This window comes from Pseudoliparis swirei, chromosome 24 (assembly GCF_029220125.1).
Source record: "Pseudoliparis swirei isolate HS2019 ecotype Mariana Trench chromosome 24, NWPU_hadal_v1, whole genome shotgun sequence".
In the NCBI taxonomy this organism is placed as follows: domain Eukaryota; kingdom Metazoa; phylum Chordata; class Actinopteri; order Perciformes; family Liparidae; genus Pseudoliparis; species Pseudoliparis swirei.
This window is the reverse complement of record NC_079411.1, coordinates 1-70,740: the sequence shown is the minus strand read 5'-3', so window position 1 is coordinate 70,740 and position 70,740 is coordinate 1. Positions and strand designations below refer to the sequence as shown.

The following is a 70,740-nucleotide window of genomic DNA, read 5'->3' as shown; positions in this document are numbered from 1 at the left end:
AGAGGTGTGTCCTAGAGGAGCCCCGTGTGTCCTAGAGGAGAGAGGTGTGTCCTAGAGGAGAGGTGTGTCCTAGAGGAGAGGTGTGTGTCCTAGAGGAGAGGTGTCTAGAGGAGAGGTGTGTCCTAGAGGAGAGGTGTCCTAGTCCCTGGGAGAGGTGTGTCCTAAAGGAGAGGTGTGTGTCCTAGAGGAGAGGTGTGTCCTAGAGGAGAGAGGTGTCCTAGAGGAGAGGGGTGTGTCCTAGGGAGAGGTGTGTCCTAGAGGTGTCTAGAGAGGTGTGTCCTAGAGGAGAGAGGTGTCCTAGGGAGAGAGGTGTGTCCCTAGAGGAGAGGGTGTGTCCTAGAGGGTGTAAGGAGAGAGGTGTTCCTAGAGGAGAGGGTGTGTCCTAGAGGAGAGGTGTGTCCTAGAGCAGACAGGTGTGTCCCTAGAGGAGAGGGGTGTCTCCTAGAGAGAGGTGTGTCCTAGAGGAGAGAGGTGTGTCCTAGAGGAGCCCCGTGTGTCCTAGAGGAGAGGTGTGTCCTAGAGGAGAGGTGTGTCCCTGGGGAGAGTGTGTCCTAGAGGAGAGAGGTGTGTCCTAGAGGAGGGGTGTGTCCTAGAGGAGAGAGGTGTGTCCTAGAGGAGAGAGGTGTGTCCTAGAGGAGCCCCGTGTGTCCTAGAGGAGCCCCGTGTGTCCTAGAGGAGAGAGGTGTGTCCTAGAGGAGAGGGGTGTGTCCTAGAGGAGAGGTGTGTCCTAGAGGAGAGAGGTGTGTCCTAGAGGAGCCCTGTGTCCTAGAGGAGAGGGGTGTGTCCTAGAGGAGAGAGGTGTGTCCTAGAGGTGTGTCCCTAGAGGAGGTGTCCTAGAAGGAGGTGTGCCCTAAACCCTTTCCAAAAAGGAGAAAAAGGGTGTCCTAAAAGGGTTTTTCCTAGGGGCCCCTTTTGTGTCCTAGAGAGGGGTTTCCAAAGGGGGGAATTTCCAAAATTTTAAAAAAAGGGGAGATTTCCAGAAAGGGTTGCCCTTTAGAGGAAAAATTTGCCCCTGAGGAGATTTTGTTCCTTTGGGGATTTCCTGAACCCGTGTGCCCTGAGGAGGGGTTTTTCCTAAAAGCCCTTTTAAAATTGAAAAAGGGGTGTGCCCTTAGAGGGGTTGTAATTGCCCTTTAAAATGTTCCTAGAGGAGAAGGTTGCCTGGGGGCCCCGTTTTCCAAAAAAACCCTTTTCCCCTAAAAGAGGTGTTCCTGGAAATTCCAAAAGGGAATTTCCCTAAAAATGTTCCTGGGGGAATTGTGTCCTAGAGGGGGGTTTCCTTTGTCCTAGGGGGGTGTGTCCTGGGGGGGGGGTTTTCCTGGGGGGTTTGCCCTAGAGGAGAGGGGTGTCCTAGAGGAAAATTTGTCCGGGAGGGGGTGTGTCCTAGAGGGGGGGTTTTCCTAGAAAGGGTGCCCCCAAAGGGGGTTTTCCCCCCCAAGGGGAATGTTCCAGGGGGAAGGGGTGTCCAAAGGGAGGGTGTGTCCTAGGGGGGTGTGCCTAGAGGACCCGGTGTCCCTGGGAGGGTTTCCTAAAGCCCTGGTCCTGAAATTGTCCTAAAGGGGTGTGTCCTAGGGGAAGGTGCCCCCTTTGGCAGGGGCCCTCCCCCTTTTAACCTGAGGGCCTGGTGGGGGAGGGGGGGGTAAGATCCGGGGGGGACCGGGCCCTTTCCCGGGGGCCTTGGTTCGGGCCCAAGGGGGGGCCCCGGGGGGTTTGGAAAACCTGGGGCCTGAATTCGTTTTAAATTTACTAGTGTTTTCCTCACCCCAAAACCATGGCTGTTTTTTGCTACTTTTTGCTAAAAGGGCCCCTTACCCCCTGGGCCAAACCAGGCGGGAAAACCCAGGGGGGAGGGGGGGCCTTTTAACCCTTGGACCTTTTTTCAGTCCATTGGTCATTTTTTATTTAATTCAATTTTGCTTTTAACCAACATTTATTTTGATTTAAAATTACAAAAATAAAAGAATCAAAAACCATTTTTTTTTATTGCCGGGGTCCCCAGAATTTAACTATTTTTTTTTTCATTTTTTTTCCCCTTAATTCCCCCAAATTTTGTTTTTTTTTTGCCGGGGCAGGAGCCCAAAGGTTTTGGATAAAGCTTTGGGAAGTGCCCTTTTCTCCTTTTTGTTTTTTGGGAGGCCCGAAAAAAAAAACCCTCAAAGGGGGCCAGGGGTTTAAAAATTTCAAAAATTTGAAAAAAATTAAAAGGGGAGAGGGGGCCAGCAGGGGAAAACTATCAAAAAACCCAAAATTTTTTTTTCCAAAAAACTTTTTTCCCCCCATTTTTTCCAAAATTTAATTTAAATTTATTTTTTTTTTAACCAAAATTTTTTTTCCCCCCAAAAACCCTTTTTTTTACCCCAACCCCAAAAAATTTTTACCCCAACCATTTTCCCCCCAAACAACCCCCCAAACCCAACCCCCAAAAACCCCCCAACCCCCCACCATACCCCAACCCCTAAAATTTTAAATTCCCCCACAAAATAATAAATATACAAACCCCCCAAAAAATTTTTGCCCCCTACCCCCAACCACCAACCCCCCCAAAAAAAAAACCCCCAAAACCCCACTATAAAATTATATCCCCCAAAGGGAAACTGCCCCAACCCTATACCCCATTTCCCCAAATATCCCCCCCCTTTATTCCCCCCAAAATCTAAAATCCCTTCCAAAATTTAAATTCCCTTCCAAAACACCTTTTCCCCCCCCCCACCCCCCCTCTCCCCCCACCTGCCCCATCCCCACCCACATATACCCCCCCCTTTTTAAACCCTTTACTCCCCATCTTCCCCCCCCAACCCCCAATCCAAACCATCTCCCCCCAACCCATTTATCCCCCCAAACCCACCTTCTAAAACCCCAAACCCTTTCCCCAAAAACCCCACTTTTCTCCCCCCCCGCCCCCTACCCCCCAATTTCCCCCTATTCCACCCCCTTAAAATATCCCCCAAAATTCCTCTCCACCATTCCACTACCCCCCCAACCCCACTCTAAACCCCCCTCCTAATCCAACCCACCCCCTCTTTTTCCCCAAATCCCCACCCACCCACCCACTTTTCCCCCCCCTTTCCTCCTCCCCCACACCCTATCCCCCCCAAGCCCCCTCCCCCCCAAATCTCTCCGCCCTTGGGATCATACTCCGTGTTGCGGGGTCCTGGTCTTTGGGGGAAAGGACAGCAGGTCCCCAAAGGGGGTTTCCAACCCTGAGAGAAAACCCATTTTGACAAACCCTGGGTTTCCCGTTACCCTTCAGGGGCCCCAAAATCTTTTTGGGATTTTGATTATATTTAAATTTTATTCCTGTTCCCTTTTAAATTCAGGGGTTTTTTGGTTATTCATTCCAAAATTTTTGGGAAAAAGGTCTCAAAGGACTGTCTCAAAAAAATTAGAAAGGAGAAGAGGGGGGGGGAAACAAAAAAAAAAGGAGGAGGGGGAAAAAAAGGAAAAGAAGAATTTTGGAAGGGGAGGAGAGGAGGGGAAAAAAAAAAAAGGGGGGAAAAAGGGGGAAAGGGGGAGGGGAAAAAAAAAAGGAAAGGGCTAAAAAAGGGGGAAGGGGGGGGGGTTGAAAAACCAGGGGAAAAAAAAGGGGTTGAGAAAAAAAAATTTGAGAAGGAAAAGGGGGGGGGCTAAAAAAAAAAAAAGGGGGGAAGGGGAAAAAGGGAAGGGCGACTAACTTTAAAATTGTCCAGCAAAACAAACAAACACATTTTAATGAAAACAAAACAAACAGAAATGAATGAAAAATTAAATTTTAATTAATTAAGAAATATGGAACAATAAATAAGAAATAAATTACATCGGGTTAAAAAATGTTTATACAAATGAGATAAAAAAATAAAAATCAAAATAAATAAATCAAAATAAAATACTTTTTGGATTTTTGGGTTCAGACCACAACGTTATCACCCCCCCCCCCCCTCGTCTCTGATGCCTGTCTTCCTCTCTCTCGTCCTCCAGCATGCTATCGCTTTTTGTTTGAAGGAGTCAGGGAATAAACCTCCAGTGGTAACGTATAGCTCCGCCCTCTTTCCTCCCCACCAAAGACCCGCCCCTCGCTGTCGACCAATGACTGACTGACCCCGCCCTCGACCCCGGGGTCGGATGACGTTCATTATCTGTTGACGTTTTTATCATTTATTTGTTGGTTCTTTATTATTTGTCACATTTAAGGAGCGATGACTTCACTGCATGTTTATAGTTTATTAAGACCTCTGGTGTGTGAGTGTTGGTTCTGTTCTCATGATTCTTCATCCTGCTCCTCCTCCTGCTCCTGCTCCTCTTCCTCCTCCTCCTCATCCTGCTCCTCCTGCTCCTCCTCCTGCTGCTCCTCATCCTCCTCCTCCTCATCCTGCTGCTCCTCCTCCTCCTCCTGCTCCTCCTCATCCTCCCCCTCCTCCTCCTGCTCCTGCTCCTCCTCACAGATCCGCTACAGGAAGGACAAGGTGCAGTCTAAGTTGACTCCGACCTTTTCTTTGGTTTCTGGGGTCAAAGATCTTTCTAACGGCGCCGCCATCGCTGCTGTGCTCCACTTCTACTGCCCCGCCCTGCTGCCTCTGGAGGGTACACACACACACACACACACACACACACACACACACTCACTCACTCACTCACTCACTCACTCACACTCACTCACACACACAGTCACACGCTCTCACATACACACACACACACTCACTCACACTCACTCACACTCACTCACACTCACTCACACACACTCACACACACACACTCACTCACTCACACACACACCTCCTCACACTCACCACACTCCTCCTCACTCCACACACACACACACCTCACACTCACACACTCCTCCTCCACTCACTCACTCACTCACTCACTCACTCACTCACTCACACACACACACACACACAGTGGTTAGTTGGAGGTCGCGCCCGCCTGACGCGCGCTCCCCTCCAGACGTGTGCCTGAAGGACACCATGTCGGTGGCCGACAGCCTCTACAACCTGCAGCTGGTCAGGGCGTTCTGCGAGAGCCGCCTGGAGCGGTGCTGCCCCCTGGCGGTGGAGGACCTGCTCTACGCCCCGCCGGTCCTGCACGTGAGGACCACACAGTTCTGACAACGTGAACTTATTGTACGCTTCAAACGTTCAGAAAGCCGAGCGCATTCCTCACGCTCGAGGAGGCGTGTCCACAACCGTGTCCTGGTTCATAATAATATAGTATAATTATAATATAATATATACGTTATATACAGGGATGGATTAACCAACGGGCCTACCGGGCTCAGGCCCAGGGGCCCATGAGCTCAGGGGGCCCCTGGGCCTGAGCCTCCGCGCGTGACGTCGCTGTTATTAACTTTGTATTGATATGAATATGATGATATGACACGATGCGCCGTAGCCGGTATATGCTAGGCTTAAGTCATTCATGTCAGTAACTGGGCCCCAATAGTCCTACTGAGGGATGGATTACTGAACGAGCCTACCGGCACCAGGGGCCCCTGAGCTCAGGGGGCCCCTGAACTGAGGGGGCCCCTAAGCCAGAGCCTTTGCGTGAAGTCGCTGTTATTAACTTTATATTGATATCAGGGCTCTCAAGTTTTGAAGACAGGCAAGCGTGAGATTTCCGTCAGCACCCGATACAGCTGACCGTTGCGCGCGCCGGCATCGAGCCGAAAAGAGTTGTTGACGGGGGGGGGGGGGGGGGGGGGGGGGTGCTAGTGACTATTTTGTTGCTCCATCCCAATGCGCGCAGACCGGCGTCGGAGCTCTGCAGCGGAACAATCGATCGGCGTATTGAGCACCCCTGCATTCAAGCATTAAATAGCCGAGAGGTTTTTTCAGCGTGATGAATTCGATGTGTGGCGGGAGTGCGTGAGATAAGACCGAAATGCGTGAGTCTCACGCTCAATGCGTGAGACTTGAGAGCCCTGTGATATGATGATATGACACGATGCGCCATAGCCGGTATATGCTAGGCTTAAGTCATTCATGTCATGGTCATATAATTCGCGTTATGTTGTCTGCTCAGCTCCAGTATCGTTGTTCCATACGGACTGTTTTGTTAGCGATGTTTAAAAAAAAGTTTACATTTATTTAATTTATTTTTTACGTCAAATTTTTTCTTTATTTATTTTTTGCGGGGGTGGGGGGGGGGGCCTTGACACGTCCAGGCCCAGGGGCCCGTGGTTTCTTAATCCGTCCATGGTTATATATCAGGTCGTCACACAGCCGACGGCTTGTCGACGGCGTCCGTCCCGCCCCCGGCGTCGGGAGGCCGGTCGCTAGTTCCCCTCTCAGCCAACCAGAAGCCTCGGCTTCAGGAGCAGCTGCAGCTCCTCTCACGGCTCTCCTCTCTCCCTCAGCTGAACATCTTGAGCTTCGTAGCCGAGCTGCTGGACTGGTTTGAGGTGAAGAAGCCGGATTTCGTTGAGCCGGTCCAACCCGTCGACCTCACAGGTCTGTGGAGCGGCGCCGGTCCAGAACCACGAGGCTCTGTGGCCGTCGCCTCTGAAACTGCTTCTGTGTCTTTCAGATGTCTCGGGGTTGCTGGACTGCACGAGCCCCGTCAACGGGAACAGGTACAGACCTCCTGCCCGGAGACACGTAGAGAAACGAGACCGAGTTGTTGTTGTGACGTGTGACACGTGATATGTCACATGTCACATGTAACGTGCTTTTCTGCTTCAGTGGTTCTCCGTCCTTCCTCTTCAAACACCCCTTTGTGTCCATCGGCTGCCCCGTGTCTCCGGGTAAGAACCACAATGTGTAGATTCAACCCTCAGAAGTTCTCTCAGAGACCTTTAGAGCTGTTTTCTTCTTCTGCCGTTCCAGCAAACAAGAGTTGGACAAAGAAACAGACCAGGTAATGAAACTTCGATGCGTGACGCGATTTCTATAGTAAATGTCGTGTTGCATTCATTTTTTAATTTTTGTAATCTTCTTTGTTTTGCTTCCGTGGTCTCTGCTTGACATCCTTGTTGGCACAACCCATCATGTGTCCGTCCTCCCATCGCCATCCGCCTCGCTGCAGTCGCCCTCTGTCCGCCGTGACGTTCAGCATCCCATTTGGGCTGGACAGTGATGTAGACGTTGTCATGGGAAACACAATAGATTCTGTCTTTCGCTCCGTCAGCACTGACAGCCTCACCGCCGGCATCCCTGCAACGACTTCCTCGGAGCTCGGCCACCTGGTCGGCGCCTCGGCTCCGTCGCGGCGCTCTTCCTGGGGTCCGTACGCTCACGCGGCGCCGCTGGGAGAGCTGCCAACCATCGAGGAGGCGATACAGGTGGTTCATACTCCGGGCGGCAAAGATCGGAGGAAGGGAAGGGTAGCAGAGAAAGCTGGAAGAGGAGTGCCGGGAGGAAGGCCAGAGCCCAGGTTACGTCCGGAAGGAGCTCCCGCTGGCTTCTTCCTCCACTGCCCCGAGGAGGACAGAGCCCAGCTCAGCAGCTCGGCTCCCTGTCGCTCTGGAGTCCTCCACCGGCCGGGCGGTGGGGAGGTGGGTGACGCCGAAAGGCAAGGAAGGCGAGCGAGGAGGGCGAGATCGGGACGCACGGCCGATATGTCGCGTGACGACGACTCCGTCCTACGAGACGGCAGCGTCGACTCCTCTGAGGCGTCGGAGGATAGCCCGAGAAGCGCGCCCGGTAACATGCGTCACGGTCACCAGGGAAACAACGGAGCCGGGAACAGTCCCCGGATGACGACGTTTGCTGAGCGGCGAGACAGCAGAAGGAGACACGCCGCTGCTCCCGGGGAGGAGGCGGCCTCTGCTCCGACAACGCCAGGAACGCCACAGACTCCCTCCACCCCAGCAGGGGCCCCGGGCCCCCAGGACAGCCCCCTCAGAGGTCCTGAGCCGGGCTCCAAGGCGTTGGAGTTGGGGGCTCGTCTGGAGGAAAAACGTAAAAGCATTGAAGCCCAAAAAAGACGCATTGAAGCCATCTTCGCCAAGCACAGACAGAGGCTCGGAAATAGTGCTTTCCTCCAGCTGAAAAGAGAGCAAGGAGAGGGAGGAGCAGAGGGGGAGACTCTCAGCCTGGAGGAACGCCTCACCACCATGGAGGAGCAACTGAAACAGGAGGAGGAGAGGGAAGAGAAGGAGAAAGAAAAGCCATCTGTTCCTATCCCCCCCCGGTTAGAGAAGCAGGTCACCTTCTCTATTGAAAGTAAGAAAGGAGCAGAGCCAGAGAAAGGAGGTGAAGCCGTCTTTGTGGAGTACAATGAAGTGGTTCAGAAACTGAGTGACGCTCTGCAGTCTCTTCAAAAGGACATGCAGAAACTTACAGAACAGCAACAGCAGCTTATGAGTAATCAAAGACCCATGAATCCACCCCAAAGCACCCCGAAGTCCACCCCTAGAAGTGCTGCCCAGACGCCTCCTCACGCCTCAACAAAGACCCCTCCGAGGAGCACCAGTAAAGCTCTGGTGATCCCCTTCTCCCCGTCACGACGTCCACACCTTCATTCTTCTTTCACCTCCCCAAAGACGACCATGTCCTCTTCCTGCCCGGCTCCCCGCACAAAGATCCACTCCTCCGCCCCCCGCAGCCCCAAGCACCACCAGCGTGCCCAGCATCCGCCTCACCCACGGCCTTCCGAACTCAAGTTCCCCCCGCTCAACCGCGCCTTGGCCCCGACCCACAATGTGGACACACTGCCTCACTTACGGCGCGTGTCACCCAGCAAGTGTCAGGTTCAGACGTCCTCCTCTTTTCGTATCGGTGGGCTCCGGACCCCTCAAGACGCTCCTCAGGCTACCCGGCAGCCCCAGCCCGACGGGAACACCTCGGACTCGGCGTCGAGCGAGACGGCGACTCAGTTCAGCTTGGAGCTGGAGGACATGGAGGCCGTCAGAGGGCTGCCGGTTTTCCCCCAGCAAGACCGTCCGCTGGCTGCAGGCGGGAGCAGCTCCGGCGCTCCTTCCGAGTGCTCGTTCGGGAGCGAGACTTTGTCTCTTTCTGCTGCGCTCAGCGCAGGAGGTGAAGACGGGAGAGGTGGAGGTAGAGGGAGGCGCTGCAGCCTCGTTGAGGCCTCGCTGTGTTCTCTTGGAGGGCCAGAGGGAGGCAGTGATGTCCCAACTGATGAAGGGCAGGAGTTTTCCTCTGATTCCATGAGCGACCACACAGAATCTGCGGTTGAACCTAGAGGACTCGCTGCAGAACCGTTAGACCCTGTGGAGCAGCCGGGTCCGGCAACAGGATCCGGCAATTTGCCTGAGCAACAAACCGAGAGAGATCAGACGAGACGGACCGAAGCCCTGGAACCGAGTGGAGGGCAGAACGAGCCCGGTGCGAGAGGAGGAATCGGCTTCTTCTACCAGGTGAGCGCTGCTTGGAAAAACTGAAGGGAACGTTTTCATCTGTGCACTTTACCTCTGCCATGACAGGTCAGTCTGTGGTCTTGTGTTTGTGTGGCCGTAGGAGGAGGTGCGGAGCGAAGAGGAGATAGCCCAGCGTAGAGCTTTGCTGTTGGAAAAACAGCAGAAGAGAGCTGAGGAGTTGAAGAAGAGGAGACAGTGGAATGAGCAAGAAAGGGAAAACAGGTAAGACATGCACTGAGCACAGAACCTGCTCGAGGACTCGCTGCAGAACCTTCGGAACCCTGGAGAGCAGCCGGATCCGGCAGCAGGGGCTGGCAATTTGCCAGAACATGCTAACAATGTCCAACGCTGAGATGCATCCACGTACATGAAACCTCTTGCTCTCGGTTTCAGACCAGCATCTCCCTTCAACACACCTCCTGCAGGAATGACCTCACCTTCCCCCACACCTCCCGCGACACCAGGCCGGCGGGGAGACTTCACGCGAGTGGAGTATGCACGGCGGCATCAGCTCAGGATCATGGAGGACTTGGACAAAGTGCTTCGGCAGAAATTAACTAATGCAGGAAGATCTCCTGCCAAGAAGAGCCGTTCACGTCCTCGCAGCTTGACGAGGGAGGAAACCCGGCTGAGTCCGGCCAAGAGCACAGCTGGTAACGTCTTTGGGGAGAGGTCATGAGACATGAAGTGTTTCAGATGACTTCAAAACTCTTTTCATCTTCAGGCTCCAAGTTGACCAAAGTCTACTCCAACTCCTCCCTCAACCTGGCAGCCAGGGACGAGCCAGGGAAGAGATGTGACCTCCAGAGACCCAACAGGTGGCAGTGGTAGCAAGGCCGTCACGGTTGTCTTCTTAGCCCGGTCCTCTCTTCCAGAGGGAATATCTCGCCAACTATTGGACGGATTGGGACCAAATGAGACCTTTAGCTATCATGGCCAACATGTCAATACATCCAGTTCCGCAGCGGCCAGGATCGTAGCAGGATAAATGAATTTAATGTTCAAATAACATTCAGTGGTTGGTGTGTGTTCTGTCGAGTTTAAACGTCGACGCGTCACCAGGACCTGTACACATGTCAACATGAAGGTCATGCTCACACAGCGGTGGGCTAACGTTAGCGTCACAGGATGTGACGGCCTTCTACTTTTTACTGCATTTCTCCAACAGCCGTCCTGGTTCACCTTCGGGATGTGTGACACCCAGTAAACTGGCAACTCCCAACGGAGGTCCAGACTGGGAGGCCGGTTCCACTGGAAGCTCGCCCGCCCCCGAATACACAGGTACAACCCTCTGGACGAGCATCCACGAGGACTGACCCGACAGCTGAGCACCTGTGTCTGTGTTTGATTGGCAGGTCCAAAACTCTTCAAAGAGCCGAGCTCCAAGTCCAACAAGTTCATCATCCACAACGCCTTGACCCGCTGCTGCCTGGCGGGGACGCTCAACGAGGCCCAGAGGACCAGGATCCTCGAGGTACAGCCCCTGTGACCGAGAGCCTCTGAGCCGCGAGACACGCTTTGTGATGGACGCACCATTCCTTCTTCCTCCTTCCTTCTGTTCCTCCTTCCTTCTGTTCCTTCTTCCTCCTTCCTTCTGTTCCTCCTTCCTTCTCTTCCTTCTTCCTCCTTCCTTCTGTTCCTCCTTCCTTCTCTTCCTTCTTCCTCCTTCCTTCTGTTCCTCCTTCCTTCTCTTCCTTCTTCCTTCTGTTCCTTCTTCCTCCTTCCTTCTGTTCCTCCTTCCTTCTGTTCCTTCTTCCTCCTTCCTTCTGTTCCTCCTTCCTTCTCTTCCTTCTTCCTTCTGTTCCTTCTTCCTCCTTCCTTCTGTTCCTTCTTCCTCCTGTTCCTTCTTCCTTCTCTTCCTTCTTCCTTGTGTTCCTTCTCTTCCTTCTTCCTTCTGTTCCTTCTTCCTCCTTCCTTCTGTTCCTCCTTCCTTCTGTTCCTTCTTCCTCCTTCCTTCTCTTCCTTCTCCTTCCTTCTGTTCCTCCTTCCTTCTGTTCCTCCTTCCTTCTCTTCCTTCTTCCTTCTGTTCCTTCTTCCTCCTTCCTTCTGTTCCTCCTTCCTTCTGTTCCTTCTTCCTCCTTCTTCTCTTCCTTCTTCCTTGTGTTCCTTCTTCCTCCTTCCTTCTGTTCCTTCCTTCTCTTCCTCCTTCCTTCTGTTCCTCCTTCCTTCTCTTCCTTCTTCCTTCTGTTCCTTCTTCCTCCTTCCTTCTGTTCCTTCTTCCTTCTCTTCCTCCTTCCTTCTGTTCCTCCTTCCTTCTGTTCCTTCTTCCTCCTTCCTTCTCTTCCTTCTTCCTTCTGTTCCTTCTTCCTCCTTCCTTCTGTTCCTCCTTCCTTCTCTTCCTTCTGTTCCTTCTTCATCCTTCCTTCTGTTCCTCCTTCCTTCTGTTCCTTTTTCCTCCTTCCTTCTGTTCCTTCCTTCTCTTCCTCCTTCCTTCTGTTCCTCCTTCCTTCTCTTCCTCCTTCCTTCTGTTCCTTCTTCCTCCTTCCTTCTCTTCCTTCTTCCTTCTGTTCCTTCTTCCTCCTTCCTTCTTCCTTCTGTTCCTTCTGTTCCTCCTTCCTTCTGTTCCTTCTTCCTTCTGTTCCTTCTTCCTCCTTCCTTCTCTTCCTTCTTCCTTGTGTTCCTTCTTCCTCCTTCCTTCTCTTCCTTCTTCCTTCTGTTCCTTCTTCCTCCTTCCTTCTGTTCCTTCCTTCTCTTCCTCCTTCCGTCTGTTCCTTCTTCCTCCTTCCTTCTCTTCCTTCTGTTCCTTCTTCCTCCTTCCTTCTTCCTTCTGTTCCCTCTTCCTCATTCCTTCTGTTCCTTGCTTCTGTTCCTCCTTCCTTCTCTTCCTTCTGTTCCTTCTTCCTCCTTCCTTCTCTTCCTTCTTCCTTCTGTTCCTTCTTCCTCCTTCCTTCTCTTCCTTCTGTTCCTTCTTCCTCCTTCCTTCTCTTCCTTCTTCCTTCTGTTCCTTCTTCCTTCTGTTCCTTCTTCCTCCTTCCTTCTCTTCCTTCTGTTCTTTCTTCCTCCTTCCTTCTGTTCCTTCCTTCTCTTCCTCCTTCCTTCTGTTCCTCCTTCCTTCTCTTCCTTCTTCCTCCTTCCTTCTGTTCCTTCTTCCTTCTGTTCCTTCTTCCTCCTTCCTTCTGTTCCTTCTTCCTCTTTCCTTCTCTTCCTTCTTCCTTCTTCCTCCTTCCTTCTCTTCCTTCTTCCTTCTGTTCCTTCTTCCTCCTTCCTTCTGTTCCTTCTGTTCCTTCTTCCTCCTTCCTTCTCTTCCTTCTTCCTCCTTCCTTCTCTTCCTTCTGTTCCTTCCTTCTCTTCCTTCTGTTCCTTCTGTTCCTTCTTCCTCCTTCCTTCTGTTCCTCCTTCCTTCTCTTCCTTCTTCCTCCTTCCTTCTGTTCCTTCTTCCTCCTTCCTTCTCTTCCTTCTTCCTCCTTCCTTCTCTTCCTTCTGTTCCTTCTTCCTCCTTCCTTCTGTTCCTTCCTTCTCTTCCTTCCGTTCCTTCTGTTCCTTCTCTTCCTTCTGTTCCTTCTTCCTCCTTCCTTCTGTTCCTTCTCTTCCTTTTCTTCCTCCCGACCTCAGGAGATGGAGAAGAGTCCTGCCAACCACTTCCTGATCCTCTTCCGTGATTCCAGCTGCCAGTTCAGGGGCGTTTACACCATGAACGCCGACTCCCAGGAGCTCGTGCGATTGGCTGGCGTGGGGCCGCGGACCATTGACTCCGCCCAGGTGGAGTCCATCTACAAATACAGTTCAGACAGGAAGCAGTTCAGTGCCATCCCCTCCAAGACCATGGGCGTGAGCGTGGACGCCTTCACCCTGCCCGGCCACCTTTGGTACGGAGGAGGTGCAACAGGAGGAGGTGCAACACGAGGAGGAGGAGGAGGAGGAGGAGGAGGCCGGATAGCGAGCAGCACGAAGAAGGCAGTCTCTAAGTGAGAGAAGACGCCAGAATCACCCGAACTATCCCGAGCAGCCTCCAGCCGCTACAACACACGAGATGTTAAGAGCACACTTCTTATGTCTTTATATGTCATCTCATTGTCTTTATATGTCATCTCATTGTCTTTATGTCATCTCATTGTCTTCATATGTCATCTCATTGTCTTTATATGTCATCTCATTGTCTTTATATGTCATCTCATTGCCTTTATATGTCATCTCATTGTCTTTATATGTCATCTCATTGTCTTTATATGTCATCTCATTGTCTTTATATGTCATCTCATTGTCTTTATGTCATCTCATTGTCTTCATATGTCATCTCATTGTCTTTATATGTCATCTCATTGTCTTTATATGTCATCTCATTGTCTTTATATGTCATCTCATTGTCTTTATATGTCATCTCATTGTCTTTATGTCATCTCATTGTCTTCATATGTCATCTCATTGTCTTTATATGTCATCTCATTGCCTTTATATGTCATCTCATTGTCTTTATATGTCATCTCATTGCCTTTATATGTCATCTCATTGTCTTTATATGTCATCTCATTGTCTTTATGTCATCTCATTGTCTTCATATGTCATCTCATTGTCTTTATATGTCATCTCATTGTCTTTATGTCATCTCATTGTCTTTATATGTCATCTCATTGTCTTCATATGTCATCTCATTGTCTTTATATGTCATCTCATTGTCTTTATATGTCATCGCATTGTCTTTATATGTCATCTCATTGTCTTTATATGTCATCTCATTGTCTTCATATGTCATCTCATTGTCTTTATATGTCATCTCATTGTCTTTATATGTCATCTCATTGTCTTTATATGTCATCTCATTGTCTTTATATGTCATCTCATTGTCTTCATATGTCATCTCATTGTCTTTATATGTCATCTCATTGTCTTCATATGTCATCTCATTGTCTTTATATGTCATCTCATTGTCTTTATATGTCATCTCATTGTCTTTATATGTCATCTCATTGTCTTTATATGTCATCTCATTGTCTTCATATGTCATCTCATTGTCTTTATGTCATCTCATTGTCTTTATATGTCATCTCATTGTCTTTATATGTCATCTCATTGTCTTTATATGTCATCTCATTGTCTTCATATGTCATCTCATTGTCTTTATATGTCATCTCATTGTCTTCATATGTCATCTCATTGTCTTTATATGTCATCTCATTGTCTTTATATGTCATCTCATTGTCTTCATATGTCATCTCATTGTCTTTATATGTCATCTCATTGTCTTTATATGTCATCTCATTGTCTTTATATGTCATCTCATTGTCTTTATATGTCATCTCATTGTCTTTATATGTCATCTCATTGTCTTCATATGTCATCTCATTGTCTTTATATGTCATCTCATTGTCTTTATATGTCATCTCATTGCCTTTATATGTCATCTCATTGTCTTTATATGTCATCTCATTGTCTTTATATGTCATCTCATTGTCTTCATATGTCATCTCATTGTCTTTATATGTCATCTCATTGTCTTTATATGTCATCTCATTGTCTTTATATGTCATCTCATTGTCTTTATATGTCATCTCATTGTCTTTATGTCATCTCATTGTCTTTATATGTCATCTCATTGTCTTCATATGTCATCTCATTGTCTTTATATGTCATCTCATTGTCTTTATATGTCATCTCATTGTCTTTATGTCATCTCATTGTCTTTATGTCATCTCATTGTCTTTATATGTCATCTCATTGTCTTTATATGTCATCTCATTGTCTTCATATGTCATCTCATTGTCTTTATATGTCATCTCATTGTCTTCATATGTCATCTCATTGTCTTTATATGTCATCTCATTGTCTTTATATGTCATCTCATTGTCTTCATATGTCATCTCATTGTCTTTATATGTCATCTTTGTCTTTATATGTCATCTCATTGTCTTTATATGTCATCTCATTGTCTTTATATGTCATCTCATTGTCTTTATATGTCATCTCATTGTCTTTATATGTCATCTCATTGTCTTCATATGTCATCTCATTGTCTTTATATGTCATCTCATTGTCTTTATATGTCATCTCATTGTCTTCATATGTCATCTCATTGTCTTTATATGTCATCTCATTGTCTTTATATGTCATCTCATTGTCTTCATATGTCATCTCATTGTCTTCATATGTCATGTCATTGTCTTTATATGTCATCTCATTGTCTTCATATGTCATCTCATTGTCTTTATATGTCATCTCATTGTCTTTATATGTCATCTCATTGTCTTTATATGTCATCTCATTGTCTTTATGTCATCTCATTGTCTTTATATGTCATCTCATTGTCTTTATGTCATCTCATTGTCTTTATATGTCATCTCATTGTCTTTGTCATCTCATTGTCTTTATATGTCATCTCATTGTCTTCATATGTCATCTCATTGTCTTTATATGTCATCTCATTGTCTTTATGTCATCTCATTGTCTTTATATGTCATCTCATTGTCTTTATATGTCATCTCATTGTCTTTATATGTCATCTCATTGTCTTTATATGTCATCTCATTGTCTTCATATGTCATCTCATTGTCTTTATGTCAACTCATTGTCTTCATATGTCATCTCATTGTCTTTATAGGATGATGATGATGATGCATTTAGAAGTACCTGCATTGGTTGGGTTCTGGTTCCAAGTTGGGGAAGTTCCCGATCACATTAAAGGGCCAGTACGGTGTTTATGAGTGTGTGTGAAGTACTTCTGTGTATTATTACTACTGGATTACAGTTAGTAAGTATGCTAGTTAGTTAGTGAGTTAGTCTGTTAGAATCCAGAACCAGCACTACCAATTTAGTCCACAGGGGGCGTCAGAACCACCACTACCACTTTAGTCCACAGGGGGCGTCAGAACCACCACTACCACCTAACTCTCTGGTAGTACCCTAACTCTCTGGTAGTACCCTAACCCTCTGGTAGTAATAATAATAATAATAATTTATTTTATATAGCGCCTCTCTAAATACCCGAAGTCGCTTTACAGAGTCCAGAGTCCAGTAGTCATACACACACACAGTCATCCCGGTGGTGGTGGAGCTACATCTGTAGCCACAGCTACCCTGTGGCACACTGACGGAAGCGTGGCAGCCAATCAGCACCTACGGCCCCTCCCCCAATCAGCACCTACAGCCCCTCCCCCACCACCAACATTCATTCAAATCCATACGAACCGGGGTGAGGCTGCGGTGCATGTCTTTATGATGGTGGGGGAAACCGGAGTACCCGGAGGAAACCCACGCAGACACGAGGAGAACATGAGGAGAACACGAGGAGACCACGAGGAGAACATGAGAACACGAGGAGAACATGCAAACTCCACACAGGAAGGACCTGGAGCGACCGGGATTCGAACCCAGGGCCTTCTTGCTGTGAGGTGACAGTGCTAGCCACCGTGCTGTACCCTAACTCTCTGGTAGTACCCTAACTCTCTGGAAGTACCGTAACTCTCTGGAAGTACCCTAACTCTCTGGAAGTACCCTAACTCTCTGGTCATACCCTAACTCTCTGGAAGTACCGTAACTCTCTGGTAGTACCGTAACTCTCTGGAAGTACCCTAACTCTCTGGAAGTACCCTAACTCTCTGGTAGTACCGTAACTCTCTGGAAGTACCCTAACTCTCTGGTCATACCCTAACTCTCTGGAAGTACCGTAACTCTCTGGTACCGTAACTCTCTGGAAGTACCCTAACTCTCTGGAAGTACCCTAACTCTCTGGTAGTACCGTAACTCTCTGGTAGTACCGTAACTCTCTGGAAGTACCCTAACTCTCTGGTAGTACCGTAACTCTCTGGTAGTACCGTAACTCTCTGGAAGTACCCTAACTCTCTGGTAGTACCGTAACTCTCTGGTAGTACCCTAACTCTCTGGAAGTACCCTAACTCTCTGGTAGTACCCTAACTCTCTGGTCATACCCTAAGTCTCTGGAAGTACCCTAACTCTCTGGTAGTACCCTAACCCTCTGGTAGTACCGTAACTCTGGTAGTACCCTAACTATCTGGTAGTACCCTAACTCTCTGGAAGTACCCTAACTCTCTGGTAGTACCCTAACTCTCTGGTCATACCCTAACTCTCTGGTAGTACCGTAACTCTCTGGTAGTACGTAACTCTCTGGTAGTACCGTAACTCTCTGGTTGTACCCTAACTCTCTGGTAGTACCCTAACTCTCTGGTCATACCCTAACTCTCTGGTAGTACCCTAACTCTCTGGTCATACCCTAACTCTCTGGTAGTACCGTAACTCTCTGGTAGTACGTAACTCTCTGGTAGTACCGTAACTCTCTGGTTGTACCCTAACTCTCTGGTAGTACCCTAACTCTCTGGTAGTACCCTAACTCTCTGGTAGTACCCTAACTCTCTGGTCATACCCTAACTCTCTGGTAGTACCCTAACTCTCTGGTAGTACCCTAACCCTCTGGTAGTACCGTAACTCTCTGGTAGTACCCTAACTCTCTGGTCGTACCCTAACTCAGGGCTCTCAAGTCTCACGCATTGAGCGTGAGACTCACGCATTTCGGTCTTATCTCACGCACTCCCGCCACACATCGAATTCCTCACGCTGAAAAAACCTCTCGGCTATTTAATGCTTGAATGCAGGGGTGCTCAATACGCCGATCGATTGTTCCGCTGCAGAGCTCCGACGCCGGTCTGCGCGCATTGGGATGGAGCAACAAAATAGTCACTAGCACCCCCCCCCCCCCCATCAACAACTCTTTTCGGCTCGATGCCGGCGCGCGCAACGGTCAGCTGTATCGGGTGCTGATGGAAATCTCACGCTTGCCTGTCTTCAAAACTTGAGAGCCCTGCTAACTCTCTGGTAGTACCCTAACTCTCTGGAAGTACCGTAACTCTCTGGAAGTACCCTAACTCTCTGGTCATACCCTAACTCTCTGGAAGTACCGTAACTCTCTGGTAGTACCGTAACTCTCTGGAAGTACCCTAACTCTCTGGTAGTACCCTAACTCTCTGGAAGTACCCTAACTCTCTGGTAGTACCGTAACTCTGGTAGTACCGTAACTCTCTGGAAGTACCCTAACTCTCTGGTAGTACCGTAACTCTCTGGTAGTACCCTAACTCTCTGGAAGTACCCTAACTCTCTGGTAGTACCCTAACTCTCTGGTCATACCCTAAGTCTCTGGAAGTACCCTAACTCTCTGGTAGTACCCTAACCCTCTGGTAGTACCGTAACTCTGGTAGTACCCTAACTATCTGGTAGTACCCTAACTCTCTGGAAGTACCCTAACTCTCTGGTAGTACCCTAACTCTCTGGTCATACCCTAACTCTCTGGTAGTACCGTAACTCTCTGGTAGTACGTAACTCTCTGGTAGTACCGTAACTCTCTGGTTGTACCCTAACTCTCTGGTAGTACCCTAACTCTCTGGTCATACCCTAACTCTCTGGTAGTACCCTAACTCTCTGGTCATACCCTAACTCTCTGGTAGTACCCTAACTCTCTGGTAGTACCCTAACCCTCTGGTAGTACCGTAACTCTCTGGTAGTACCCTAACTCTCTGGTCGTACCCTAACTCAGGGCTCTCAAGTCTCACGCATTGAGCGTGAGACTCACGCATTTCGGTCTTATCTCACGCACTCCCGCCACACATCGAATTCCTCACGCTGAAAAAACCTCTCGGCTATTTAATGCTTGAATGCAGGGGTGCTCAATACGCCGATCGATTGTTCCGCTGCAGAGCTCCGACGCCGGTCTGCGCGCATTGGGATGGAGCAAAAAAATAGTCACTAGCCCCCCCCCCCCCCCCATCAACAACTCTTTTCGGCTCGATGCCGGTGCGTGCAACAGTCAGCTGTATCGGGTGCTGATGGAAATCTCACGCTTGCCTGTCTTCAAAACTTGAGAGCCCTGCTAACTCTCTGGTAGTACCCTAACTCTCTGGTCGTACCCTAACTCTCTGGTAGTACCCTAACTCTCTGGTAGTACCCTAACTCTCTGGTAGTACCGTAACGCTCTGGTAGTACCCTAACTCTCTGGGAGTACCCTAACCCTCTGGTAGTACCGTAACTCTCTGGTAGTACCCTAACTCTCTGGTAGTAGAAAAGTTATATTATATGTCATGAATATAAGATTAATGGTATATCATGTTAAAAAGGATAAATAAGTCATAGTGTGCCCCCGAGTGGTTCGGTGCAGCTCCAGGTTCTCGTCCTCCGGGGAGGGAGTCCAGCTCGTGAGAGGCCTCGGGGTAGAGGAGTTCCACAAGGTTCTGTGCTTGGACCAATTTTATTTACCTTATACATGCTTTGGGCAATATTATCAGGAAACACTCCATAAACTTTCATTGTTATGCAGATGATACTCAACTATATTTATCGATAAAACCAGAGGAGAGCAACCAACTCGGTAAAATTCAAGCATGTCTTAAAGACATAAAAACATGGATGACCTGCAACTTCTTGATGTTAAACTCAGACAAAACCGAAGTAATTTTAATCGGCCCTGAGCACCTCAGAGATCAATTATCTGGTGATGTGGTTTCTGTAGACGGCATTGCCCTGGCATCCAACACCACTGTAAAGAATCTTGGCGTTATCTTTGATCGGGACTTGTCCTTTAACTCCCACGTAAAGCAAATCTCAAGGACTGCATTCTTTCATCTACGAAATATTTCAAAAATCAGGCACATCTTGTCTCAAAAAGATGCAGAAAAATTGGTTCACGCGTTCGTTACTAAACTGGATTACTGCAACTCCTTATTATCAGGCTGCTCTAATAAGTCTCTTAGGTCCCTCCAGTTGATCCAGAATGCTGCAGCTCGTGTTCTCACTAAAACTAAGAAAAGAGATCACATCACTCCTGCACTAGCTGCTCTGCACTGGCTCCCAGTAAAATCAAGAATCACTTTTAAAATTCTTCTCTTAACGTACAAAGCCTTGATTGGTGATGCTCCATCATATCTTAAGGAGCTTGTAGTACCATATTGCCCCACTAGAGAGCTACGCTCACTAAATGCGGGACTACTTGTAGTTCCTAGAGTCTTAAAAAGTAGAATGGGAGCCAGAGCCTTTAGTTATCAAGCTCCTCTTTTATGGAACCAGCTTCCAATTTCAGTCCGGGAGGCAGACACAGTCACCTTGTTTAAGAGTAGACTTAAGACCTTCCTCTTTGACAGAGCTTATAGTTAGGGCTGAATCAGGTTCACCTGGTCCAGCCCCTTGATATGCTGCTATAGGCTTATAGCTGCCGGGGACGTTAGGATGCACTGAGTACCTATCTCCTCTTTTTCTCTCCTTAAGGATGAATTTTCATCTCTCAATCACACGTTACTAACTCAGCTTTCTCCCCGGAGTCCTTTTGACTTCACGTCTCATGGGGTCATCGGACCCTATGAGACGGCATAGATCCTATCTGCTGATGGATCATCGAGGTCTGGGTCGTGGAATTCCTGCTCCTGACTACGCCACTGTCCTGTTGAGACTCCGCCCACTGTTGAGACTCCGCCCACTCCTCCTCCCCACCGCCATCTGCCTGATGGATCGTGGAGGTCTCCATCGTGGAATATGCCTACTATGAACTATTCATACACTCTGTCACATTCATTGAATGTATTTAAACTCTAAATCTGTCCTTCTGGTCACATGACATCTATTGTTCTGTCCATCCTGGAGAGGGATCCTCCTCTGTTGCTCTCCGGAAGGTTTCTTCCCTTTTTTTCCCCCTGAAGGGTTATTTGGGAGTTTTTCCTGATCCGATGTGAGGTTTTGGGGGCAGGGATGTCTATGTGTACAGAATGTAAAGCACTCCCAGACAAATTTGTAATTTGTGAAATTGGGCTATACAAATAAACTGAATTGAAACTGAATTGGAGTACCCTGCTGAGCCTGGCCCCGGATATATAATGATCTAAATACATTTGTGTTCCCCTGATGCCTACAAGGAACCATCACATTCACACACTCACATGAGGACTTTATTTGACACCAATAAAGAGTTCCACCAGTGTTTGTGAGGGTTTATTGCACCTCGGACAGACAGCAGGAGCCCTGGCTGTGAGGAGGGACTTCTGGGATCTTTGGAGCATTCCGGCCTTCATTGGGGATCCGTGTGCTTATCTGCAGCTAATTGGAGTTCAGTGTGTAAAACCAGGGGAGAGGGATCCCCCAGGTTGTCTCCACACGGCTCTCAACATGGCGATGGTTGAACTGGCGACTAACAGCTAATGGTGCGAAAAGCGCTAACAGTGCGAAGCTCCTAAGAAAGCAGGTCTACATGAAGTGGACTGTCATGGCCTCTACGGCTGCACCAAAGATCCCAACCAACCAGCACAGGAAACCGACACGGCGCGCAGGACGTCTGGAAGGCGTCACGGGAAGACGAGGAGCTTCCTGACGCTCGACTAATAACCGCCTCGTTTCTTTGAGGAGCTGCAGGTGCAAAGCTGGAGGGAAGAAGTAGCGCGAGGAGGACTGACCCAGGACCAGCAGGGGGCGTCTTTCTACGTCCTGTGGCCTCGTTCCTGGAGCGGCTTCCATCACCGCGGGGCGCCGCCGGCCCGCGGTTCCGGGGACGAGGCGGCCGGAGCGCCGCTGCTGGTCCGGGCCAGGGGGATCTGGGCGGAGGTGGGGGGGTGGCTGAATGCGGCGGCGCCGGCCAGGTCGGATGAAGGACTGGGCGGGGCGTCGGACGGGGGGAGGGCGGGGGAGTCGGTGGGCGTCTGAGAAGAGGAGGTGGATGCTGCATACGAGGAGAGGTTGGAGGGGGGGAGGGAGGGGGAGGCGGAGAGTGTGTGTGGGAGGGGCTCAGAAGGGGAGAGTGTGTGTGGGAGGGGCTTAGACTGGGAGAGTGTGTGTGGGAGGGGCTCAGACGGGGAGAGTGTGTGTGGGAGGGGCTTAGACTGGGAGAGTGTGTGTGGGAGGGGCTTAGACGGGAGAGTGTGTGGGAGGGGCTCAGACGGGAGAGTGTGTGGGAGGGCTCAGACGGGAGTGTGTGTGGGAGGGGCTCAGACGGGGAGAGTGTGTGTGGGAGGGGCTTAAAAGGGGAGAGTGTGTGTGGGAGGGGCTTAGAAGGGGAGAGTGTGTGTGGGAGGGGCTTAGACGGGGAGTCTGAGTTGGTGACAGTCGGTCTGGGGGTGTGTGCAGGGGTGGGCTCTTGTGGGTCTGTGCAGACCGGCTCGCCCTCGGACACGTACCAGACCTCATTGTGCCTGTTCAACAGCTTCAAGGGACTACACACACACACAGACACAAACACACACACACACACACAAACATACACAGACACACAAACACAGACACAAACACACACAAACATACACACACACAGACACACACAAACACACACAGACACAAACACAGACACACACACACAAACATACACACACACAGTGTTATAAACATATATATTGTTATATACATACTTATGATGCATTATTAACATATATAAGATGTAATTAACATTCTTATAACACATTATAAACATATATTATGTGTTACTAACTTAACTTTCAGGGTACTGGTGTATCGAGCCCTGAAGGTATTCATACATCTTCATGAAGCTCTCCTCTGTAACGTGTGACGGAGCGTCCCACCTGTCGTAGCCCACCCCGTAGTGGTAGCTGCTCTGTAACGTCCTCACCTGTCGTAGCCCACCCCGTAGTGGTAGCTGCTCTGTAACGTCCTCACCTGTCGTAGCCCACCCCGTAGTGGTAGCTGTGGTTGTAGGACGCTCCTACGCGGCGCAGCTCCTCCGTCAGCAGGTGAGCGTGGAGCCTGGAGGTGACGGAGAGCATCCAGCCTCCGTAGCTCCTCACGTACACGTCCATCCCCGGCATCTCAGAGAAGTAGAGCTGTGAGGAGACACACAGGTGAACCCCTCTGGGCCGGGGGGGCCTCTACAGGTAGAGGTGTGTTCAGGCTCACAGGTAGAGGTGTGTTCAGGCTCACAGGTAGAGGTGTGTTCAGGATCACAGGTAGAGGTGTGTTCAGGCTCACAGGTAGAGGTGTGTTCAGGATCACAGGTAGAGGTGTGTTCAGGCTCACAGGTAGAGGTGTGTTCAGGATCACAGGTAGAGGTGTGTTCAGGCTCACAGGTAGAGGTGTGTTCAGGCTCACAGGTAGAGGTGTGTTCAGGATCACAGGTAGAGGTGTGTTCAGGCTCACAGGTAGAGGTGTGTTCAGGATCACAGGTAGAGGTGTGTTCAGGCTCACAGGTAGAGGTGTGTTCAGGATCACAGGTAGAGGTGTGTTCAGGCTCACAGGTAGAGGTGTGTTCAGGATCACAGGTAGAGGTGTGTTCAGGCTCACAGGTAGAGGTGTGTTCAGGATCACAGGTAGAGGTGTGTTCAGGCTCACAGGTAGAGGTGTGTTCAGGCTCACAGGTAGAGGTGTGTTCAGGATCACAGGTAGAGGTGTGTTCAGGCTCACAGGTAGAGGTGTGTTCAGGCTCACAGGTAGAGGTGTGTTCAGGCTCACAGGTAGAGGTGTGTTCAGGCTCACAGGTAGAGGTGTGTTCAGGATCACAGGTAGAGGTGTGTTCAGGCTCACAGGTAGAGGTGTGTTCAGGATCACAGGTAGAGGTGTGTTCAGGCCCACAGGTAGAGGTGTGTTCAGGCCCACAGGTAGAGGTGTGTTCAGGCCCACAGGTAGAGGTGTGTTCAGGCTCACAGGTAGAGGTGTGTTCAGGCTCACAGGTAGAGGTGTGTTCAGGCTCACAGGTAGAGGTGTGTTCAGGATCACAGGTAGAGGTGTGTTCAGGATCACAGGTAGAGGTGTGTTCAGGCTCACAGGTAGAGGTGTGTTCAGGCTCACAGGTAGAGGTGTGTTCAGGCCCACAGGTAGAGGTGTGTTCAGGCTCACAGGTAGAGGTGTGTTCAGGATCACAGGTAGAGGTGTGTTCAGGCTCACAGGTAGAGGTGTGTTCAGGCTCACAGGTAGAGGTGTGTTCAGGCTCACAGGTAGAGGTGTGTTCAGGCCCACAGGTAGAGGTGTGTTCAGGCTCACAGGTAGAGGTGTGTTCAGGATCACAGGTAGAGGTGTGTTCAGGCTCACAGGTAGAGGTGTGTTCAGGATCACAGGTAGAGGTGTGTTCAGGCTCACAGGTAGAGGTGTGTTCAGGCTCACAGGTAGAGGTGTGTTCAGGCTCACAGGTAGAGGTGTGTTCAGGCTCACAGGTAGAGGTGTGTTCAGGCTCACAGGTAGAGGTGTGTTCAGGCTCACCAGAGGTGCTGGTCAGGCTCACAGGCAGAGGTCTGTTCAGTCACAGGCAGAGGTGTGCAGGCTCACAGGCAGAGGTCTCCTCAGGCTCACAGGCAGAGGTGTGTTCAGGCTCACATCCTGGTCTCCTCAGGCTCACACACACACACACACACACACACACACACACACACACACACACACACACACACACACACACACACACACACACACACACACACACACAGTGAACACACACAGTGAACACACACACAGTGAACACACACACACACAGTGTCACACACAGTGCACACACACAGTGAACACACACACACAAACACACACACACACACACACACAGTGAACACACACACACACACACAGTGAACACACACACAGTGAACACACACACACACACAGTGAACACACAGTGAACACACACACAGTGAACACACACAGTGAACACACACACAGTGAACACACACAGTGAACACACACACACAGTGAACACACACACAGTGAACACACACACAGTGAACACACACACAGTGAACACACAGTGAACACACACACACACACAGTGAACACACACACACAGTGAACACACGCAGTGAACACACACACACACACACACAGTGAACACACACACAGTGAACACAGTGAACACACACACACACAGTGAACACACACACACAGTGAACACACAGTGAACACACACACACACACAGTGAACACACACACACAGTGAACACACACACACACACAGTGAACACACACACAGTGAACACACAGTGAACACACACACACACACAGTGAACACACACACACACACAGTGAACACACACACACAGTGAACACACACACACAGTGAACACACACACACACACACAGTGAACACACACACACACACAGTGAACACACACACACAGTGAACACACACACACACACACACACACACACACAGTGAACACACACACACAGTGAACACACACACACAGTGAACACACACACAGTGAACACACAGTGAACACACACACACACACACACAGTGAACACACACACACACACACACACAGTGAACACACACACACAGTGAACACACAGTGAACACACAGTGAACACACAGTGAACACACACACACACACACACACACAGTGAACACACACACACACACACAGTGAACACACACAGTGAACACACACACAGTGAACACACACACACACACAGTGAACACACACAGTGAACACACACACACACAGTGAACACACACACACACACACACACACACACACACACACAGTGAACACACACACAGTGAACACACACACAGTGAACACACACACACACACACACACACACACACACAGTGAACACACACACAGTGAACACACACACACACACACAGTGAACACACACACAGTGAACACACACACACACACACAGTGAACACACAGTGAACACACAGTGAACACACACACACACACACACACAGTGAACACACACACACACACACAGTGAACACACACACACACACAGGTGGGGCTGTAGTGTCGCACCTGGACACACACACACACACACACACACACAGAGACAGACACACACACACGCACACACACACACAGAGACAGACACACACACAGAGACAGACACACACACACACACAGAGACAGACACGCACACACACACACAGAGACAGACACACGCACACACACACACAGAGACAGACACACACACACACGCACAGAGACAGACACACACACAGAGACAGACACACACACACACACACGCACACACAGAGACAGACACACACACACACGCACACACAGAGACAGACACGCACACACACGCACACACAGAGACAGACACGCACACACACACAGTGGGTCCGGGCCTCTGGGCGCCGCTCTCTGCTGGAGGTCACTCACCTCGTACTCGTCCGTCCTGCAGACCACGACAAACTCCACACACTCCTTGGACTCGCTGCAGAGGCTGCTGCTGGTGCTGGGGCTGTGAGAGAGACAACTAGTCACTCAACTAGTCACACCACTAGTCACACCACTAGTGACTCAACTAGTCACACCACTAGTGACTCAGCTAGTCGCTCAACTAGTCACACCACTAGTCACTCAACTAGTCACACCACTAGTCACACCACTAGTGACTCAACTAGTCACACCACTAGTGACTCAGCTAGTCGCTCAACTAGTCACACCACTAGTCACTCAACTAGTCACACCACTAGTGACTCAGCTAGTCGCTCAACTAGTCACACCACTAGTCACTCAACTAGTCACACCACTAGTGACTCAGCTAGTCGCTCAACTAGTCACACCACTAGTCACTCAGCTAGTCGCTCAACTAGTCACACCACTAGTGACTCAACTAGTCACACAACTAGTCACACCACTAGTGACTCAGCTAGTCGCTCAACTAGTCACACCACTAGTGACTCAACTAGTCACACAACAAGTCACACCACTAGTGACTCAACTAGTCGCTCAACTAGTCACACAACCAGTCACACAACTAGTCACACCACTAGTGACTCAACTAGTCGCTCAACTAGTCACACCACTAGTCACACCACTAGTGACTCAACTAGTCGCTCAACTAGTCACACCACTAGTCACACCACTAGTGACTCAACTAGTCGCTCAACTAGTCACACCACTAGTCACACAACTAGTCACACCACTAGTGACTCAACTAGTCGCTCAACTAGTCACACCACTAGTCACACAACTAGTCACACCACTAGTCGCTCAACTAGTCACACCACTAGTCACTCAACTAGTCACTCAACTAGTCTCACAACTAGTCTACCTAACTAACTACCTAAACTAGAGTACCTCATGCTGTTGGTAACTCACCCAACACTCCCATCAGCTGAGATCACGACGGAGAGCAGCAGCAGGCAGACTGGGAGGAGGAGAGCCCTGAGGAATAACACACACACAAATATATATATATAATATACATATATATATATACATATATATAATATATATATAATATATATACATATATATATAATATATATATGTATATATACACTACCGTTCAAAAGTTTGGGATCACTTCGAAATGACTTTATTTTTCAAAGAAAAGCACTGTTTTTTCAATAAAGATAACATTAAATTAATCAGAAATACACTCTCTACATTGTTAATGTGGTAAATGACTATTCTAGGTGAAACGTCTGGTTTCTAATGACATGTCTCCAGAGGTGTATAGAGGCCCTTTTACAGCAACTATCACTCCAGTGTTTTAATGGTACATTGTGTTATCGCCTTAGAAGACTAATGTCTGATTAGAAAACCCGTGCAATTATGTTAGCACAGCTGAAAACAGTTATGCTGGTGATATAAGCTATACAACTGGCCTTCCTTTGAGCTTGAAGTTTGTAGAACAAAATTAATATTTCAAATATTAATCATTATTTCTAACCTTGTCAATGTCTTGACTATATTTTATATTCATTTGATAAATAAAAGTGTGATTTTTCATGGAAGACACGAAATTGTCTGGGTGATCCCAAACTTTTGAACGGTAGTGTATATATATATATATTATATATATATAATACATATATATATATTTGTATATATATATTATATATATACACATTTGCATATATATATACATATATATATATATAATATATATGTATATATATAATATATATATATATATATATATACATATATAATATATTTATACATATATATATAATATATATATATATATACATATATTATATATATACATATATATATATAGCTGGATGCTATCAGAAACAGCCTGGTAGCATCCAGCGACCGTTAGCTGGATGCTACCAGGCTCTACCTCTACTGATGGATGCTCTCCTCTACTGATGGATGCTCTACCTCTACTGATGGATGCTCTCCTCTACTGATGGATGCTCTACATCTACTGATGGATGCTCTACCTCTACTGATACATGCTCTACCTCTACTGATACATGCTCTACCTCTACTGATACATGCTCTACCTCTACTGATACATGCTCTACCTCTACTGATACATGCTCTACCCTGAGCCTCATTACACTCCTCTGGACATGCAAAGTAACATGTGACGTGTGGAGGGAGGTGATGTCATCATGCGTTGCTCGCCGTCCTCAGTTCTACGGGCTCTGTCTCCACAGAGGGGGCGTGTTCTGAACTCAACCCCTCCCCCGCTTTTTATGGGAAAATATAGTTTTATGAAAAATATTGTAAAAACTTGTAAAATGCTGTATCTGTCTATATAGAACACCGTGAGCAACATACCGGCACACGTATGTGTTTGGTAGATTAAAACCTAAATGAGCCACCATGTGTTTTGGAGGCGTGGCCTAACTCCGTCTCAAACCCCTGACCACTCTGGTCACTTTGCAGGTCACAGGGTCACAGGGTCACATGCCGTCTCAGGATCAGAGAGTTCAAATCGTTCAACTGCCTCGTCACAAAGAGGTGATCGTGCTTTTCAACTCAGACGTGACATGTCTATGTTTGCTGTGTTTCATCTTCATCTCCTCTCCTCTTCATCTCCTCTCCTCTAGACTGACATGTTCACAGGAAACATTAAATAGATTAAATGATTGAAACAGCCCGAGTAGATGCAGAGATACAGCCTTTTTAGTTGGGGGGGGGGGGGGCGGACGCACTGCAGCGATGAGACTGCAGAGAGAAATCTGCTGCATCATCATCATCTTCATCATCCTAGGGTTCTCCATATCAAAGGCGCTTTGAGGTCACCAACCTCCTCTTCATCTCACTGAATCCTCTTCATCACACAACATCCTCTTCATCACACTCCTCCTCTTCATCGCCCTGAGCTCTTGAGAGGACTAGAGTCTGGTGTCACGTGTCAACCTCAACTTCACCGACGTGAACAGCGATGAAACATTTCTTACATGCACACGTTGCTATTATTATTATTACTATTAATATTAATATAAGTAGCACATATGAGGGCAGAGTACTCACATTGTCCCGGAACCGCGCGAGGAGAGAGAGAGAGAGAGACTGCAGTCTGCTGCACTCTGACGGACTGCAGTGAGGAGGAGAGAGAAGGGAGGGAGTGTGTTCCTGCAGCAGCACGTCATGATGCATCAGGAGCTCTCTAGTGGGGTAACATGGTACTACAAGCTCTCTAGTGGGGTAACATGGTACTACGAGCCCTCTAGTGGAGTAACATGGTACTACAAGCTCTCTAGTGGGGTAATATGGTACTACAAGCTCTCTAGTGGGGTAACATGGTACTACAAGCTCTCTAGTGGGGTAACATGGTACTACGAGCCCTCTAGTGGAGTAACATGGTACTACAAGCTCTCTAGTGGGGTAATATGGTACTACAAGCTCTCTAGTGGGGTAACATTCAAGATTCAAGATTCAAGATTCAAGATGTTTTATTTGTCACATACACACACAGGGTGTGCAGTGAAATGAAAGTGGCAATGCTCAGCAGGAATGTGCAAGGGCAACAAGTACACACTATTTACAAATAAAAAACAACACAATATTTACAGTAAGTGTGTGTGTGTGTGTGTGTGTGTGTGTGCCTAAGAGGGGCAGTTGTGTGGGTGTGGGGGTCCTGGTGAGGTCGGAGTTCACAATCCTGATGGCCTGAGGAAAGAAACTCCGTCTCAGTCTCTCTGTTCTTGCAGCGTGACTACGGAGGCGCCTGCCTGACCGCAGCAGCTGAAACAGTCTGTTGTTGGGGTGGTGAGGATCCTTCATGATCCTGCGGCTCTGGTTCTGCACCTCCTGGTGTACAAGTCCTGCAGGGTGGGAGTGTAGTTCCAATAGTGCGCTCAGCCGAACGCACTACTCTCTGCAGAGCCTTCCTGTCCTGGGCGGAGCAGTTGCCAAACCAGGCTGTGATGCTTCCTGTCAGGACGCTCTACAGCTCCAGAGTAGAAGGACTGAAGGATCCTCTGGGAAACTTTAAATTTCCTCAGCTGCCTGAGGTGGTAGAGGCGCTGCCTTGCCTTTCTCACCAGAGTGTCTGTGTTTGTTGACCATGTCAGATCCTCGGTGATGTGGACTCCCAGGTATTTATAGCCGCTCACCCTCTCCACAGTAGTCCCGTTAATCCCCAGTGGTGAGTACGTCCTCTGTTGTTGTACCCTCCTAAAGTCCACAATCAGCTCCTTAGTTTTGGTGACATTCATGATGAGGCTGTTGTCCTGGCACCAGAGTGACAGATCAGCAACTTCTTCCAGGTAGGCCTTCTCGTCGTTGTCGGAGATCAGGCCCACCACCACTGTGTCATCCGCAAACTAAACTTGATGATGGTGTTGGAGCTGAACCTGGCCACACAGTCATGTGTGTACAGGGAGTACAGTAGGGGGCTGAGGACGCAACCCTGGGGGGATCCTGTGTTCAGGGTGAGGATTTGGAGGTGTGTCTGCCCACCCTGACCACCTGTGGCCTGGCGGTCAGGAAGTCCAGGATCCAAGCACACAGGGGTGTTCAGTCCCAGCTCAATCAGCTTGCCGGCCAGTCTGGAGGGACTATGGCGTTGAAAGCTGAACTATAATCAATGAACAGCAGTCTCACATAGCCCCCCTCTGGCTGTCCAGATGAGAGAGTGTGGTGTGCAGTACCTGGGAGACAGCATCATCCGTGGATCTGTTTGGGCGATAAGCAAACTGCAGCGGGTCCATGGAGGAAGGGAGGAAGGCGCAGATGTAGTCCTTTATCAGCCTCTCAAAGCATTTCATGACCACCGAGGTGAGGGCCACCGGCCGGTAGTCATTCATACATGCTGGAGAAGCATTCTTGGGCACAGGGACAATAGTGGATCTCTTGAAGCAGGCGGGGACCACGGACTCAGCCAGGGAGAGGTTGAATATTGTGGTGAACACTGGAGCTAGCTGGTTAGCACAGGTCTTCAGTACTCGCCCAGATATGCCATCTGGACCTGCAGCTTTCCTGGTGTTCACCCTCAACAGAGCCCTCCTCACACTGTGCTCGGTCACAGAGAGTGTGTGTTCATCCCCAGCGGTAGAACTCATGGTACTACAAGCTCTCTAGTGGGGTAACATGGTACTACGAGCCCTCTAGTGGGGTAACATGGTACTACAAGCTCTCTAGTGGAGTAACATGGTACTACAAGCTCTCTAGTGGGGTAACATGGTACTACAAGCTCTCTAGTGGAGTAACATGGTACTACAAGCCCTCTAGTGGGGTAACATGGTACTACAAGCTCTCTAGTGGGGTAACATGGTACTACAAGCTCTCTAGTGGGGTAACATGGTACTACAAGCTCTCTAGTGGGGTAATATGGTACTACAAGCTCTCTAGTGGGGTAACATGGTACTACAAGCCCTCTAGTGGGGTAATATGGTACTACAAGCTCTCTAGTGGGGTAACATGGTACTACAAGCTCTCTAGTGGGGTAACATGGTACTACAAGCTCTCTAGTGGGGTAACATGGTACTACAAGCACTCTAGTGGGTAACATGGTACTACGAGCTCTCTAGTGGGGCAACATGGTACTACAAGCCCTCTAGTGGGGCAACATGGTACTACAAGCTCTCTAGTGGGGTAACATGGTACTACAAGCTCTCTAGTGGGGTAACATGGTACTACAAGCTCTAGTGGGGTAACATGGTACTACAAGCCCTCTAGTGGGGTAACATGGTACTACAAGCTCTCTAGTGGGGTAATATACTACAAGCTCTCTAGTGGGGTAACATGGTACTACAAGCTCTCTAGTGGAGTAACATGGTACTACAAGCCCTCTAGTGGGGTAACATGGTACTACAAGCTCTAGTGGGGTAATATGGTACTACAAGCTCTCTAGTGGGGTAACATGGTACTACAAGCTCTCTAGTGGAGCAACATGGGACTACAAGCACTCTAGTGGGGTAATGGTACCACAAGCTCTCTAGTGGGGTAATATGGTACTACAAGCTCTCTAGTGGGGTAACATGGTACTACAAGCTCTCTAGTGGGGTAATATGGTACTACAAGCTCTCTAGTGGGGTAACATGGTACTACAAGCTCTCTAGTGGGGTAACATGGTACTACAAGCTCTCTAGTGGGGTAACATGGTACTACAAGCTCTCTAGTGGGGTAACATGGTACTACAAGCCCTCTAGTGGGGTAACATGGTACTACAAGCTCGCTAGTGGTAACATGGTACTACAAGCTCTCTAGTGGGGTAACATGGTACTACAAGCTCTCTAGTGGAGTAACATGGTACTACGAGACCTCCAGAATCTATTCAGCTCCACGTTGACGGATCAGACAAAGTTTTAAAATGAAATCTGGGGCGGGACAAGTTACATAAAATAAACAGAGTCAAAGTCTGGAAAGTGTCGTTCTTTATTAAATGTCTCGTGTGTAGTTTGTGTTCATCAAACACACAAAGTTACTGCAGAACGTTTAAATTATTAAAAACTGCTTTTCACACTCACAAACAAGCTCTTTTCAGAACAGCAGCTTTATTGTGACGCTTCACACAGACATCAAACAGGAAGACCCCCCCCCCCAAAGGGGTCCCGACCTCGTCATCACCGTTTACGAGGAAACGTTCGCCTGGGAAGTATTTACAAGTCATCAATAAGTCATAAAATAAGCTTCACATCAAAGAGCACGAAGGTAAAACCAAAAGCCGAAGACAGATTCAGAAGCGGGTCCAGAGAGGGGGCGGGGGGTCCACGCAGCAACACCGGGCCGGACCACAACCACTAAATTACAGCAGCAGAAACGGATCAATACGTAGGAAGTTAACATATTGAAACACACAACCTCTTCCATGTTTGTCAATATACGAACTGGGGGGGGGGGGGGGGGGTAGTCCCACGTGGTTTGATCAGACGGCATTTTAAGCATTAGAGTTAAGTCCCGCCCCTTCCTGTGCCATGAACTACACATTAAAGATCATTGGTTCAGCCGCGATGACGTTAGCACATAGCCACGTTAGCTCACTAGCTATCTGGCCATGCTAACGGCCAACACTAGTTGAGCCGTCTTCTTTTAAACGGATACGGTCCCATGGGGGACACAGGAAGGGGCGGGGCCTAACCTCACCAAGATTTTACCTAAATCAGACGGCTTGAGATTTCCTTGTGGTCTTGAATTAAGATCCAGAGTCCTCTTGAGTCCACCAGGGAACCGAGACAACAACCGCAGGACGAGAACAGCACACGCCGGTGCCCAATTTGAAATATACATTTATTGATTAGCCTTTTCCTGAGAACGGGAAGAAGAAACACGTGATCTCACGCTACAGAAAGGAGGAGGAAGAGGCGGAGCTTCAAAAGCCGAGAAACACCCGAAATATCGTCTTTGTGGGCGGAGTCTGTGTGTTGCATAGCCAGACCGTGGACACGCCCACTGCAACCACTCCAAGAGTTTCAAAAAGAGGGGGGGGGGGGGGGGGAGTCCTGGTCCGAGTGTCCCCCTTTGGACCAGCTGACCTAGGGGTCTAGAGGGCCCTCCCCCAGAAAGAAGCAGCGCCAGCTCACAAGGTGGACTCCTTCTGACGCTCACGGCCGTTACTCGTCTTCTTCACTTTGGAGATGCCCTCCAGAACGCCGGACTCAGTCATCCTGGGGGGGAAGGGGGGCAACCATTATACACTGATGAGGAGGGAGGGGGGGGGAGGGAGCAACCATTATACACTGAGGAGGAGGGAGGGGGGGGAGGGAGCAACCATTATACACTGATGAGGAGGAGGGGAGGAGCATTATACACTGATGAGGGAGGGGGGGGAGGGAGCAACCATTATACACTGATGAGGAGGGAGGGGGGGGAGGGAGCAACCATTATACACTGATGAGGAGGGAGGGGGGGGAGGGAGCAACCATTATACACCGATGGGGGGCAGAACTTACACCTCGTCCATCTCCACGTCCTCCTCGTCTAGGGGCAGCTGGAGGTACGGGTTGTTGGACGCCGGGCGGAACTTGTAGCCCGTCAACACGAAGAAGACCAGAGTGGAAACCTCCACCAGGAACTGAGGAGGACCGCAGCGTAGCATTAGCTTAGCATCAGCTCAGCATCAGCTCAGCATCAGCGTAGCTAGAGGTGGTGCTAGCTGGTGTGTGGCCTCACCTCGTAGCACCACTGCCACTGGAAGGGCATCGTGACCTTCAGCAGGATGGCGATGATCCTCGTGAAGTAGATGTAGCACACGATCTACAGGAGAACACACACGTTGAGACACACACGTTGAGACACACACGATCTACAGGAGAACACACACGTTGAGACACACACGATCTACAGGAGAACACACACGTTGAGACACACGATCTACAGGAGAACACACACGTTGAGACACACACGATCTACAGGAGAACACACACGTTGAGACACACGATCTACAGGAGAACACACACGTTGAGACACACACGTTGAGACACACGATCTACAGGAGAACACACACGTTGAGACACACACGATCTACAGGAGAACACACACGTTGAGACACACGATCTACAGGAGAACACACACGTTGAGACACACACGATCTACAGGAGAACACACACGTTGAGACACACACGATCTACAGGAGAACACACACGTTGAGACACACACGATCTACAGGAGAACACACACGTTGAGACACACACACTACAGGAGAACACACACGTTGAGACACACACGATCTACAGGAGAACACACACGTTGAGACACACACGATCTACAGGAGAACACACACGTTGAGACACACGATCTACAGGAGAACACACACGTTGAGACACACACACTACAGGAGAACACACACGTTGAGACACACGATCTACAGGAGAACACACACGTTGAGACACACACACTACAGGAGAACACACACGTTGAGACACACGATCTACAGGAGAACACACGTTGAGACACACACACTACAGGAGAACACACACGTTGAGACACACACGATCTACAGGAGAACACACGTTGAGACACACACACTACAGGAGAACACACACGTTGAGACACACGATCTACAGGAGAACACACGTTGAGACACACACACTACAGGAGAACACACACGTTGAGACACACGATCTACAGGAGAACACACACGTTGAGACACACACGTTGAGACACACACGATCTACAGGAGAACACACACGTTGAGACACACACGATCTACAGGAGAACACACACGTTGAGACACACACGATCTACAGGAGAACACACACGTTGAGACACACACGATCTACAGGAGAACACACACGTTGAGACACACACGTTGAGACACACGATCTACAGGATAACACACACGTTGAGACACACACGATCTACAGGAGAACACACACGTTGAGACACACACACTACAGGAGAACACACACGTTGAGACACACGATCTACAGGAGAACACACACGTTGAGACACACACACTACAGGAGAACACACACGTTGAGACACACACGATCTACAGGAGAACACACGTTGAGACACACACACTACAGGAGAACACACACGTTGAGACACACGATCTACAGGAGAACACACACGTTGAGACACACACGATCTACAGGAGAACACACACGTTGAGACACACACACACTACAGGAGAACACACACGTTGAGACACACGATCTACAGGAGAACACACGTTGAGACACACGATCTACAGGAGAACACACACGTTGAGACACACACGATCTACAGGAGAACACACACGTTGAGACACACACTACAGGAGAACACACACGTTGAGACACACGATCTACAGGAGAACACACACGTTGAGACACACGATCTACAGGAGAACACACACGTTGAGACACACACACACTACAGGAGAACACACACGTTGAGACACACACGCTACAGGAGAACACACACGTTGAGACACACACGCTACAGGAGAACACACACGTTGAGACACACACGATCTACAGGAGAACACACACGTTGAGACACACACTACAGGAGAACACACACGTTGAGACACACACGATCTACAGGAGAACACACACGTTGAGACACACGATCTACAGGAGAACACACACGTTGAGACACACACACTACAGGAGAACACACACGTTGAGACACACACGATCTACAGGAGAACACACACGTTGAGACACACACACTACAGGAGAACACACACGATCTACAGGAGAACACACACGTTGAGACACACACTACAGGAGAACACACACGTTGAGACACACACGATCTACAGGAGAACACACACGTTGAGACACACACACTACAGGAGAACACACACGTTGAGACACACGATCTACAGGAGAACACACACGTTGAGACACACGATCTACAGGAGAACACACACACTACAGGAGAACACACACGTTGAGACACACGATCTACAGGAGAACACACACGTTGAGACACACGATCTACAGGAGAACACACACGTTGAGACACACACTACAGGAGAACACACACGTTGAGACACACACACTACAGGAGAACACACACGTTGAGACACACACGATCTACAGGAGAACACACACGTTGAGACACACTACAGGAGAACACACACGTTGAGACACACACGATCTACAGGAGAACACACACGTTGAGACACACGCTACAGGAGAACACACACGTTGAGACACACACAATCTACAGGAGAACACACACGTTGAGACACACACGATCTACAGGAGAACACACACGTTGAGACACACACGATCTACAGGAGAACACACACGTTGAGACACACACGATCTACAGGAGAACACACGTTGAGACACACACGATCTACAGGAGAACACACACGTTGAGACACACACGATCTACAGGAGAACACACACACTACAGGAGAACACACACGTTGAGACACACACTACAGGAGAACACACACGTTGAGACACACACGATCTACAGGAGAACACACACGTTGAGACACACACACACTACAGGAGAACACACACGTTGAGACACACACGATCTACAGGAGAACACACACGTTGAGACACACACGATCTACAGGAGAACACACACGTTGAGACACACACGATCTACAGGAGAACACACACGATCTACAGGAGAACACACTACCAGGAGAACACACGACCAGGAGAACACACTACCAGGAGAACACACTACCAGGAGAACACACTACCAGGAGAACACACTCTCCGGTTATTTTATATTTTTAAAGTTTTCTACGATTTTTTGCACAGTTTGCAGCAGACCACCTACTTCTGGCGAACTAGTCTCTATCCTGGGCTCACTGTCAAGCCGTTTAGTTTAGTTAGAATTGTGTTTGCAGCGAGTTTGTCGTCCTACCTACCCGAACGCTGACAGCTACGCTGCTCGGTGAACATCTGTCCGTGGATCATGTGGATCTACCAGCTTGCTGTGAGCTTCGTGCTCCTGTGGGCTGTCCTGTCCTTCGTAATACTCCCAGTCTCACCCCTGATCCACTACTTGAGCGCGGAGCTCCTCCAATTCAGATTCCACCGATCTGCTCCTCCGCCTACACTATACCACTTCCCGGACACCGCTCGCCACCCCCGCCGGAGGTACATTCACCGCGGGACGATACCACCGCATCGATAACTCCACTGCCATTAACTCATTCTGGTCCTCAACCCCCGCCACCCTCCGAGAAACACCCGCGGGAAGGTGGACCACAGCACGTTAGCCAGCCTAGCCAGGTCGGCTAACGTTAGCTTACCAACCAACACTCCGACGTCAACTTTGGATTGTTCAACATCCGTTCCCTCTCAGGCAAGGGACAACTACTCCAAGACCTCCTCCTTGACCACAAGTTGGACTTTCTCTGCCTGACTGAGACGTGGCAAACCCTGACGACTTCTCTCAGCTGAACGAGTCTGTTCCACCTGGGTTTGTTTACACACACCCCGTCTCACGGAAGAGGAGGAGGTCTCGCGATACTTCACCGCGAGACTTGGAAGGTCTCATCAGTATCATTGCCAGTATCCCAGACATTCGAATCTGTGGCTCTACAACTGAATGGTCCTACTCCAACCGTTTTAGTCAATATTTACCGCCCACCCAAACCAAATAAGGACTTCATCAATGAATTCACCACACTTCTCACACACATCTGTTCACTGTCTCCCAACATAATTCTGTTGGGCGATCTGAATATTCACATGGACAACACTAATCATCCCCTCACTAAGGACTTCACTTTTGCTTGGACAGTTTTGGTCTCCTAGAAGATATTCACTTCCCCACCCACTCTAAAGGTCACATTTTGGACTTGGTCTGTTGCTCTGGTCTCACTCCCCTCAACTGCTCTGCTGTCGATCTCCCTATCTCCGACCACATGCTTATTTTATTTAATTTAAGTTTAACATTATCCAAATTCAAACAGTTACGTGTCATATCCTTTCGCAACATCTCAAACATTAATCTAGCTGACCTCACAACAGGCATTGACAGTTTCCCCATCATCACCCCCTCACACACCTCGGACCATCTGGTTCATCTTTACAATGAGAGTCTCCATACTCTGCTGAACTCACTTGCTCCCCTCAAAACCCGGACTGTCTCGTTCCCCCACTCGGCCCCCTGGTTCTCCCCTCACCTCCGCCAGTTGAAAGCCAAAGGACGTCAGTTGGAGAGGGAGTTTCCACCAAAACCGGACTCACTATTCATAAACAGATGCACCATGCCCACATCCTCCTCTACAAAGATGCCCTCCTCAGCCAAATCACAATACTTTACAAACAAAATCACTGCTGGTGCTGGGAACACCAGGACCCTTTTCTCTGTGGTCAATAATTCATTCCGCCCCCCTGATTCCCTTCCCCCTCACTTCTACTCCACTGAACACTGTAACTCCCTAATGTCATTTTTTAACACTAAAATAGCTGCCATCCATCAGCAACTGACCCCTCATACGTCCTGTTGTCCTTCTACTTTTATTCCCCCCCCCCTCTCTGTACCTCTATCCTGCTTCCAACTCCCCTCTGCCATCGTTTTATCAAAACTCATCCAGACTTCCAAGCCATCCACCTGCCAACTCGACCCCCTCCCATCCTCCCTGGTCATAAACTCCCTCCCCTCTCTGCTACCCCTGATAACAGCCATCATCCACTCCTCCCTCACCTCAGCTTCTGTCCCATCACCTCTCAAATCTGCTGCTGTTACTCCAATACTCAAGAAACCTGGTTTAGACCCCAACATTTTTAATAACCTCCGTCCCATTTCCAACCTACCATTTCTCTCTAAAATCCTAGAAAAAACAGTGGCATCTCAGATTCAGACTCACCTCTCCAACAATAACCTATATGAACAGTTCCAGTCCGGTTTTCGCCCCCGTCACAGCACAGAAACAGCCCTCATCAAAATCACAAATGACCTCCTCATGGCAGCGGACTCTGGATTATTATCAATCCTCATCCTCCTCGATCTGAGCGCCGCCTTCGACACCATCTCCCACTCCATCCTCCTTGATCGACTAGCCTCCATTGGAATTTCAGACACACCCCTTTCATGGTTTCACTCATATCTCTCTGGCCGTACTCAGTTCATTCAGTTAAAATCATTCACATCACACCCCTCCCCCCTCTCCTCCGGTGTTCCCCAGGGCTCTGTCCTTGGTCCTATCCTGTTTATCATCTACCTCCTCCCACTTGGACTCATCTTCCGCAAACATAACATTCAATTCCACTGTTACGCGGACGACACCCAACTCTATGTTTCCTCCAAACCCTCTTCCACGTTCCCGCCCCCCTCCCTCTGTGCCTGTTTACAGGAAATCAAAGACTGGTTCACCTCAAACTTCCTCAAATTGAACAGCAATAAAACCGAGGTTGTCCTCATTGGCTCCAAGTCCACTCTCACCAAGCATCCCAGTTTCACCCTGACAATAGACAACTCCTCGGTCTCCCCTCAGGCGAAGAGTCTGGGTGTCGTCCTCGACAGCACACTGTCATTCCACACTCACATCAACACCACCATCCGGTCTGCCTACTTCCACCTCCGAAATATCAACCGCCTCCGCCCTTCACTCACACCCAACAGCACCGCAATCCTGGTCCACTCTCTTGTCACCTCCCGCTTGGATTATTGCAATTCCCTCCTCTTTGGTCTCCCCCAGAAACTCCTCCATGAGCTCCAACTGGTCCAGAATGCTGCTGCCACATCATCACCAAAACCCCTTCGATCTGTCACATCACCCCTGTTCTACAGCAACTCCACTGGCTTCCCATCAAACACCGCATTGACTTTAAGATCCTGCTCCATGCATTCAAGGCCATCCACAACCTCGCCCCTCCATACCTGTCTCACCTCCTCCAAATCAACATCCCCACCCGGTCTCTCAGGTCTGCCTCCTCCATCAACCTGACTGTCCCCCCAGCTCGTTTGTCCACCATGGGGTCACGAGCCTTCAGCCGCTCTGCCCCTCGCCTATGGAACTCTCTCCCCCCTGACATCAGAAACATTGACTCTATCACTTTATTCAAAACTCACCTCAAAACTCACCTTTTCAGGCAGGCCTATGGCTGACCTGTTCCCCTCTTGGTTGCTCTGCTGCAGACTGTTCTGCTTTTTAACTGTTTTGCTTTTTAACTGTTCTGCTTTTTAATTGTGTCCATTTTTTTTAAATATGTTGTACGGCGACCTTGAGTGCCTTGAAAGGCGCCTTATAAAATTAATGTATTATTATTATTATTATTACTACCAGGAGAACACACTACCAGGAGAACACACGACCAGGAGAACACACACGTTGAGACGCACACACGTTGAGACGCACACACGACCAGGAGAACACACGACCAGGAGAACACACACGTTGAGACGCACACACGACCAGGAGAACACACGACCAGGAGAACACACGACCAGGAGAACACACACGTTGAGACGCACACACACTACAGGAGAACACACGACCAGGAGAACACACACGACCAGGAGAACACACTACCAGGAGAACACACGACCAGGAGAACACACGACCAGGAGAACACACGACCAGGAGAACACACGACCAGGAGAACACACGACCAGGAGAACACACGACCAGGAGAACACACACGACCAGGAGAACACACACGACCAGGAGAACACACACGACCAGGAGAACACACACGTTGAGACGCACACACACTACAGGAGAACACACACGACCAGGAGAACACACGACCAGGAGAACACACGACCAGGAGAACACACGACCAGGAGAACACACGACCAGGAGAACACACGACCAGGAGAACACACGACCAGGAGAACACACGACCAGGAGAACACACTACCAGGAGAACACACGACCAGGAGAACACACGACCAGGAGAACACACGACCAGGAGAACACACGACCAGGAGAACACACGACCAGGAGAACACACACGTTGAGACGCACACACACTACAGGAGAACACACGACCAGGAGAACACACGACCAGGAGAACACACACGTTGAGACGCACACACACTACAGGAGAACACACTACCAGGAGAACACACTACCAGGAGAACACACGACCAGGAGAACACACACTACCAGGAGAACACACACGACCAGGAGAACACACGACCAGGAGAACACACGACCAGGAGAACACACACGACCAGGAGAACACACACGACCAGGAGAACACACACGACCAGGAGAACACACACGACCAGGAGAACACACGACCAGGAGAACACACGACCAGGAGAACACACGACCAAGAGAACACACTACCAGGAGAACACACGACCAGGAGAACACACGACCAGGAGAACACACGACCAGGAGAACACACTACCAGGAGAACACACGACCAGGAGAACACACGACCAGGAGAACACACTACCAGGAGAACACACGACCAGGAGAACACACGACCAGGAGAACACTACCAGGAGAACACACTACCAGGAGAACACACGACCAGGAGAACACACGACCAGGAGAACACACGACCAGGAGAACACACGACCAGGAGAACACACGACCAGGAGAACACACGACCAGGAGAACACACGACCAGGAGAACACACGACCAGGAGAACACACGACCAGGAGAACACACTACCAGGAGAACACACTACCAGGAGAACACACGACCAGGAGAACACACGACCAGGAGAACACACGACCAGGAGAACACACGACCAAGAGAACACACTACCAGGAGAACACACGACCAGGAGAACACACGACCAGGAGAACACACGACCAGGAGAACACACGACCAGGAGAACACACGACCAGGAGAACACACGACCAGGAGAACACACGACCAAGAGAACACACTACCAGGAGAACACACGACCAGGAGAACACACGACCAGGAGAACACGACCAGGAGAACACACGACCAGGAGAACACACGACCAGGAGAACACACGACCAGGAGAACACACGACCAGGAGAACACACGACCAGGAGAACACACGACCAGGAGTGTGTCACGTGACCCTCTGAATACATTCCGTCTCCACCGCCTGATGTCAGACTGTTGAACTGAACCTCCGGTCTGTTCAAGTCGTCAGCAGAGCTAACAACGTTAGCCACAGCGCTAACGGAAGACCAGCGGAGGTTCATCTCAGTTCCGTGGTGCGTTCAGGCTCTGCTCAGTGAACATGAGCATTGGCTGAAGGCAGGGTTTTTCCTGCATAGAGAACATTTGGGCGCGCGCCTAAGCCGTTTTCCCGAGCGCCTAAGGCAAAAAAAGTTTGCGATGGAAAAAAACAAAAACTGTTCATCAGGTGCACGTCAGCAAATATGTTCTCAATAGTATGTTTCAAGTCGGCTCCAGCCGAACCCTCGTTCTGTTTGGATCAATAGTCATGGAGTTCAGTGTTTCCCCGAGGTTTACAGCTTCAGGGGGCGGGACTAGTGCCGCTAGCCATGTTGGTGCCCTGAGCTTCATTTAACACTGAGGTGTGCTCACCTGTGTGCGCGCATCACCGCTGAGCGAGGCGCGCGCGAGCCGAGATGAGTTGTTGACGGGGGGGAGTGAGAGTGTGCTCACCCGTGAGCGCTCATCACGGCAGCTTCGATGCCGGCGCGCGCATCGCTCTGTCGCGCGAGCCGAGAATTGTTGACTCGGGGACGAAAATTACAGAGTGGCGGGTGGAGATTTCCCCCTGTTATAAGAGGAGGGGAAACACTGGAGTTGATAAGCGTGTCTTCTTGTCTGATCAATACGCAACTGTGAGGTGCGCGAATGGACCGAGGGCCAGCTGCTGATCACTCACTCAACAGCTCGACCTGCACGAATAGACGGTGCACCGAAGACCCATTTTGACCCAGGAAAAACCCTGGCTGAAGGTAAATGATAACGGTCTCGTGATGCGTTCACAAACACTGGTTGTGACGGGGGACCTTGAAGGCACCGCCCCGGTTGAGGACAGAAGACAAACACTGAATGATAAACGTCTTCTTACCATCACGTAATAATGGCGGAAGAGTTTGAGCTTCTCCAGATTCATGGCCGCTGGAAGAGAGAGAGAAGTTACACCACAACTCACAGACCAGCCAGAGACCAGCAGGAGACCAGCAGGAGACCAGCCAGAGACCAGCCAGAGACCAGCAGGAGACCAGCAGGAGACCAGCAGGAGACCAGCAGGAGACCAGCCAGAGACCAGCAGGAGACCAGCCAGAGACCAGCAGGAGACCAGCCAGAGACCAGCAGGAGACCAGCAGGAGACCAGCAGGAGACCAGCCAGAGACCAGCCAGAGACCAGCCAGAGACCAGCAGGAGACCAGCCAGAGACCAGCAGGAGACCAGCCAGAGACCAGCAGGAGACCAGCCAGAGACCAGCCAGAGACCAGCCAGAGACCAGCCAGAGACCAGCAGGAGACCAGCAGGAGACCAGCAGGAGACCAGCCAGAGACCAGCAGGAGACCAGCAGGAGACCAGCAGGAGACCAGCAGGAGACCAGCAGGAGACCAGCAGGAGACCAGCCAGAGACCAGCAGGAGACCAGCAGGAGACCAGCAGGAGACCAGCAGGAGACCAGCAGGAGACCAGCAGGAGACCAGCAGGAGACCAGCCAGAGACCAGCAGGAGACCAGCAGGAGACCAGCAGGAGACCAGCCAGAGACCAGCAGGAGACCAGCAGGAGACCAGCAGGAGACCAGCAGGAGACCAGCAGGAGACCAGCAGGAGACCAGCAGGAGACCAGCAGGAGACCAGCAGGAGACCAGCAGGAGACCAGCAGGAGACCAGCAGGAGACCAGCAGGAGACCAGCAGGAGACCAGCAGAGACCAGCCAGAGACCAGCCAGAGACCAGCCAGAGACCAGCCAGAGACCAGCCAGAGACCAGCCAGAGACCAGCCAGAGACCAGCCAGAGACCAGCAGGAGACCAGCAGGAGACCAGCCAGAGACCAGCCAGAGACCAGCCAGAGACCAGCCAGAGACCAGCCAGAGACCAGCCGGAGACCAGCCAGAGACCAGCCAGAGACCAGCCAGAGACCAGCCAGAGACCAGCAGGAGACCAGCAGGAGACCAGCCAGAAACCAGCCAGAGACCAGCCAGAGACCAGCCAGAGACCAGCCGGAGACCAGCAGGAGACCAGCCAGAGACCAGCCAGAGACCAGCCAGAGACCAGCCAGAGACCAGCAGGAGACCAGCCGGAGACCAGCCGGAGACCAGCCAGAGACCAGCCAGAGACCAGCAGGAGACCAGCCAGAGACCAGCCAGAGACCAGCAGGAGACCAGCAGGAGACCAGCAGGAGACCAGCCAGAGACCAGCAGGAGACCAGCAGGAGACCAGCAGGAGACCAGCCAGAGACCAGCCAGAGACCAGCCAGAGACCAGCAGGAGACCAGCCAGAGACCAGCAGGAGACCAGCAGGAGACCAGCCAGAGACCAGCCAGAGACCAGCAGGAGACCAGCAGGAGACCAGCAGGAGACCAGCAGGAGACCAGCCAGAGACCAGCAGGAGACCAGCAGGAGACCAGCAGGAGACCAGCAGGAGACCAGCCAGAGACCAGCCAGAGACCAGCAGGAGACCAGCAGGAGACCAGCAGGAGACCAGCAGGAGACCAGCAGGAGACCAGCAGGAGACCAGCAGGAGACCAGCCAGAGACCAGCCAGAGACCAGCAGGAGACCAGCAGGAGACCAGCAGGAGACCAGCAGGAGACCAGCAGGAGTCTCACCTTTGCCGTCGGTGCTGGAAGCTTCCTGAAGATGACGGATGGACCTGAAGAGAGAGAGATATGTGATCTACTGGTTGTATAGAAGTCTATGCTTCATGTGTTAAATTCTCTCCTAGGATGCTTTAGGGGCGGGGCCACCAGGTGATTGTCAGGGCTTTAGGGGCGGGGCCACCAGGTGATTGTCAGTGCTTTAGGGGCGGGGCCACCAGGTGATTGTCAGTGCTTTAGGGGCGGGGCCACCAGGTGATTGTCAGGGCTTTAGGGGCGGGGCCACCAGGTGATTGTCAGTGCTTTAGGGGCGGGGCCACCAGGTGATTGTCAGTGCTTTAGGGGCGGGGCCACAGGTGATTGTCAGTGCTTTAGGGGCGGGGTCACCAGGTGATTGTCAGTGCTTTAGGGGTGGGGCTACACACTGACCAGACCACAGGGAACAGGATGGCTCCGCAGCAGATGAGGTCCACCAGGAAGAGGATCTCCTTCCACAGGTAGTACTCACTGGAGCCTTCCTCCGTGGACTCGATGATGATGAAGGCCACGTTTGCCAGCACCTGCAGGACCACGGAGTCAAGGTCAGTCCATGGAGGTCGTTTCCTAACTCCTTCACTCAGGAGGTTAGGACTAGTGCTTAGGAGGTTAGGACCAGGGCTCACACCTGCAGCGGGATGACGATCATGAAGATCTTCTTCTCCTTGTCAGACAGGATGTACTTGACGAAGGCCCAGCCGGTGCCGATCAGAGCCAGCGTGATGAAGAGCAGCGCCCCCTTCAGGCTGCGGAGCAAACACACGCTGAGCCCAGGACAACTCACTCTGCATGCGCCAGAACAGGTACCTACAGGTGAGTGATGTAGTACATCACGGCCCAGCCTTCTATGGGGTGGCCCTCAGTGTTGATGAAGTGGTAGTTGATCTGAGGGAGGGAGGGAGGATGAGAGGAGAGAGAGAGAGAGAGAGAGTAGAGGAGAGAGAGAGAAGAGGAGAGAGAGAGAGGAGAGAGAGAGAGAGAGGGGAGAGAGAGAGGGAGAAGAGAGGAGAGGGAGAGAGAGGAGAGGAGAGGAGAGGAGAGGAGAGAGAGGAGAGAGAGAGAGTAGAGGAGAGAGAGAGAAGAGGAGAGAGAGAGAGGAGAGGGGAGAGAGAGAGGAGAGGGGAGAGGGGAGAGAGTAGAGGGGAGAGAGAGAGAGGGGAGAGAGAGAGAGGGGAGAGAAGAGGAGAGAGAGAGAGAGGGGAGAGAGAGAGAGGAGAGGGGAGAGAGAGAGAGAGGGGAGAGAGAGAGAGGAGAGAGGGGAGAGAGAGGAGAGGGGAGAGGGGAGAGAGGAGAGGAGAGAGGAGAGGATGAGCCTCTCCAGCAGCAGCTTGCTGTGTGTCCTCTGGACAGTAACTCACACTGTGGAAGACCAGCGACGTGGACTTGGTGAAGGCCAGAGCCGCCATGAGCCAGTGGATCTTAAACACACTGAACCTGCAGCACAGGGGACGGGAGCTCGTTAGCTAGGACTCAGCGCTAACGCAACGAGCTAAGCGTGTTCTCCTGGTCACGTGTTCGTGCTGCTGACCTGTGCTTCATGAGCGCGTAGACCCAGACCACGGCGGCGGTGAAGAAGACTCCGGCCATCCCGATGTAGAGGCGGGACAGAGGGATCTCTGCAGCCGACAGGTAGCCGCCCGGGTTCTTCTCCGTCACCTCCACCTGCGGAGGAGGAGGAGGCGTTAACAGGATCCCGTCTCCACCCCGCCTCCTCCCCGTCTCCACCGCGTCTCCACCACGTCTCCACCCCGTCTCCACCCCGTCTCCACCCCGTCTCCTCCCCGCCTCCACCCCGTCTCCTCCCCGTCTCCACCCCGTCTCCTCCCCGTCTCCACCCCGTCTCCTCCCCGTCTCCTCCCCGTCTCCACCCCGTCTCCTCCCCGTCTCCTCCCCGTCTCCTCCCCGTCTCCTCCCCGTCTCCTCCCCGTCTCCTCCCGTCTCACCCGTCTCCTCCCGTCTCACCCGTCTCCTCCCGTCTCCTCCCGTCTCCACCCGTCTCCACCCGTCTCCTCCCGTCTCACCCGTCTCCTCCCGTCTCCTCCCGTCTCCTCCCGTCTCCACCCGTCTCCTCCCGTCTCCACCCGTCTCCTCCCGTCTCCACCCGCCTCACCGTCTCACCCGTCTCCTCCCGTCTCCCGTCTCCCGTCTCCTCCGCGTCTCCACCGCGTCTCCACCGCGTCTCCACCCCGTCTCCACCCCGTCTCCACCCCGTCTCCTCCCCGTCTCCACCCCGTCTCCTCCCCGTCTCCACCCCGTCTCCACCCCGTCTCCTCCCCGTCTCCTCCCCGTCTCCTCCCCGTCTCCTCCCCGTCTCCACCGCGTCTCCACCGCGTCTCCACCCCGTCTCCACCACGCTACTCACGGCCAGCGAGTAGGGGATCTTGATCCCAGGAACCCGGTTGTGACAGTAGTGGAACTTCAGGCTGTACAGACCCTCCGCCAGCACGCCGACCACCAAGTGGAACTGTGGAGGGACAGCGTCAAGCACAGACCGCGTCAGACCGCGTCTCAATGCTCAAGGAAGGTGCTTACGCTGAAGTTGTAGGAGCCGTTGACTTTGTCCAGCGCTAAGGTCACCTGCTTGAGCTTCTCCAGCTGGAAGCGCAGGTACGGGTTAGACATGGTTCCACTCCAGAGGACCCGGACCGGCCCCCACACCTCTTACCTGGAACTCGTTCTCCTCCACCTTCAGAGCATCTCCTGCCGGGTCGGACTTGTGTTCTGGACTCTGGGTCGCAGCATTCTGGTCCTTCTGGGTCACCTGCTGGTCTGGTTCCTGGTGGTCTGGTTCCTGAGCTCCGTTCCCCCCGCTGGTTGATGGTTTACGTGGTGGGGCTACTGTCACAGGAGGAGGAACATCCCTGGTCTTCCTCAGACCTGCAGGAACCAGTACAAGCTGCCTACTAGATCACAAGGTTCAGTCTGCTTCAAACGATTCTTTAAAGGGCCAGTACCGTATTTATGAGTGTGTACTATCACTACAGTGGTTAGTTAGTCGTTATGTTAGTCCGGTAGTGAGTGTGTTGGTTAGTTAGTCAGGTAGCATGCTAGTTAGCTAGCATGGTTGTTAGTTAGCATGGTACACAGAAGTACCTCCGACTGCAGTACGAATACACAGAAGTACCTCCGACTGCAGTACTAATACACAGAAGTACCTCCCACTCCTAACCGCCGTACTGTCCCTTTAAATGTGCAGCGGCGTACTGACCTTTCGGCGCTTCGGCCTTGGGCCTGGCTATCAGGAGGTTGTCCTGGTCGCCCATGGCTCTCACACTGACACTACACAAAACACACGGTCATCTTCACACCTGGCTGCCACGGCAACGCAGCACACGCCCGGCGGCCGCACACACACCTGAGCGTGGAGACGTCGATGAGGAACAGGATGAGCGGCTCGCTGCTGGTGAACTTGGCGACGGTGAGCGGGCACGTCTCCGTCTCCTCGGCCTGAAGGACAGCGGACACGTTGTCATGGCGACCACAACACAAACGCTGGCTGTAACCACGGGAGACACAAACTCACCGTGTAGGAGAGGACGCCGTTCACCCGGGAGCGAGAGAGGGTGAAGCCCACCTGGAGAGCACAGCATTCACATACCAGAGCAACCACTAACCAACCCATCTGATCCGCTAATGAACCACTAACCAACCCATCTGACCCGCTAATGAACCACTAACCAACCCATCTAATGAACCACTAACCAACCCATCTGACCCGCTAATGAACCACTAACCAACCCATCTAATGAACCACTAACCAACCCATCTGACCCGCTAATGAACCACTAACCAACCCATCTAATGAACCACTAACCAACCCATCTGACCCGCTAATGAACCACTAACCAACCCATCTAATGAACCACTAACCAACCCATCTGACCCGCTAATGAACCACTAACCAACCCATCTAATGAACCACTAACCAACCCATCTGACCCGCTAATGAACCACTAACCAACCCATCTAATGAACCACTAACCAACCCATCTGACCCGCTAATGAACCACTAACCAACCCATCTGACCCGCTAATGAACCACTAACCAACCCATCTGACCCGCTAATGAACCACTAACCAACCCATCTGACCCGCTAATGAACCACTAACCAACCCATCTAATGAACCACTAACCAACCCATCTGACCCGCTAATGAACCACTAACCAACCCATCTGACCCGCTAATGAACCACTAACCAACCCATCTGACCCGCTAATGAACCACTAACCAACCCATCTGACCCGCTAATGAACCACTAACCAACCCATCTAATGAACCACTAACCAACCCATCTGACCCGCTAATGAACCACTAACCAACCCATCTGACCCGCTAATGAACCACTAACCAACCCATCTGACCCGCTAATGAACCACTAACCAACCCATCTAATGAACCACTAACCAACCCATCTGACCCGCTAATGAACCACTAACCAACCCATCTAATGAACCACTAACCAACCCATCTGACCCGCTAATGAACCACTAACCAACCCATCTGACCCGCTAATGAACCACTAACTAACTACCACCATGTTTACGAGTTTTGAGTATGTGGTGGGGTAAACTAACCGGTGGAGTAGACATGGTGGGGTAAACTAACCGGGTGGAGTAGACATGGTGGGGTAAACTAACCGGTGGAGTAGACATGGTGGGGTAAACTAACCGGTGGAGTAGACATGGTGGGGTAAACTAACCGGTGGAGTAGACATGGTGGGGTAAACTAACCGGTGGAGTAGACATGGTGGAGTAAACTAACCGGTGGAGTAGACATGGTGGAGTAAACTAACCGGTGGAGTAGACATGGTGGAGTAAACTAACCGGTGGAGTAGACATGGTGGGGTAAACTAACCGGTGGAGTAGACATGGTGGGGTAAACTAACCGGTGGAGTAGACATGGTGGGGTAAACTAACCGGGTGGAGTAGACATGGTGGGGTAAACTAACCGGTGGAGTAGACATGGTGGGGTAAACTAACCGGTGGAGTAGACATGGTGGAGTAAACTAACCGGGTGGAGTAGACATGGTGGGGTAAACTAACGGGTGGAGTAGACATGGTGGGGTAAACTAACCGTGGTGTAGACATGGTGGGGTTAACTAACCGTGGAGTAGACATGGTGGGGTAAACTAACCGTGGAGTAGACATGGTGGGTAAACTAACTGGTGGAGTAGACATGGTGGGTAAACTAACCGGTGGAGTAGACATGGTGGGGTAAACTAACCGTGGAGTAGACATGGTGGGGTAAACTAACCGTGGAGTAGACATGGTGGGTAAACTAACCGGTGGAGTAGACATGGTGGGGTAAACTAACCGGGTGGAGTAGACATGGTGGGGTAAACTAACCGGTGGAGTAGACATGGTGGGGTAAACTAACCGGGTGGAGTAGACATGGTGGGGTAAACTAACCGGTGGAGTAGACATGGTGGAGTAAACTAACCGGTGGAGTAGACATGGTGGGGTAAACTAACCGGGTGGAGTAGACATGGTGGGGTAAACTAACCGGTGGAGTAGACATGGTGGAGTAAACTAACCGTGGAGTAGACATGGTGGAGTAAACTAACCGTGGAGTAGACATGGTGGAGTAAACTAACCGGTGGAGTAGACATGGTGGAGTAAACTAACCGGTGGAGTAGACATGGTGGAGTAAACTAACCGGTGGAGTAGACATGGTGGAGTAAACTAACCGGTGGAGTAGACATGGTGGAGTAAACTAACCGGTGGAGTAGACATGGTGGAGTAAACTAACCGGTGGAGTAGACATGGTGGGGTAAACTAACCGGTGGAGTAGACATGGTGGGGTAAACTAACCGGTGGAGTAGACATGGTGGGGTAAACTAACCGGTGGAGTAGACATGGTGGAGTAAACTAACCGTGGAGTAGACATGGTGGAGTAAACTAACCGTGGAGTAGGCAGGGTGGAGTAAACAAACGGGTGGAGTGGACGTGGTGGAGTAAACTAACCGTGGAGTAGACATGGTGGAGTAAACTAACCGTGGAGTAGACATGGTGGAGTAAACTAACCGGTGGAGTAGACATGGTGGAGTAAACTAACCGGTGGAGTAGACATGGTGGAGTAAACTAACCGGTGGAGTAGACATGGTGGAGTAAACTAACCGGTGGAGTAGACATGGTGGAGTAAACTAACCGGTGGAGTAGACATGGTGGAGTAAACTAACCGGTGGAGTAGACATGGTGGGGTAAACTAACCGGTGGAGTAGACATGGTGGAGTAAACTAACCGGTGGAGTAGACATGGTGGAGTAAACTAACCGGTGGAGTAGACATGGTGGAGTAAACTAACCGGTGGAGTAGACATGGTGGGGTAAACTAACCGTGGAGTAGACATGGTGAGTAAACTAACCGTGGAGTAGACATGGTGGAGTAAACTAACCGGTGGAGTAGACATGGTGGGGTAAACTAACCAGTGGAGTAGACATGGTGGGGTAAACTAACCGGGTGGAGTAGACATGGTGGGGTAAACTAACCGGTGGAGTAGACATGGTGGGGTAAACTAACCGGTGGAGTAGACATGGTGGAGTAAACTAACCGGTGGAGTAGACATGGTGGGGTAAACTAACCGGTGGAGTAGACATGGTGGAGTAAACTAACCGGTGGAGTAGACATGGTGGGGTAAACTAACCGGTGGAGTAGACATGGTGGGGTAAACTAACCGGGTAGGCGCTGTAGTTCAGCTGCTCCGGGAGGCGCAGGGACACGTTGACGTCCAGCGTTCCGTTGGCATAGAAACCAAAGTTGTTGAGGTCGACGACAAACCGAGTTTCATTCTGGGAAAAAAGAAGAAGATGAGGAAGAAGAAGAAGATGAGGAAGATGAGAGGAGGAGGAAGAAACACTAAACAGCTAACTGGTTAATATAACACTGACTAATGAAACACTAACCAGCCAACTGGTTAATATAACACTACGTCACGAGGCCGTAACTAACGAGTTAACCCTGGCGGAGTCTAACCAGCTAACTAGCTAGCTCCTCCTGTCCGTTAGCTTCCTCGTTAGCACACCTGTCGTTGCAGAGCTCGCGCTCGCGCTCGTACGTGGTGTGGGGCTCACCTGCAGGGTGAGCTTGTGGATCCTCGCTCTGCACCCGGGCAGCAGTAGCAGGAAACACGCAGCCACGACGGTCCGAACCGGAACCATCGGAACCATCGCGCTCACCAGCTGCTAACGAGCGACGATCTGCCAGCTGGATAAAGAGCAGCGGGCTCGCGGTCTCAACAGCTCGCGAGGCGCGGAACGATGACGTCAAGCTGTGCCGCGAGCGCGTCCTGCATCCAATGACGTCGTTGGTGAAACCAGGACCATTAATGGGGCTTTTCTTCGGTTCTTTTCTGTGCTTTTCACCCGCAGAGTAGCAGCTAGCCTCACTTCCTGGTCATAAGTCAAGAGCGCACCATTAAACAAGGATCGGACCCTACGTCACATCCGGTACATCCGGTACATCCGGTGCGCGGCCGTGGATATTATTCAGAGGGACGGTGCTGCATCACGTCTAGGGGAGCAGGAGCGTCAGGTGTGCAGCTCCCTCCACGACAAGGATCCATCCAGGTGTTCGTTATCCGTCACCTGCCGCCGCGGCTCTGCTCCCGGCGCCTCGTTTGACTGGCCGAGAGCTGGTCACGTGGTTCCGGCTTTCTTGACACTGAGCTTCCGGCTGAAAGTGTTCACGTGGTGGTTACCACCTCATCTCTGTTGTCCTATTTATCTTTGGTACATTCTATAGTTGCACATATTATATATTTATATATATATATATACATTATTAAAACAATTTTGTATAATTTTTTTCAAAATAAACATAGGAGGAAGAAAGAATAAAGAATTAAATGGGACAACGTCTCAATTTAAATTCACTTCTCTCTTTATTTATTTAACCTACTAGACCTGCTGACATAATATGCATATATATATATGCATATCTTTGTGTGTGTGTGTGTGTGTGTGTGTGTGTGTGTGTGTGTGTGTGTGTGTGTGTGTGTGTGTGTGTGTGTGTGTGTGTGTGTGTGTGTGTGTGTGTGTGTGTGTGTGTGTGTGTGTGTGTGTGTGTGTGTGTGTGTGTGTGCGTGCGTGCATCAACGGAATGCTTTCAGAAAAAAAAGTTATATTTAAGAACTTGGGATTCATGGACTAGGAACTGGCTGAACGTGTGTGTGTGTGTGTGTGGTCTATAGAGGACCAGGACTGAACTGAGGTCTACAGACCAGGACTAGAATGAGCTCTGGTACCAGACTGATTCATTTAGCTTACACTCTGGGTTCAGAGTCTTGCTCAAGGGCACATGCACGAGGACTAGCACAGCTGGGGATTGAACCTGCGATCGCCTGATTGAAAGACGGACCTGCTGACCACTGACCCACAATCGCCCCTGGACCAGGACCGGGAATAAACTGAGACTGGCTCCGGACCAGGTGAAGGTTCCTGTCCTGAACGTTCCTGCGACAGCGAGCTGTTCATGCCGAGTCACGTGACGCTTCCTCCTCCGAACGCCTTGAAGCTCTGGCCTTCAGACTCATGGATGATATAGCTAATGGCATCGTGGTAGCGTGGGTCACAGCAGCAGAACCTCTGGAGCTCTGGAGCGTCGTCTCGGGGAACACGTGAGCTGTGAGGCGGTCTCGGACCTGTTCCTTCTGACCCCGGAGGTTCTGTGGGGTTCAGGTTTCACCTGTGAGTCCACCAGGTGTAGCAGATACCTGCCGTCGAGCTTCACCCCAGACCTCGTGCTCGGGGCCCTGTGCGGGTCTCCGGGTGTCACCTCCTCGTGTGGAAGTCCCTGTGAAGGTTGCACTCGTCTCAGCATTCCGCTGCGGCCCGTCGGCGTCACCGGGCGCCGTTATCTCCCCGAGGTGTCGGCGGGACGAGGAGCTGCTGGCGGCCCGGTACCAGAGCCTTGTATGGCCATGGCCGCCGGGACCGGACGATAAGCAGCTCTGCCTCCATGTTTAGAGCAACCTTCTGATAAATTTAGAGCCGCTATCGGACGCAGCTCTCCCTCCTCAACACTCTGCATCAGGACCAGAGGTGAGTACGGGAGCCCGGGAGGGACAAACAGAGCCGGAGACGCTGCTGCTGTGAGAGAGAGCTGCAGTATAGTGGTACTGGAGAGTAGTGGTACTGTAGTAATACTGTAGTACTGTAGTAATACTGTCGTGTATTAATACTGGAGAGTAGTGGTACTGTAGTAATACTGTAGTACTGTAGTAATACTGTCGTATTACTGGAGTAGTGGTACTGTAGTAATACTGTAGTACTGTAGTAATACTGTCGTGTATTAATACTGGAGAGTAGTGGTACTGTAGTAATACTGTAGTACTGTAGTAATACTGTCGTGTATTAATACTGGAGAGTAGTGGTACTGTAGTAATACTGTAGTACTGTAGTAATACTGTCGTGTATTAATACTGGAGAGTAGTGGTACTGTAGTAATACTGTCGTGTATTAATACTGGAGAGTAGTGGTACTGTAGTAATACTGTAGTACTGTAGTAATACTGTCGTGTATTAATACTGGAGTAGCAGTGGTACTGTAGTAATACTGTCGGTATTAATACTGGAGAGTGGTATTAGTAATACTGTAGTACTGTAATACCGTCGCATTAATAATGGAGAGTAGTGGTACTGTAGTAATGCTGTAGTACTGTAGTAATACTGTCGGTAATACTGAGAGTAGTGGCACTGTAGTAATACTGTGGTATTAATACTGGAGAGTAGTGGTACTGTAGTAATACTGTAGTGTATTAATACTGGAGAGTAGTGGTACTGTAGTAATACTGTAGTGTATTAATACTGGAGAGTAGTAATACTGTAGTAATACTGTAGTACTGTAGTAATACTGTCGTGTATTAATACTGGAGAGTAGTGGTACTGTAGTAATACTGTCGTGTATTAATACTGGAGAGTAGTGGTACTGTAGTAATACTGTAGTACTGTAGTAATACTGTAGTGTATTAATAATGTAGAGTAGTGATACTGTAGTAATGTGCTGGATTAATACTGGAGTAAGTGGTACTGTGGTACTGAGTGTGGTACTGGTAGTGTAGTACTGTGGTAATACTGGAGAGTAGTGGCACTGTAGTAATGCTGTAGTACTCTGTAATACTGTGTATTAATACTGGAGTAGTGGTACTGTAGTAATACTGTAGTATTAACTGCAGCAGTGGTACTGTAGTGATACTGTAGTGTATTAATACTGTAGTAATACTGTAGTACTGTAGTAATACTGTAGTAATGCTGTGCAATACTGGAGACTGTAGTAATACTGTGGTGTATTAATACTGGAGAGTAGTGGTACTGTAGTAATACTGTAGTATTAATACTGGAGTGTAGTAATACTAATGCAGTGTACTGATACTGGTGTATTAATACTGGAGTAGTGGTACTGTAGTAATACTGTAGTACTGTGCAGTAATACTGTGTATTAATACTGGAGTAGTACTGTGTAGTAATACTGTAGTAATACTGTAGAGAGAGTGGTGTAGTAATAGAGAGAGAGTATGAGAGAGTAATACTGAGAGAGAGAGAGAGAGAGTAGAGAGAGAGAGAGACACGAGAGAGAGAGAGAGAGACATGAGAGAGAGACGAGAGAGAGACATGAGAGAGACGAGAGAGAGAGAGAGAGATAGAGAGAGTGAGAGAGACAGTGAGAGAGAGACAGAGAGAGACAAGAGAGAGAGAGAGAGAGAGTCAGAGACACGAGAGAGAGAGAGAGACATGAGCGAGAGAGACAGAGAGAGAGAGAGAGAGACATAGAGAGAGAGAGAGAGAGAGACATAGAGAGAGAGACATAGAGAGAGAGAGACAGAGAGAGAGACATAGAGAGAGAGAGAGAGAGAGAGACATAGAGAGACAGAGAGAGAGAGAGAGAGAGAGAGAGAGAGACAGAGAGAGAGAGAGAGAGACAGAGAGAGACATAGAGAGAGAGAGAGACATAGAGAGAGAGAGAGATACATGGAGAGAGAGAGAGACATAGAGAGAGAGAGAGAGACATAGAGAGAGAGAGAGACATAGAGAGAGAGAGAGAGAGAGAGAGACATAGAGAGAGAGAGAGAGAGAGAGAGACATGAGAGAGAGAGACATAGAGAGAGAGAGAGAGAGAGAGACATAGAGAGAGAGAGAGAGAGAGAGACATAGAGAGAGAGAGACATAGAGAGAGAGAGACATAGAGAGAGAGAGAGACATAGAGAGAGAGAGAGAGAGAGAGAGAGACATAGAGAGAGAGAGAGAGAGAGACATAGAGAGAGAGAGAGAGAGAGAGAGAGACATAGAGGTGTCACTCTGTTCTCTCTGGTCCTCGTCTCAACGTCTTTTATTGTTTCTGCAAAACTTTATTAAAATATTTTCCTTCGGGATGAAAACGTTCCTGTTGTTGGTTTGAGCTTCTTCAGAAGGTAGGTGATGTATTATAGTTCTACTGTATTATAGTATTACTGTAGTAAATTACTACACAACAGTATTACTACTACTGTAGTGTAGTAATACTGTCGTACTATAGTAAGTATAAATATAGTAATACTCTTGTAGGTGATGTACAGTGCTCTGCTTTGTACGGTCTGTTGTGTTGTGTATTAGTACAATACAGTAGTTCTGCAGTCTATATACCGTCAGGTTATAATATTATTGTGTTTATGGTGTTTCAGTCTGATTTCATATTTTCAGTTTCATTATAAAAGGAAAACATTTAAATACATGGTTTATGTGTATGACCACTTATTGATGTCATAACTCAACTCCCCTCTGACTCTGTGGCTGTGACTCTGTGGCTCTGTGGCTGTGACTCTGTGGCTCTGTGGCTGTGACTCTGTGGCTCTGTGGCTGTGACTCTGTGACTCTGTGGCTCTGTGGCTGTGACTCTGTGGCTGTGACTCTGTGACTCTGTGACTCTGTGACTCTGTGGCTCTGTGGCTGTGACTCTGTGACTATGTGGCTCTGTGGCTGTGACTCTGTGGCTGTGACTCTGTGGCTATGTGGCTGTGACTCTGTGACTCTGTGGCTGTGACTCTGTGACTATGTGGCTCTGTGGCTGTGACTCTGTGACTATGTGGCTCTGTGGCTGTGACTCTGACTCTGTGACTCTGTGACTATGTGGCTCTGTGGCTGTGACTCTGACTCTGTGACTCTGTGGCTCTGTGACTCTGTGGCTGTGACTCTGTGGCTCTGTGACTCTGTGGCTGTGACTCTGTGACTCTGTGACTCTGTGGCTGTGACTCTGTGACTCTGTGGCTGTGACTCTGTGACTCTGTGGCTCTGTGGCTGTGACTCTGTGACTCTGTGACTCTGTGGCTGTGACTCTGTGGCTGTGACTCTGTGGCTGTGACTATGTGGCTGTGACTCTGTGGCTGTGACTCTGTGGCTGTGACTCTGTGACTCTGTGGCTGTGACTCTGTGACTCTGTGGCTCTGTGGCTGTGACTCTGTGACTCTGTGGCTGTGACTCTGTGACTCTGTGGCTGTGACTCTGTGGCTGTGACTCTGTGGCTGTGACTCTGTGACTCTGTGGCTGTGACTCTGTGGCTGTGACTCTGTGGCTGTGACTCTGTGACTCTGTGGCTGTGACTCTGTGGCTCTGTGACTCTGTGGCTGTGACTCTGTGACTCTGTGACTCTGTGGCTCTGTGACTCTGTGGCTCTGTGGCTGTGACTCTGTGACTCTGTGACTCTGTGGCTGTGACTCTGTGGCTGTGACTCTGTGACTCTGTGACTCTGTGACTCTGTGGCTGTGACTCTGTGGCTGTGACTCTGTGACTCTGTGGCTCTGTGGCTCTGTGGCTGTGACTCTGTGGCTGTGACTCTGTGGCTGTGACTATGTGGCTGTGACTCTGTGACTCTGTGGCTGTGACTCTGTGGCTGTGACTCTGTGGCTGTGACTCTGTGGCTCTATGGCTGTGACTCTGTGACTCTGTGGCTGTGACTCTGTGGCTGTGACTCTGTGGCTCTGTGACTCTGTGACTCCGTGGCTCTGACTCTGTGGCTCTGTGACTCTGTGGCTGTGACTCTGTGGCTGTGACTCTGTGGCTCTGTGGCTGTGACTCTGTGGCTGTGACTCTGTGACTCTGTGACTCTGACTCTGTGACTCCGTGGCTCTGACTCTGTGGCTCTGTGACTCTGTGGCTCTGTTGGGGCTGGTGGGCAGGTAGCTCCTCCCATCAGTATGTGTGAAGTCATCCATTCCAACCAGTGTCCAACAGAGCGGCCCTAACGCGTCCTCTGTGTCCTGCAAGTTTAGGTGTCACCATGATCCGATCCGGGACCTCGTCTCTGTTCTCCACCTATCGGCTGCTTTTCCTGTCGGCCATCGTCTCAACTGAACTTCCGCTCCCTGCGTCCGGAGGCTCTGTTCTGGCCTTCGCGTCCAACGACTCGCGGAGCAACCACAGCCGGTGCGGAGAGGGCAGCGTCTGCGTTGAAGGCGTCATCCTGCCGCTGTGGAGGCCGGAGAACCCGGCCTTGACCGACCGCATCGCCAGGGCCACTGTCTACTTTGTGGGGTTGGCCTACATGTTCCTGGGTGTCTCCATCATCGCCGACCACTTCATGGCGTCCATCGAGGTCATCACCTCCCAGGAGAGACAGATCACCATCAAGAAACCCAACGGGGAGAAGGTCACCACGACGGTGCGCGTCTGGAACGAGACGGTGTCCAACCTGACCCTGATGGCGCTGGGTTCCTCCGCCCCAGAGATCCTCCTGTCAGTCGTGGAGGTTTGTGGTCACAACTTCAACGCCGGCGAGCTGGGCCCCAACACCATCGTAGGAAGTGCCGCCTTCAACATGTTCGTCATCCTCGGCCTTTGTGTGTCCGTCATCCCTGAAGGAGAGACCAGAAAGGTGAAGCACCTCAGGGTGTTCTTCGTCACCGCCACCTGGAGCATCTTCGCATACATCTGGCTTTACCTGATCCTGGCCGTGTTCTCCCCGGGTGTTGTCGAGATATGGGAGGGTCTGGTCACCCTCTTCTTCTTCCCCATTTGTGTTGGATTCGCTTACGTAGCCGACCGCAGACTCCTTTTCTACAAATACATGCACAAACGATACCGAGTAGGGAAGCAGAAAGGAGTGATCATCGGAACCGAGGGAGAACCACAGCTCCCCTCAAAGGTCGACATCGAAATGGATGGGAGGATGCTCGACTCCGACGGAGAGGACGCGGGGTTTGACTTCAAGGAGCTGGACGAGGAGGAGGCCCGCAGAGAGGTGGCCCGGATCCTGAAGGAGCTGAAACAGAAGCATCCAGAGAAGGACATGGAGCAGCTGCTGGAGCTCGCCAATTACCAAGTTCTAACCCAGCAGCAGAAGAGTCGAGCTTTCTACCGCTGCCAGGCCACCAGGATCATGACGGGAGCGGGAAACATCCTGAAGAAGCACGCCGCCGCCAAGAGAGCCACGCACCACGCGATCTGCTCCCAGGTTTCGGTGAACGACTTTTCCTCCAAGGTGTTCTTCGACCCGGTTACCTACCAGTGTCTGGAGAACAGCGGCGCCGTAGCGCTGAACGTGGTGCGGCGCGGTGGAGACCTCACGAGCACCGTCTCAGTGGACTACCGGACTGAAGACGGCACCGCAAACGCCGGCTCAGATTACCAGTTCACTGAAGGAAGTGTGGTGTTTGGACCAGGCGAGACCGAAAAGGAACTCCGCATCGATATCATTGACGACGACATCTTTGAGGAAGATGAGCATTTCCTGGTCCACCTCAGCAACGTGAAGGTCCTGTCGGCCGGCTCGGACCAGGAGAACCACAAGGACGCCCTCGCGGGGTTGGGTCTGCTGTGCTCGGCCACCGTCACCATCTTTGATGACGACCACGCGGGAATCTTTACGTTCAAAGAGCCGGCGGTGACCGTGAGCGAGAGCGTCGGGGTGATGGAGGTGAAGGTGATCCGGACCTCGGGAGCTCGCGGCGTCGTGGTGCTGCCATACAAAACCAAGGAGGGGACGGCTAAAGGGGGCGGCGAGGACTTCGAGGACACGCACGGAGTCCTGGAGTTCGAGAACGATGAGTTTGTGTGAGTACAAATCTGCCGCGTCGGTTCCCTGATTTCTCTGCAAGGCATCTTGGGTTTTAGAGTCTTTGTCAAAACAGACTTTTAAATGTCGAGAGGAGGAGTTCTGTTTGTTGACCCTTCTTTGTCTGAGAATCAAATGAATGAGGCGGGGCCATGGCGGGCCATGTGGGCGGGGCCATGGTGGACCATGTGGGTGGCGCGATGGCGAACCATGTGGGCGGGGCCATGGCGGACCACAAGGTGCAGGTCATTGATGGTGAAATCCTTATGAGGAACCAGACCCTCTGGTGCTCAGGGGTCCAACGTGGACCTCCTTCTGAGGAAAACTCCTCTAATGACTCGAGAATGCTGTAAGTTCTAACGTGGTTCATACTTTTGAAGCTCAACTCAATCATGACGTCACAGTGACTCGTATGACACGTATCGGTTTCTAATAATCAATACCGATCGATCCTCAGACGGAACCTCAGGGTCGATGATGTTTAAATGAGTCTGGAATGTTCTCCTCTCTGAAGATGAATTCATCGCGGCTCCTCCTGCGACTCTTTCCAGGAATGTAAATGACAAGGCGTTTATTCCCAGAGCATAAACAAAGGAAATGAAAAGCTTTTATTAATGAGGATGCCGCTGGAGAGCCTTATATAGAGCAGCCCGCCATTCATCGTCTTAAAGGGACAGTCGCAGAACTCTCTGTGACTGTCCCTTTAAGACGTGGGAGCATGTGCAACTCTCAGCTCTCTGATCATGTTCATGTTGCCGTGGATATTAGATATTGATCATGATGATCCATACGTACGGATACAGATCCACTTGTGGTTTCATTTGCAAGGATCCAGTATATTGATTTTCACCATGTTCCAAAAAATAATTCCAACACTCAGTAAACGCTCAACAATAGTAAATGTACTTTGACTTTGTTGTCGTAGTTTATTGTGTTGTTGTTCATCCAAAGACAATTCACATGATGGGTGAATAAATAAATACTTCTGTGGCTCTCAGTGTGAATGAAGTGGTCTTTCCTCTGGAGGGTTGAGCTCGTCTCTGTGGACCAGATAAACATCATGCAGCTCTTCCTTATTAGGCCGCCGCCACGCCGGGTCCTGCTCAGCGTCCAGGAAGCAGACCCCATGTCAGGGGACTTCAGGGTGCAGGTCTACTGGGGTACTCACTGAGAAGGGGACCGCAGGGTGCAGGTCTACTGGGGTACTCACTGTGAAGGGGACCGCAGGGTGCAGGTCTACTGGGGTACTCACTGTGAAGGGGACCGCAGGGTGCAGGTCTACTGGGGTACTCACTGTGAAGGGGACCGAGGTGCAGGTCTACTGGGGTACTCACTGTGAGGGGACCGAGGGTGCAGGTCTACTGGGGTACTCACTGTGAAGGGGACATGAGGTGCAGGGTGCAGGTCTACTGGGGTACTCACTGTGAAGGGACCGAGGTGCAGGTCTACTGGGGTACTCACTGTGAAGGGACACTTGAGGTGCAGGTCTACTGGTGCTCACTGTGAAGGGGACCGCGGGTGCAGGTCTACTGGGGTACTCACTGAAGAAGGGTGCAGGGTGCAGGTCTACTGGGGTACTCACTGAGAAGGGGACCGCAGGGTGCAGGTCTACTGGGGTACTCACTGAGAAGGGGACCGCAGGGTGCAGGTCTACTGGGGTACTCACTGTGAAGGGGACCGCAGGGTGCAGGTCGACTAAATTAAACTTTGAGGACAGAGCTTTACACCGAGAGGCCGTCGATCTGCTCCCACGGCAACGCATGAAGGTTGTTTCCATGCCGCCGGCTCACACACACACACACACACACACACACGTGGATGTCTCCAGGGCTGCTGTCGCCTGCAGCTCTGTGAAGCCTCCAAACAAACCTTCTAAGTGTGTCAGAGCTAGTTTCTTCATATTGGGTCACTGAATCATTTGGGTCCGGCTACGCTGCGTCGCTATGTTGTCTCGTCACGTTGTATCGTCACGTTGTATCGTCACGTTGTCTGGTCACGTTGTCTGGTCACATTGTCTGGTCACGTTGTCTGGTCACGTTGTCTCATCACGTTGTCTGGTCACGTTGTCTCGTCACGTTGTATCGTCACGTTGTCTGGTCACGTTGTCTGGTCACATTGTCTGGTCACATTGTCTGGTCACGTTGTCTGGTCACGTTGTCTGGTCACGTTGTCTGGTCACGTTGTCTGGTTACGTTGTATCGTCACGTTGTCTGGTCACGTTGTCTGGTCACGTTGTCTGGTCACGTTGTCTCGTCACGTTGTCCGGTTACGTTGTCTGGTCACGTTGTCTGGTCACGTTGTCTGGTCACGTTGTCTGGTCACGTTGTCTGGTCACGTTGTCTGGTCACGTTGTCTGGTCACGTTGTCTCGTCACGTTGTCCGGTTACGTTGTCTGGTCACGTTGTCTCGTCACGTTGTCCGGTTACGTTGTCTGGTTACGTTGTCTCGTCACGTTGTCTCGTCACGTTGTCTGGTCACGTTGTCTGGTCACGTTGTCTCGTCACGTTGTCCGGTTACGTTGTCTGGTTACGTTGTCTCGTCACGTTGTCTGGTCACGTTGTCTGGTCACGTTGTCTGGTCACGTTGTCTGGTCACGTTGTCTCGTCACGTTGTCTCGTCACATTGTCTGGTCACGTTGTCTGGTCACGTTGTCTGGTCACGTTGTCTGGTCACGTTGTCTGGTCACGTTGTCTGGTCACGTTGTCTGGTCACGTTGTCTCGTCACGTTGTCTGGTTACGTTGTCTGGTCACGTTGTCTGGTCACGTTGTCTGGTCACGTTGTCTGGTTAGTCTCGTCACGTTGTCTCGTCACGTTGTCTCGTCACGTTGTCTCGTCACGTTGTCTCGTCACGTTGTCTCGTTACGTTGTTACGTTGTCTGGTTACGTTGTCTCGTCACGTTGTCTCGTCACGTTGTCTCATTACGTTGTTACATTGTCTGGTTACATTGTCTCGTCACATTGTCTCGTTACGTTGTTACATTGTCTGGTTACATTGTCTGGTCACGTTGTCTCGTCACGTTGTTACATTGTCTGGTTACATTGTCTGGTTACGTTGTCTGGTCACGTTGTCTCGTCACGTTGTCTCGTTACGTTGTCTGGTTACATTGTCTGGTTACGTTGTCTCATCACGTTGTCTCATCACGTTGTCTCGTCACGTTGTCTCGTTACGTTGTTACATTGTCTGGTTACGTTGTCTGGTCACGTTGTTACATTGTCTGGTCACGTTGTCTCGTCACGTTGTCTCGTTACGTTGTCTGGTTACATTGTCTGGTCACGTTGTCTGGTCACGTTGTCTCGTCACGTTGTCTGGTTACATTGTCTGGTCACGTTGTCTCGTCACGTTGTCTCATCACGTTGTCTGGTCACGTTGTCTGGTTACATTGTCTGGTCACGTTGTCTGGTCACGTTGTCTGGTCACGTTGTCTGGTCACGTTGTCTGGTCACGTTGTCTGGTCACGTTGTCTGGTCACGTTGTCTGGTCACGTTGTCTGGTCACGTTGTCTCGTCACGTTGTCTCGTCACGTTGTCTGGTCACGTTGTCTCGTCACGTTGTCTCGTCACGTTGTCTCGTCACGTTGTCTCGTCACATTGTCTGGTTACGTTGTCTCATCACGTTGTCTCGTCACATTGTCTCGTCACGTTGTCTCGTCACGTTGTCTCGTCACATTGTCTCGTCACGTTGTCTCGTCACGTTGTCTCGTCACGTTGTCTCGTCACGTTGTCTCGTCACGTTGTCTCATCACGTTGTCTCGTCACGTTGTCTCGTCACGTTGTCTCGTCACGTTGTCTCGTCACGTTGTCTCGTCACGTTGTCTCGTCACGTTGTCTCGTCACGTTGTCTGGTTACGTTGTCTCGTCACGTTGTCTCATCACGTTGTCTCGTCACGTTGTCTCGTCACGTTGTCTGGTCACGTTGTCTGGTCACGTTGTCTCGTCACGTTGTCTCGTCACGTTGTCTGGTTACGTTGTCTCGTCACGTTGTCGTCATCCGTCACGTTGTCTCGTCACGTTGTCTGGTCACGTTGTCTCGTCACGTTGTCTCACGTTGTCTGGTCACGTTGTCTGGTTACATTGTCTGGTCACGTTGTCTGGTCACGTTGTCTGGTCACGTTGTCTGGTCACGTTGTCTCATCACGTTGTCTCGTCACGTTGTCTCGTCACGTTGTCTGGTTACGTTGTCTCGTCACGTTGTCTCGTCACGTTGTCTCGTCACGTTGTCTGGTCACGTTGTCTGGTCACGTTGTCTCACGTTGTCTCGTCACGTTGTCTGGTCACGTTGTCTCGTCACGTTGTCTCGTCACATTGTCTCGTCACGTTGTCTCGTCACGTTGTCTCGTCACGTTGTCTCGTCACGTTGTCTCGTCACGTTGTCTCGTCACGTTGTCTCGTCACGTTGTCTCGTCACGTTGTCTCGTCACGTTGTCTGGTCACGTTGTCGTCCGTTGTCTCGTCACGTTGTCTCGTCACGTTGTCTCGTCACGTTGTCTCGTCACGTTGTCTCGTCACGTTGTCTGGTTACGTTGTCTCGTCACGTTGTCTGGTTACATTGTCTGGTTATGTTGTTACATTGTCTGGTTATGTTGTCTGGTTACATTGTTACATTGTCTGGTTACGTTGTCTCGTCACGTTGTCTCGTTATGTTGTTACGTTGTCTGGTTACGTTGTTACGTTGTCTGGTTACGTTGTCTCGTTACGTTGTTACATTGTCCCGTCACGTTGTCTCGTCACGTTGTCTCGTCCCGTTGTCTCGTCACGTTGTCTCGTCACGTTGTCTGGTTACGTTGTCTGGTCACGTTGTCTCGTCACATTGTCTCGTCACGTTGTCTCGTCACGTTGTCTCGTCACATTGTCTCGTCACGTTGTCTCGTCACGTTGTCTCGTCACGTTGTCTCGTCACGTTGTCTGGTTACGTTGTCTCGTCACGTTGTCTCGTCACATTGTCTGGTTACGTTGTCTGGTTACGTTGTCTGGTTACATTGTCTGGTTATGTTGTTACATTGTCTGGTTACGTTGTCTGGTTAAATTGTTACGTTGTCTGGTTACGTTGTTACGTTGTCTGGTTACATTGTCTCGTTACGTTGTTACATTGTCTGGTTACGTTGTCTGGTTACGTTGTTACGTTGTCTGGTCATGTTGTTACATTGTCTGGTCACGTTGTCTCGTCACGTTGTCTCGTCACGTTGTCTCGTCACGTTGTCTGGTCACGTTGTCTGGTTACGTTGTCTCGTCACGTTGTCTGGTCACGTTGTCTCGTCACGTTGTCTCGTCACGTTGTCTGGTTACATTGTCTGGTCACGTTGTCTGGTTACGTTGTCTCGTCACGTTGTCTCGTTACGTTGTTACATTGTCTGGTTACGTTGTCTGGTCACGTTGTCTGGTCACGTTGTCTGGTCACGTTGTCTGGTCACGTTGTCTCGTCACGTTGTCTCATCACGTTGTCTCGTCACGTTGTCTGGTCACGTTGTCTGGTCACGTTGTCTGGTCACGTTGTCTGGTCACGTTGTCTCATCACGTTGTCTCGTCACATTGTCTCGTCACGTTGTCTCGTCACATTGTCTGGTTACGTTGTCTCGTCACGTTGTCTCGTCACGTTGTCTCGTCACGTTGTCTGGTCACGTTGTCTGGTCACGTTGTCTCGTCACGTTGTCTCGTCACGTTGTCTCGTCACGTTGTCTCGTCACGTTGTCTCGTCACATTGTCTCGTCACGTTGTCTCGTCACGTTGTCTCGTCACGTTGTCTGGTTACGTTGTCTCGTCACGTTGTCTCGTCACGTTGTCTCGTCACGTTGTCTCATCACGTTGTCTCGTCACATTGTCTCGTCACGTTGTCTCGTCATGTTGTCTCGTCACGTTGTCTGGTTACGTTGTCTCGTCACGTTGTCTCGTCACGTTGTCTCGTCACGTTGTCTGGTTACGTTGTCTGGTTACATTGTCTGGTTATGTTGTTACATTGTCTGGTTACGTTGTCTGGTTACATTGTTACGTTGTCTGGTTACGTTGTTACGTTGTCTGGTTACGTTGTCTGGTTACGTTGTCTGGTTACGTTGTCTCGTTACGTTGTCTCGTTACGTTGTTACATTGTCTCGTCACGTTGTCTCGTCACGTTGTCTCGTCACGTTGTCTCGTCACGTTGTCTGGTCACGTTGTCTCGTCACGTTGTCTCGTCACGTTGTCTCGTCACGTTGTCTCGTCACGTTGTCTCGTCACGTTGTCTCGTCACGTTGTCTGGTTACGTTGTCTCATCACGTTGTCTCGTCACGTTTTCTCGTCACGTTGTCTGGTTACGTTGTCTGGTTACGTTGTCTGGTTACATTGTCTGGTTGTGTTGTTACATTGTCTGGTTACGTTGTCTGGTTACATTGTTACGTTGTCTGGTTACGTTGTTACGTTGTCTGGTTACGTTGTCTCGTTACGTTGTTACATTGTCTGGTTACGTTGTCTGGTTACGTTGTTACGTTGTCTGGTCACGTTGTTACATTGTCTGGTCACGTTGTCTCGTCACGTTGTCTCGTCACGTTGTCTGGTCACGTTGTCTCGTCACGTTGTCTCGTCACGTTGTCTCGTCACGTTGTCTCGTCACGTTGTCTGGTTACGTTGTCTGGTCACGTTGTCTGGTTACGTTGTCTCGTCACGTTGTCTCTTTACGTTGTTACATTGTCTGGTTACATTGTCTGGTCACGTTGTCTGGTCACGTTGTCTGGTCACGTTGTCTCGTCACGTTGTCTCGTCACGTTGTCTCGTTACGTTGTTACGTTGTCTGGTTACGTTGTCTGGTCACGTTGTTACATTGTCTCGTCACGTTGTCTCGTCACGTTGTCTGGTCACGTTGTCTCGTCACGTTGTCTCGTCACGTTGTCTGGTTACGTTGTCTCGTCACGTTGTCTCATCACGTTGTCTGGTCACATTGTCTCATCACGTTGTCTCGTCACATTGTCTCGTCACGTTGTCTGGTTACGTTGTCTCGTCACGTTGTCTCGTCACGTTGTCTCGTCACGTTGTCTGGTTACGTTGTCTGGTTACATTGTCTGGTTATGTTGTTACATTGTCTGGTTACATTGTCTGGTTACATTGTTACGTTGTCTGGTTACGTTGTTACGTTGTCTGGTTACGTTGTCTCGTTACGTTGTTACATTGTCTGGTTACGTTGTCTGGTTATGTTGTTACGTTGTCTGGTTACGTTGTCTCGTTACGTTGTTACATTGTCTCGTCACGTTGTCTCGTCACGTTGTCTCGTCACGTTGTCTGGTTACGTTGTCTGGTTACGTTGTCTCGTCACGTTGTCTCGTCACGTTGTCTCGTCACGTTGTCTGGTCACGTTGTCTCGTCACGTTGTCTCGTCACATTGTCTCGTCACGTTGTCTCGTCACGTTGTCTCGTCACGTTGTCTCGTCACGTTGTCTGGTTACGTTGTCTCGTCACGTTGTCTCGTCACGTTGTCTCGTCACGTTGTCTGGTTACGTTGTCTGGTTACATTGTCTGGTTATGTTGTTACATTGTCTGGTTACGTTGTCTGGTTACATTGTTATGTTGTCTGGTTACGTTGTTACGTTGTCTGGTTACATTGTCTCGTTACGTTGTTACATTGTCTGGTTACGTTATCTGGTTACGTTGTTACGTTGTCTGGTTACGTTGTTACATTGTCTGGTTACGTTGTTTTGTTACGTTGTCACGTTACGTTGTCACGTTACGTTGTCTCGTTGTCTCGTGGTCTTGTTGTCTCGTGGTATCGTGGTTTCGTGGTCTCGTGGTATCGTGGTTTTGTTGCCTCGTGAAATCGTGGTTTCGTGGTCTTGTGGTCTCGTGGTCTCGTCTCGTGGTATCGTTGTCTCATGGTCTCATGGTCTCATGGTCTCGTGGTCTCGTGGTATCGTGGTTTCGTTGCCTCGTGGTATCGTGGTTTCGTGGTCTTGTGGTATCGTGGTCTCGTGGTTTCGTGGTCTTGTGGTCTCGTGGTATCGTTGTCTCGTGGTCTCATGGTCTCGTGGTTTCGTGGTCTCGTGGTTTCGTAGTTTCGTGGTCTTGTGGTCTCGTGGTCTCATGGTCTCGTGGTTTCGTGGTCTTGTGGTCTCGTGGTCTTGTGGTCTCGTGGTCTTGTGGTCTTGTGGTCTCGTAAGTGTTTCCCTGAGCCTCCAGCTCTGCGTGTCTCCTTCGTTCATCTCCTTGACTCCTCCTCTGCACACTTCTCCTTCTGCAACTTTTCTGTGTTTCTGTTTCAGCAAAACTATTCAGATCAATATAATTGATGATGAAGAATATGAGAAAAACAAGAACTTCTTCCTAGAGATGGGCGCGCCCCAGCTGCTGGAGATGAGTGAGAGGCAAGGTGGGGGCGTCGCCTTCCCGTGCCGTAGCCCCTCCCACATCACTAATGACCTTTAACCTCTGTTGGCTCACCTCAACCCCTCACAGGGAGAAGCTCAAAGTTAAAGTCACAATGAAGAACACTATCTTTGTCATCACGGCCTTCTTCACACAGTTATTGTTTTAAATAAGAAAATAAATGTCGGTGTCTGGAGGTGTTGAGATAATAAACCCTCAGAGATCAAAGAGTTCTCTTATTGATCTCGTATCAGACCTTTCAGCCACACACATAGTTATAACAGCTGACTGCATATGATCATGATCGATCATGATTGATAACTCTACACTAGGAGGAGCTGCCTAGGCCTCGTGGTGCTGATGAGGCCCACGTGACTCAGCTTGTTATCTGGAGATTCATCCTAAATGACCATTAACACAGGAAGAAGAGCTTTGTTATCTCAGGAAGCACTATCTACTTCCTGTTTACAAGACAACACGTCAACATTGTGACTTTAAGCTCCTCCCTGCAGGCCGGATGAGGTGAGCTCCTCCCCGTTGCCTCTGTCACCATGACGACGGACCCCTGTCAGACTGCATCTGTGTGCTGGTGAACTAACGCATGACCCCCCCCCCCTCTGTCCTCTGTCCTCCACAGGAAGTCCATAACAGTTAGAGTAATTGACCATGACGAGTACGATAAGCAGGCCAGCTTCTACATAGAGCTGCAGGAGCCATGCTGGAACCCGAGGAGATGGACAGGTGTGAGGAGTCACCTGTGACCTCTGACCTCTGTCCTTCAGCTCTTTGAGGAGCTCTTGTTCTGCTTGTGTTCGCTTTGCTCCTCCTGCTGCTGCTGTCGCTCCTCCTCCTCCTCCTCCTCCTCCTCCTCCATGTGGTCTTTATCCTCGTCACCTGACTCATCACCTCGTCCACTAGAGGTCGTTGTTGTCTCCTCCGTAGTTGTGATGGGACAATGAGGATCTCTGAACTGACCAGCAGGTGTAGCAGAACCCCTCCAGCTCATATCTAGAGGCTGAGAACAGACCTGGTTTGGATTAACCAGGTGTTGAGTCCAGGTTAGACTGGGCTGCATAGACCATGTTGGGACTGGTTAGGACTGTGTATGACTGGTTAAGACTGGTTAGGACTGGATAGGACTTGTTAGGGCTGGATAGGACTGGATAGGACTGGATAGGACTGGATATGACTGGATATGACTGGTTAGGACTGTGTAGGACTGGTTAGGACTGGTTAGAACTGGATAGGACTGATTAGGGTTGGATAGGACTGGATAAGACTGGTTAGGGCTGGATAGGACTGGTTAGGGCTGGCTATGACTGGATAGGACTGGATAGTACTGGATAGGACTGGTTAGGGCTGGCTATGACTGGATAGGACTGGATAGTACTGGATAGGACTGGTTAGGGCTGGCTATGACTGATTAGGGTTGGATAGGACTGGTTAAGACTGGATAGTACTGGATAGGACTGGTTAGGGCTGGCTATGACTGGATAGGACTGGATAGGACTGGATAGTACTGAATAGGACTGGTTAGGGCTGGCTATGACTGGATAGGACTAGTTAGGGCTGGATAGTACTGGATAGGACTGGTTAGGGCTGGCTATGACTGGATAGGACTGGATAGTACTGGATAGGACTGGTTAGGGCTGGCTATGACTGGATAGGACTAGTTAGGGCTGGATAGGACTGGTTAAGACTGAATAGGACTGGTTATGACTGGATAGGACTAGTTAGGACTGGATAGGACTAGTTAAGACTGGATAGGGTTGGTTAGGACTGGATAGGACTGGTTAAGACTGAATAGGACTGGTTAGGACTGGATAGGGTTGGTTAGGACTGGATAGGACTGGTTAGGACTGGTTATGTATGTTCCACTGGTTTGTTAGAGACTTAAGGACGGGTTAGAACTAACTGGGACTGTCTAGAGTCTACACAGTTTTGGGCAAGTTAAGGACCAGTTAGAACCAGTGT

General features: G+C 50.4%; 4 protein-coding genes across 7 annotated transcripts in view; 2 read left to right on the top strand and 2 right to left on the bottom strand.

Moving 5' to 3' along the window:
* Positions 1-13,290, top strand: part of LOC130189712 (calmodulin-regulated spectrin-associated protein 3-like) — a 20,218-nt gene extending 6,928 nt beyond the window's left edge. Inside the window, exons 3-16 of the mRNA XM_056408643.1 lie at positions 3,955-4,002; positions 4,419-4,557; positions 4,921-5,060; positions 6,329-6,422; positions 6,499-6,544; positions 6,654-6,715; positions 6,798-6,828; positions 6,997-9,289; positions 9,390-9,511; positions 9,683-9,942; positions 10,014-10,107; positions 10,458-10,570; positions 10,645-10,763; positions 12,842-13,290. Of these exons, the coding sequence (XP_056264618.1) occupies positions 3,955-4,002; positions 4,419-4,557; positions 4,921-5,060; positions 6,329-6,422; positions 6,499-6,544; positions 6,654-6,715; positions 6,798-6,828; positions 6,997-9,289; positions 9,390-9,511; positions 9,683-9,942; positions 10,014-10,107; positions 10,458-10,570; positions 10,645-10,763; positions 12,842-13,198 (3,918 nt within the window). The 3' untranslated portion in view covers positions 13,199-13,290. The remainder of the gene's footprint in view (positions 1-3,954; positions 4,003-4,418; positions 4,558-4,920; positions 5,061-6,328; positions 6,423-6,498; positions 6,545-6,653; positions 6,716-6,797; positions 6,829-6,996; positions 9,290-9,389; positions 9,512-9,682; positions 9,943-10,013; positions 10,108-10,457; positions 10,571-10,644; positions 10,764-12,841) is intronic.
* A 7,851-nt stretch (positions 13,291-21,141) lies between these two features.
* Positions 21,142-29,434, bottom strand: LOC130189711 (uncharacterized). Its single transcript, XM_056408642.1, has 7 exons — positions 29,371-29,434; positions 27,250-27,315; positions 26,305-26,386; positions 25,912-25,935; positions 22,871-23,079; positions 22,309-22,413; positions 21,142-22,038 (listed from the first exon to the last, which is right to left on the bottom strand). Coding segments are annotated over exons 1-7 (1,086 nt in total). The 5' UTR covers positions 29,373-29,434; the 3' UTR covers positions 21,142-21,440.
* A 3,266-nt stretch (positions 29,435-32,700) lies between these two features.
* LOC130190432 (protein GPR108-like) lies at positions 32,701-53,039 on the bottom strand. Its single transcript, XM_056409845.1, has 18 exons — positions 52,500-53,039; positions 52,104-52,217; positions 48,953-49,003; positions 48,785-48,876; positions 48,638-48,708; positions 48,095-48,306; positions 47,962-48,024; positions 47,792-47,893; positions 46,958-47,091; positions 46,788-46,863; positions 46,241-46,314; positions 46,058-46,175; positions 45,823-45,953; positions 45,406-45,449; positions 43,687-43,736; positions 34,453-34,536; positions 34,233-34,354; positions 32,701-33,947 (listed from the first exon to the last, which is right to left on the bottom strand). Exons 1-18 carry the CDS (start codon positions 52,593-52,595, stop codon positions 33,860-33,862), a joined length of 1,722 nt encoding a protein of 573 aa, XP_056265820.1. The 5' UTR covers positions 52,596-53,039; the 3' UTR covers positions 32,701-33,859.
* A 1,011-nt stretch (positions 53,040-54,050) lies between these two features.
* Positions 54,051-70,734, top strand: LOC130190583 (sodium/calcium exchanger 1-like). 4 transcript variants are annotated; one of them, XM_056410072.1, is made up of 3 exons: positions 54,051-54,467; positions 58,666-60,445; positions 68,664-69,395. In XM_056410072.1, the coding sequence occupies exons 2-3, from the start codon at positions 58,674-58,676 to the stop codon at positions 68,824-68,826; spliced, it is 1,935 nt and encodes a 644-aa protein (XP_056266047.1). In that variant the 5' UTR covers positions 54,051-54,467; positions 58,666-58,673; the 3' UTR covers positions 68,827-69,395. The 4 variants fall into 4 exon arrangements, with proteins under 4 accessions (XP_056266047.1, XP_056266049.1, XP_056266048.1 ...); XM_056410074.1 differs by lacking the exon at positions 54,051-54,467 and adding an exon at positions 54,516-54,541; XM_056410073.1 differs by lacking the exon at positions 54,051-54,467 and adding an exon at positions 56,692-56,832.
* Positions 70,735-70,740: the final 6 nt, after the last annotated feature.

Bases quoted from the DNA above. Each gene is read 5' to 3' on its own strand.
- LOC130189711 (XM_056408642.1), bottom strand. The intron at 25,936-26,304 runs GTGAGTGACCTC...GTGTGTGTCCAG, and splicing joins GCAGGACGGACGAGTACGAG to GTGCGACACTACAGCCCCAC. The intron at 22,414-22,870 runs GTGAGGACGTTA...GTGTGTGTGTAG, and splicing joins TACGGGGTGGGCTACGACAG to TCCCTTGAAGCTGTTGAACA.
- LOC130190432 (XM_056409845.1), bottom strand. From the start codon at position 52,595: ATGGTTCCGATGGTTCCGGTTCGGACCGTCGTGGCTGCGTGTTTCCTG. The intron at 48,877-48,952 runs GTGAGTTTGTGT...GCTGTCCTTCAG, and splicing joins ACGGCGTCCTCTCCTACACG to GCCGAGGAGACGGAGACGTG. The intron at 43,737-45,405 runs GTGAGACTCCTG...TCTCTCTTCCAG, and splicing joins TTCCAGCACCGACGGCAAAG to CGGCCATGAATCTGGAGAAG.
- LOC130190583 (XM_056410072.1), top strand. From the start codon at position 58,674: ATGATCCGATCCGGGACCTCGTCTCTGTTCTCCACCTATCGGCTGCTT. The intron at 60,446-68,663 runs GTGAGTACAAAT...TTTCTGTTTCAG, and splicing joins TTCGAGAACGATGAGTTTGT to CAAAACTATTCAGATCAATA.